This window comes from Pan troglodytes, chromosome 13, assembly GCF_028858775.2.
Source record: "Pan troglodytes isolate AG18354 chromosome 13, NHGRI_mPanTro3-v2.0_pri, whole genome shotgun sequence".
Lineage (NCBI taxonomy): Eukaryota > Metazoa > Chordata > Mammalia > Primates > Hominidae > Pan > Pan troglodytes.
Window position 1 is genome coordinate 11,886,002 of NC_072411.2, and position 72,089 is coordinate 11,958,090.

A 72,089-nucleotide genomic window follows, 5' to 3' on the forward strand; every position below is an offset into this window, starting at 1 on the left:
ATTATTCCACAATGTATACATATATCATAACATCACATTATACCTCCGTAAATACATACAATTTTAATTTGTCAATTAACATTTTTTTAAAAGAATAGTGTGGCCAGTTGGGGAGGTAGTTTTTTTTTTTTCCTCTAGTCTCTACTCAGTCTCCAAGATCCCATTCCCAAAAAATTCCTGTCACCCAGGTGGAGTGCAGTGGCACAATCATGGCTCACTGCACCCTCTCCCTCTTGGGCTCAAGCGATCCTCCCGCCTACAGGTACATGCCACCACGCCCAGCTAATTTTTGTAGCTTTTGTAGACATGGGGTTTCACCATGTTGCCTAGGCTGGTCTCGAACTCCTCAGCTCAATCAATCTGCCCACTTTAGCCTCCCACAGTGCTGGGATTACAGGTGGGAGCCACCAAGCCCAACCCATAAAGTTCCTAACTTTTTATCTCCCTGGGAGTGCACAGCCTACACACACCAGTTTCTCTTTAGAACATACTTAAGAGTCTTGGCTTAGCATCCAACAGACAGAACTTTAACACTTCTACGGATCTGTGCACCTGTCTATGGTGTGGGGTTTTTAAGATCTCTTTCTAATGACACTTTATTTTGCAAAGCAGGACAGTTTCATTCCCAGAAGAGCAGGTATGGTAAATCCTTTGTTCCAGTAATGAAGACAATGATCCAAACCCTAAGCCTCAGAGAAGCCCAGAAACCCTCCAGACCTCCATCTCTCTGCTCCTAGCACCTGCCTCTCTCTTGACATCAACATCATTCTCCCCTCTCACAGCCCAGCTCCTTCCACAGACCCAGGGATTAGGCACCAGCACCTCAGACTAGATTTTAGAGAATTACCATTCAAGAGGCAATCCTCTTCCCTTGGTTCCAATTTCAAGGTTCTCAAAGACTGGAACAGGGCTAGTTTGAGGCAATGTGCCCCATCGCATAGCCAGAAAGAACCTTACAGTGAAAAGGAAAACAATTCTTTCAAAGTAAGGGGGTGCTGATCCCCAGAGGGAGGACAGAAGGGCAAACAAACAGTAACCGGGCCACCACATGCTTCACACTCACTGATCAAGGACTTCTAAAACCACTTTTCTTTTCTCTGAATTTATATAGGATTTTGTATCACTCATAAAGGAATGTCTTATAGGCTGATAACTCCTTTCTATTCATGCTTACACTTAACGTTTAGGCTAGGATAATTTCCTAACCTCAGTGTCCTCACTATAAGATGGGAATTATTATAATCCCTACCTCATAAATTGTTGGGAGGATTAAAATACTTAGTAAAGTGCCTGACTAATAGAAAGGCATTCAATAAATGTTAGCTATTCATGGTGTCATCTTCATTATATTGACCATTATTACTAATCTCCTGTATTGCAAGAATTACAGTTTATATTTTTGTAGACCATCACTGTAGCTAAAGGGTCTTTGGGCCATAGGTGATATTCCATAAAGGTTGGTTAAATTGATCTGTGGTTCTTGACTATGGAAACTCAGAACTCCCTGTTTTGTAAACGTACAAAACAGATTTACCTGCTAAATAAATCTCTTCAAAGCTGACCCCAGGTTTGATTGAATTAATTCCAATGAATTTGTCACAATGATGGAGAAAGGAAACTTAGAGGGCCCCACAGTTGTTTGCTGGTAAAATGAGAAGTTTGGATTAGATCAATGTTTCCCAAAATATTTTCCTCAGAATGTTAGTGCCCCTCGAATCCTGCACAAAGCAAGAGTTGCATGACCAAGTAGCTTTTAAAACTCCTGTACACTCTACTCCCATTCTTCACAATGCACACTTTCATATTAAAAGTTCTGAGAGGTCCTCAACAGAAGACATCACTTAACTTTTTTTTTTTTTAAGACAGATTCTCACTCTGTCACCCAGGCTGGAGTACAGTGGCCACCACTCCTGGCCTAAAAATTTTTTAACCTTGTGCTTCCCAATCTAAACTCACAGGGACCAGTTTTCTTAATGAAAGAGAATCAGACTAGCTTGTAACCATAGCTGGTGACACTCCCCTGCCCCATTCCTTGTATGTCCTCAGTGGACTAGGTCAGGAATAAATAAATTTTCCTGATTCTCAAGGGCTGGTCACTCCTTTGTACTGAGCTCAAAGCTTCTCTGTAGCATGGGTCACAATGGATGGTAGCCCTGATAGCCTAGAGTAGCCTTTCAGCCTTCTCTGAGCCTCTAAAGACTGAGGATCCTTGGCATGAAATGGAGTAACTGATATACCCTTGCTTCCCCTGGGGACTCTCTTGCTCTCAAAAAGGCATCAGCCATCATCTCCATCTAGAGAATATACTAGCTGACTCAGCTTGACCAGCCTGTCCCAAAATGAGAATCTGGGTAAAATAAGCATTGACACACTTCATTCCTTGTAGATTCACAAAACATATTAGCATATTAAAGACTATGAAGTTCTGCAGGAAAAAAAACCTATTTAACTTTAATCCAACATTGCCAAGTTTTATTTGACCATGGAAGATTTTTCCAAAACACTTACAAACAGATCAAGGACATTAATCTTTCATGAAACACTAGATCCCCAAGGTCCTCTCCAGCTACATCATTCTGTGATTTTCTTTTTTATTTATGGTGCATTAAAAGATTAATCTCTATCAGACTTCCATTTAGAAATTCACCAGAATGTGCAAAGGCAGCAGGTAAAATTGCTGAAGGGTATTATAAAAATACCCTCCAGTGATTTTTGAAACTTAAACTGAAATATTTATATAACTATATATTTCAGTTTGTATATTATATATATATGTATATACACACATATATATGTATGTATATACACACGTATATATGTGTGTATACATATGTATACACACATATATACGTGTGTATATATATTGGTGTATGTATATCTATATCTATGTATATATGGCATTATATCCATTTTACAGATGCAGAAACTGAGCTTTAGAGGGGGTGAGCAATTGGTCCAAAGCCACACAGCACACAGGTAGTCATTGATAAAGGTAAAAACAAGAGTTGAAGCCTGAGGTGTAAGGACACAGAGACAAGTACACAAATGTTTACAAGTTACACATATGACACGTGCCTTTAACATGAATTTCTTGAACATTCATTTAGAGGCCTTACAATGAAGACATCAGAGTGGCAGCAAGTTCTGTTGGAATCAGGGGAGCGTGTTCTTCTATAATCCCCTGGCTAACAGGAAAGCACACTGATTTGGCCCATGGTAGTTATACACTCCCATTGAGTCAGGGGCCACTTCTATGCACACAGGAGGTGCTAAAAATATGCTGTTGACTCATTGCCTCTAAGAGCAGAAGAAATGCCAAAAGTAGAGGACAAGAGGCAGAAAAGCACACGGAAAAATGTCGTAGGGCAGTCCTCTGAGGAAGTGTTAGATCCCTTTGAAATCTGTCCAAACACTTTCTTGTGCTGGGGAAAGTCAATTACATATTTCAAGCAACCCCACATGTCATACGAGTATCTTGTACGTGTTTGTGTACTCGTGTCTGTGAACTTACATCTCAGACTTCAACTTCTCGCTCCCCACCCTTATCAATGACTGCCTGCATGGCCTTGGGCAAGTTGCTTTCCCTCTTCAAAGCTCAGTTTCTGCATCTATTAAATGGACATAATGCTACCTACGTCATGGGGTTAGTGATCACATTTAAGGAGCTAATATGTGGAAATTGCTTACACAGTACCTATCACATAATAAGGGTTTAATAAGTGTTTGATGTAATTGTTTTGATTATTACTACTATTACTAAAATAATAATTACTACAATAATAATGATTCTTATTCTCTATATTAGTATTATCTTTGAAAATGGGCATGGATTATGTCTATGTAACACTTTTGGCACAATATCTAGCATTATATCACACACAAATTAGAGAATTCATGTTATTAAGGATGAAAAAATATTTTTACTGACCCTTAAATTCTTCGTAAGTAACTGCAAAAGAAGCCATTATCCCAACACATGAAATAAAAAAGAAAATTCAGTTCCTCTGGAGTTTGTTTTTGGAGGTAGCCACAGGATACCTAAATTTTTTTTCTTTTCAGAGAGACCGAGGGGCTCACTAGGTTGACCAGGCTGGTCTTGAACTCCTGGTCTCAAGCCATCCTCCCACCTCAGCCTCCCAAAGTGCTGGGATTACATGCATGAGCCACCACATCCAGCCTACCTAAAATATTGAATGCTGTTAATAAATCTCCTGAGGCCAGCATAAGAAGGTGATGGGCAAAACTAATGCAGGTATGTTTTTCTGGCTTTTTCATGTATTGGGCCAAACTTTGAAAAGCACTTACTATTAATGGCTAACTTGCAAAATTTGTGATTTATTAAAAGCAGATTTTAATTGTTTTACCTAAAAATAATAGGCCTCTGATCTGCCAAAGATGAAGATTTAATTTCTAGGTGTTCCCCACAATACCTAGAAACATCAGTGGAATCGAGTATTAAACACTTTAGAACTATTCTCATCAAAGTTCTTTAATATATAATACAGCAAAAGAAAAGTTTCTTTTCTAAAGGCTTCTCTATACTTTTTTTAATAGTTGAATTTCATTTCTGAAGGCTCCTAAAAAGAATAGAATTTAGATCTTTATTAAAGAGGAAATATATTTTCCATGTTTAATTTAAATGACATTCCATCAGTCATTTGCAATCTTAGCCTACGCAGAATTTTTTTTTTTTTTTGGTAGTTTTTATGTTTGGCTTTAGGAGGGGATTCCCAATAATCTCTATATAAATATTTCTAATCTCTATATAAATATTTTAACATTTCAATGTAAATTAGTTTTTTAAAACTATTTTATCCATAAAAATAATGAATTTGCATGGCTGAGGGTGAAATAATATGTTACCAGGACCCCTCAGTTTTGGGGGTTGTGAGTAGATCCCATCTTCATGTTCCTCCAGCCCAGCCCAAGCCTGGCTCAGGTCCTCCTCCCCCATTTGCCAGGAACCACCGTCCCCAGGGTTTCTATGTGCCCTGCCTGACCAGTGTTCTCCATCAGAGTTTACCAATCTTTTGTTCATTCCCTCAGAGCACAGCTAAGCAAGAGTACACTAATTTGAAAATTAACTCAAGCAAATAGAGGAACAATATCCCCAACACATTGCATTTTAACATAGGGTTTCCTGGACACACTGTTTCAACCCAAGAGTTGGGCTAATAGTAGGAGTTCCATCTGCTAAAATACGGCTGTCAGCTTCAGAGGGAAATTCATGAACGTCTTCGTAGTTTGTTTTTACGTTTCACTTGGCACTGTTTCTAAAATTTCCTCTGAAGCCAAAAAATAAGTTATTTCCCAGCACACTGGGCACTTTTCATTTATCATTGGATTGATTTTTGTAACTTGCAGTAGGAGCTGAAATCGACCAGGGGGTTCTTATCCAACAGACAGCAGCAAAACTCTTTGTCTATCTGCGTTCCTTTCAACAAGCGTGACTTCCTCAATGGCATCATTCGTGAGCGTAACACAGAGCTCAGCAATAACGTTTCTTCACTAACCCTACCAGGTATCCAACATAGGATGTTACTTCCTTTCACTGTTTTCCGACTCCTGGCAGATATTAATCATTGGGATTTGGGAACAAGGAAATAGAATTTCTGAGAATGCTTGGGAATTCCCAAATTCATATGATTTTCATAACACTTCACTTACAAGTTTTTGAAAAATAATAAATGACTATAATAACAAGCAAATAGTCGTTTTTTTCTGTAACAGGATTATATGAAAAGTTTTAGTAGTCTTCTGTTTTAAAGAGATATGATAACAAATGATGATTTATTATTATTAGGAGCCAACATATTGTAACAAGATTATAAAATCCAATAGCATTAATAGAGAAAACATTAAAAAGAAATGAATGTTATCACAAAATAAATGCTAAAGAAAAGTCCTTTAAAGATTGAAAGGTAACACCACAAATACTTAATGCTTTAATCGTTGTTTACATGACATTGTTATACAAGGCATCAATCATCCCCTCCAATACCATTTAAATAACATAACATTCTGATCTCCTGGCAAGATGAATAGCACTAGAAAGAAGCAACTGTCAAAATTGCCGATTTAAGGGTATATTTTGTTTCTAAAACTTGGCATTTCTTAGAAAACCTCTCATAGGATTTGTGAAACATATACTATGCCTAGGAACACATTAATATTTATTTGCAGAAATGGTTCACTGTTAGCAGTGGACAAGGCCATGAACACACACTTGTAACACAGCAACAGATACAAGAAAGTCTGACTGAGGCTCCTTTACTGCTCCTGTCCTGTTCACCTTAACTTTCATCTCCACATGTCAGTGCTTCCTCATCTTGCTTGACTTGAAGTCAGTGCATTTCTTCAAGCCAGTAAGTTCTCTATACTGACTATTAAGCTGTAATTTTCACAGGAAAATTAGAATGTTCCTTCCCATTTTCCTAATTTCTCAACTGATTTTTCTCAGAATTCAGAATCCATAAATATTGAAATGCCAGGGGAGAATTTCCAAATGGAAATGCTGTTCCCTTCGTCCATTTTCAGAAGAAACCGTAGGATAGTGTTATCCTTCTCTTCTCCAATTTTTTTTTCCTGCAAACTTATGTTTATCACCTCTTTAAGTGACTAGCTCACAATTTTGCCTCCCCTGCAAATGGTCCCAAAACAGTGAAGTGGGTCCTCTTTAGCTGTGTCTTTAGTACATAATCCTGCATTTCTGACCATATGCAGGGAGTGTGACCCAGGGAAGGATCCCTGACTCAATGGGATTTCTCTTGCTGTCTCTAGAATTTGAACACCGGAACCCAGACGTACAGAGGCTGGGAGCCATCGTGGTGTGCTATATTGATGACGGCAGCAGTGGGTGGTGTGGGGGCAGTTAATTGACAGCTACCTGTTGCTGACATCCCAGGAACTGCCTGAACCTCCTCTTTCCCAGTCATAAGATATCTAAGATTCTGCAGTATTCTTCATTAAATCCTAGCATGGTTTAAGCTAGCCAGAATTAGGTTCTGTTGCTTTCAATCAACAGAACCTTAGCTAATACATTGTTATTTCCTGGTCTTTGTTCCTTTAATTTTCCAGGAAAAGAAGGGAAAATGGCTTACTGGTTTTAAAAAGAGACAAGGGACAACATACCATTTATGCAAAATTTAGAAGCACTCAAAGGAAACTCTGGAAAGTTCCTGAGACGTATATATGTAGGATCAGCATAAAACTTGAACAGTGTATCTAGATCATGGTTGCCATGGTTGCCTTGACACAATGAACATCTGTATCAAGATCATATTTTCTTGGTGGGACAGAGAGAAGCACAAGGCGGGACTCACATTTACAGTAATCCTTGTTTTCCAGGAACCATACAACCCAGTTTGTCCAGAGCTGTTCATCTTAAGTTTGTTATCCCACCATAATTATAAATAGAACCTCCTTTTTCTCTCAAGAATATCCCACTTTGGATGATAATTTCTGTGACTACCCATTAACAATATTTAATAACTATAGAAAACTGCTTCTCTATATTTTTTGTATGTTTGAAACATTTTATAACAGAAATATCTTTAAAGTTATCACCTACACAGAATATAGCTGCCAAATGCTCCTACTCTGCTATTCTAACCATGAATCCCTCTGGGGCCCCTTCCTCCTACGGCGCTTGTGAGGATGAAATGAAATAAGCTCTATGAAGTGCCCAACAGTGACCAACACTGAATAAAATACAGCCATCATAGGAGGCCTTCCCTTATGTTCACCAAACTCCTGATAAGTTATTCGGTGATGTTTTAATCTTAATATTTTATGTAGATTATACATTCATCTGATTCAAAATGCAAAAGGTACAAAAGCGTATACAGTTAAAAGTTTCCCAACCCACTACCATTTATCTCCCTGGAGGCAACTGTTTCCAGATTTTTGAATATCCTTAAAGAATATCATATGTATGGAAAAGAAAGATTATATATTTATATGCATCTGTGTATGCATTTTCCTATGAGAGGCTCACAAAGTCTCCTTGAAGAGATATCATTATTACAAATACCCCTCAATTTACAATGGGGTTATATTCCAATAAACTTATGAAAATATTGTAAGCTGAAAATGCATTTAATACACTTAACCTACTAAACATCATAGCTTAGCTCGGCCTACCTTAAACACTCACATTAACCTACAGTTAGGCAAAATCATCTAACAGAAAGCCCATTTTATAATAAAGTGGGCTTTGAATATCTCATGTAATATAATGAATACTGTACTGAAAGTGGAAAACAGAATGGTTGTATGAGTACTCAAAGTACAGCTTCTGCTGAATGTGTATTGCTTTCAAACTATCTTAAAGTTGAAAAATCATAAGTCAAAATATTCTAAGTCAGGGATTGTTTGTACTTCTACTTTACATGATGAAATTGAGCCTTGAAAAGATTAAGTGACTCGCCCAAGGTCACACTGGCAGTTAAATAGTGAAACTTGGATCCAAATTGTTCAGTCACTACATGTATTGTCTTGAAATTTGAAAAAGAGGAAGAGGAATTAAACTACTAAATTGAAGGACTATTTTAGGCATAGAAGAAGCAGATGCCTTCATGTCCAAGTGATTGTGAAAAGCCCACTTGCCCCAAAATATGTCTCCTGGTCATATGAAATTCCACCATTTCAGATTTTTACCTGGGGATTTAGAGTAATCTGCTGTTTTCCTAGAGCTCCCCTAAAATAGAAATAGAAAATTTTGGAAGGCTAAATATATGCTAACATTGGAAAACTCATTTTCTCCCCTTCGTAAGGCAAGGTACTGAAGGAGGGGGCCCTACGGGCCGTGCAGGGACATCCTGGAGGCATGGGGAGAAGAAACTGAAAGGCAAGTTTGTATGGAACAAAGAATACCGATCTCAGGATTCTCCCTTGAACCTGCCCTAACTTTGTTCAAATAGACTTAGCCACTGACCTGCTGTCAAAAGACCACAGCCAATCTGACTTGTTTTCAATATAATGATGAATATTGATTTGGTCCCTTCATCCAACATTCTCAGCTGGATCTTTTTTGACCAAGGATATACATTACTAGGTGAGTACAGGCAGTTAATTCTTCCACACGGGACTTCGGAGTTTCTGAGTTAACCAGAATCACCCACCTTAACATCTGCCAGTTTATACCCCAAGTCCTGACCAGTGCCCCCTACCTGCTATGCCTCATGTTTTCAATAGAGCATAAAATCAGAAATGAAAGATGAAACATCATAGCCAATATCACAGAAATACAAAGGATCCTAAGAAACTGCTAGGTATAATTACACACTAACTAATTGGATCATCTAGAAGAAATGGATAAATTCCCAGACACATAAAACCTACCAAGATTGACTCATGAAGAAATTTAAAAATCTGAACAGACTAATAGCAAGCAAGGAGGTTGAATCCGTAAGAAAATGTCTCCTATCAATGAAAAACCCAAAACCAGATGGCTTCCCAGATTAATTCTACCAAATATTTTAAGAAGAACTAATACCAGTCCTTCTCAAACTCTTCCAAAAAGCTGAAGTGGAGGGAATACTTCCAAACTCATCTTACAGGGCCAGCATTACCCTGATTCCAAAGCCAGACAAGAACACTACAAGAAAGGAAAATGACAGGCCAATATCCTTGATCTACATAGATGCAAAAATCCTCAACAAAATCCTAGCAAACCAAATTCAATAGCACATTGAAAGAATCATTCACCATGATCATGTCATGGTTCAACATAAGCAAATCAATACATATAATATACCATATTAGAAAAATAAAGGATAGAAACTATATGGCCATCACAATAGATATAGAAAAAGTTTTTGACAAAATTCGAAACCCTTTCATGGTGAAAAAAAAAAAACACCCAACAGATCACGTATTGAGGGACTGTATCCCAACAAAATAAAGGCCATATATGACAAACCCATAGCTAACACCATGATCAATGGTGAAAAGTTGAAACTTTTCCTCTACCATCAGGAACAAGACAAGGATGCCCACAGACACCACTTCTCAGGGTAATTAGGCAAAAGAAAGAAATAAAAGGCATCCTAATAGGAAAGGAAGAAGTGAAACTGTCTCTACTGACGGCATGATCTTGTTATATATAGAAAACCCTACAAACTTCACTAAAAAAAGGTTAGAACTCAACACAAAGAAGGGAACAATAGACACTGGGGGACTCCAAAGGTGGGAGGGAAGGATGGTGGGAGCAAGGGTTGAAAAACTACCTATCGATTACTATGCTCACTGCTTGGGTGGTGGGATCATTAGAAGCCCAAACCTCAGCACCATGCAATATACCTGTTTAAGAAACCTGTACATCTACCCTCCTGACTCTAAAATGAAACATACAATATTTAGAAAACAAAAACAAATAAATAAAATTTGAAAACTGTTAGAACTGAACTGATAGGTGAAATCAGTAAAGTTGTAGGATAGAAAAACAACAGATAGAGCCTTGAACACAGCAACATCCAGCTGTCTGACACGAAAGTCTCAGGGGCAAGAAAACCTCTATATGAACTCAGAAACAATGAGCTAAGTTGTGTTTATGTCTGAAAGGATGTTAAGAACTTCATTCATGTTACATCAGAGCCAACAGAAAGAACCAACAGGAAACCTGTACCCAACAAACAGAAATGACAAGATGAAGGGAAAGCAGAGGTAAGGGCTTACCTTAGAAAGGGCAAGTGATTAGCTCAATATGCAATACAATGTTTGCTCCTGAGCCAAAAATTTGTACAATAATTTGGACATTACTTGCACAACCAGAAAAATCAGCCACTCATTAGGAAAATGTGTTTCTGTAGAAGTCTTAGGACTCAGCTATCTATAATAACATGAAAAGACAATATTTTCATCCAAAATGAGTATTTTTGTTTGTCTCGGCTTGTTATTCTAACGTCAACAGCCTCTAAATAAACTGTTGAAGTACATGATATAACCACCTCTTTCTCCATCTTTCCCATTGCTCCCATAGGGTTTCAGTTGTGCAATTTCACCATTAGCAAAGCTTTTTGCTGAAATCTGGCTTTTCAAAGGGAGAGTATCCAGAAACAGAAGATGCTGATCTGGGAGGCTCTTCCTAATAGAACTGCTGCTTCAGTTTAACTTGAAAAAGCCCACACCCAGTTCCTAATGACAAACATCTGAACACCGGGTCTCCCCATGAGCAAGACCATGCTATGCCTCCTGCTCGCTCTGTTCTATAAGCAACCCACAGATTGCTCCCTGTGAAGAGGAGCCTGCCAGGGGAGCAGCATTCCACCAGACCCTGATTTAGCAAGATATTTCCGTATCATTCCCCCAACCAGCTGGAAGTCCTCCACTGCTCTTGTGTAAAAATCTAACTCATCTCGCTGAATTTCCTGATTTAAAAGTCTAATTCATTTCACCAAAAGTGTGACAGAAGAAACCAAGTACACCATCACTCTCTTAAAAAACCAAAGCTATTGCATGGGCATTCTGGGGGAAAAACATGGTCCAAATATGTTATGGAGGGGGTGCCAGCCCAGTGTCATCCTCTTACTATTGCCATAGGATCTTGGCTGATGGCATCAGAGGAAAAACAAGTTTATCGATTACTTTCAACCATTAAGCTCACTCCTCCATGAAAAATAAGTCACAAGTCCAATGTCTCTTATTAAAATAAGCACTGCAAAATATAAAGGAGTCACAGTTTTAAAATGGGACACACGTTCTCTAAGCGGTGAACCACGTTAGAGGTGCACTGTTTACATTGTTTAAAGTCCCCTGGAGCCAGGGTTAGGAAGCGCATCTGTTCTTTGGTGTTCTGGGATGAAGGAGAAAGGAAAATGTGCTGCCAGAAGTGAGTGGGAAGGAGCCCATGAGATAAAGGAAGTGAATCCATTTGCTGATTGCAATAATAATGGTAATACACGAAGCTATACATACATACATACATACATACATACATGCAAATTTTCACATTAAAAAAAAAAAAGAACTTAAGGCTTCCACTCATGTAATCAGCCCTTATGAACTCTCCCGATTAGTTGCAAGGAAAATCTTCCTTTCTCCTCTTTCTTGCACCATCCTGGGCTCCCTTTTGACTTGTTTTTTTTTTTTTTTTTTTAACTTATAAAAGATCAGCTCATATTCTGAAGTTTGTAGTCCCCTCCCGCCGCCTCTCTCTCTATACGGCTCATTTACATTGGCAGCTGTCGTGCTGCTGGGCATCCTCAAACCCACAAGTTTCCCTTTAATGTTTGAGCAGACAAACATGATCATGCACTAGGCATCACTGTGCCACTCAAAATGCTGTTTTTTTTTTTTATTGCATCTGAGAGAAATCTCAAGGTTGCAAACCTGGAGTCAGAATTGTCTCCATGTGTCTCAGTGGGAAGAGTATCGTGTGAAGAAACAAGTTGATTCTACTAATCAAAAGGAATTTTTTTTGATATCAGGTCATCCTCCGAATGAATTTATATTACCGAGTGGAGGGTCACATGAAGAAAATGGTCAAACAGCACCACCTAGAGCAAGAGCTGAGAAGTGCAGCGGAGCCGGGCTGTGTCAGGAAAGAAAAGCAAGCTGGGGCCTGGCTCAACGCTCTCCCCTCTGCTCCTGTCTGCACGGAAAGATTAGGATGACAGTGGCAGGAAGCTTGTGCACCTAGTATGCATCACTTGAAGGGAACACACAGATTCCAGTAAACAGTTGGAAGGAAATGTTAATACCAGGCTCTGCTAAACAATATGAAATGACTCCTAGGTGAGACAAGCGACTTTCATCAAAGTTTCCTGATACCTGAAAAGACAGCCCAGGGGATCCTGCACTAAATGTGGTGTAAGTAAATTAAGCGGGATTTTTTCCCCTTTGTAATCAAGGCTCATACACAAACAAAATCACACTTTAGAAACGGCCTATTTCAGCTTGTAACTAGCTTGCTTTCAGGGGCTCCAGGTCAAAAAGAAATAGAGCACAAAGACGCTTTCTCCTTAGGGATCATACACAAATTCACTCTGTCCGTTTCTTTCCCACATGGAGCAACAAAGCCATCAAACCTCTCCATCCACACACCGGGTCCTTCCTGATTAAAGTGAGATAAATCACAGCCCTCTCTCTCCAGATGGCAGGAGACAAGAGGGGGATGCTTGCCTCAAGAAGTCCTCCCCATCCCTCTGCATTCATGCAAGCCCGAGCGGAGAGATGCAAGAAATTACGGATGCATTTTAATTCCCCAGACCCTGCAATTAAAAATGGAAATTTTTTGGCCACACATGTTGGCTCACACCTGTAATCCCAGCACTTTCAGAGGCCGAGGTCGGCGGATCACCTGGGGTCAGGAGTTCGAGACCAGCCTGGCCAACATGGTGAAACCCTGTCTCTACTAAAAATACAAAAATTAGCTAGGAATGGTGGTGGGCGCCTGTAGTCCCAGCTACTCGGGAGGATGAGGCAGGAGAATCACTTGAACCCAGGAGGCAAAGTTTGCAGTGAGCCAAGATCGCACCACTGCACTCCACTCTGGGTGACAAAGGAAGACTTCATCTCAAAAAATGTTTTTAAAAAATGGAAGTGTTGTTCTTTCATTTGTAAATGTGTTTTGGTAAAAGAGGGGCAGTTTAAGCAACCCTTTCTATTGTCTACATTGTTAAAATTCATCCGACATGTACTCTTGACTCCGTTTTGCCTGGGCAGAACCAATTCAAGCATTTACAACAGCTATAACCTCCTCAAATCAAAAAGAGGAATCAGCATTATTGCTAAGTTCAAATAAGGTCTTGTTTTATTTCATTTTTATTTTTGAATGCAGCCATTCCTCCAGGTGCTGTCATCAGGTAAGATTGTCAGTCCTGATTAGGTAAAGGTATTATTACAAAATGCAATTCTTAAACATTCAGTGTCTAAGTACACTTTTAATAAGCCTTTCCCCCTCCCCTATGTATTCTCCCTTAGACACCCCTTCTCAAATTTAAAATCACAGAAACTAAAGTATGATGCCTAAAGAGAGCCTAGCGACTGCCCAGTCCTCTAATTTGATGAGTGGGAGTACTGAAGCCCAGAGGAGGTCAAGTAATTTGTTCCCAATGTCTTAGATAAGAAGAAAATGACCAGCTGGGAAATCCCACTCATGTCAAGGCAGAGGCACAGGGCCACAGACTGTGGTTGAATTCTGCCACACTCCTACATCCTTCTTTAGGAATCACAGAACATTCCTGTGTTGAGTCGGAGTCACTGACTTCCTTTTCAGGCTGATTGAGTTCTGTCCTTACGGGCTGCGACAAGAAGTTTTGGTATTATGCTACACCAAGACCATTTATCTAGTTCAAGAAATGAGCACAGTCCTTAGAGCCCAGCAACTTTCCCCATGTCCAGTAAATGTAGCTTCTCCATTAGAAGCTGTCAGAATGGAGCCTTCTGGCTCATCTTGATTTTGATTTGTGCAAGAATGAATGGTTGTGCTAAGACAGCTTTCCTAGCTGATAGAGAGCGAAACTTTTTTCTCATAATCTATAAAAAAATTAAATTAGAACTTTTTTCTCATAATCTGTGAAAAAATATTAAATTAAATCTGGCTCGTCTTGATTTTGATTTGTGCAAGAATGAATGGTTGTGCTAAGACAGCTTTCCTAGCTGATAGTGAGCAAAACTTTTTTCTCATAATCTATAAAAAAATATTAAATTAGAAGCATAGAGTTTATTTCATGACTTTTATCTTCCTGCAATTTTCTTGTGGGCATAAATGATTTGTTTTTCTCCTGCCTGCCCCCCAATCCCTTTTCCAAGAGACTAAAAGAGTATCTAGTGCAAAGTAGAGACTCAAATATTTTTTAATAAACAGTGATCCCAGCCACCAAGTGCATGTTGCCAAATGCCAAACCCATAAATGATCAAACACATCATCTCATTCAGCCAATCAAAATCAACTGCTACCTATTTTTTTAAGTTTTCATAGCCCTTGGGCATCTGCTTTCTCAGCATTTCCCAAACTTGAGTCATTCTCATCCTGCCTTCCTAATTTTGCTCTGTCAATTACCTCTACTATTATTTATTTCATATATTTTTAAATAGCCCCACTTTTGAAACTTAAATACATGCCTTTTAAAAGGAAGCTTTCTTACTACTATACATCAAAAGCCATTATTACTTGTTCTAAGTACTCATAACAACATATTCACAACTATTAAAATTTACTAATGTGCATCCACATAGTCTCTAAATTCATGGAGCATCTGCACACACTTTAAGAAACAATTCTGCATTACTCACTCAATTTTGTTGACATCCTTCTGAGGCAGGACAAACCTTGGGCCCAAAGAATTGAGGTAGGAGTCCAAGCAAGTTGCCAGCCACATAAAGGCAAACCTTGGCTCGGAAGTCAGGACTACCAGCCCCTAGGTTATGGTTCATGCTCTTTCCTCTGCTCTCCAGAACCTCCTATCTGCAAGTGTAGTTAGCAGCCCAGATGCAGCAGCATCCTCTAGAGACTTGTTAAAAATGCAGAAGCTCAGGCTCCACCCCAGGCCTATGCAGACTGAATCTGCATTTTAACAAGGTCCAGGTAATTCACGTGCACATTAAGTTTGAAAAGGCCTGGTCTAGATCAGCGGTTCTCTAACTTAGCAGCACATTAGAACCATCTGTAGAGACTTTAAAAATACCAGTGCCTGGGCTTCACCTCCCAGAGAATCTGACTTAAGTGTCTGGGGTTTGCCCTGAGTCTAGGTATTTTTAAAAACTCCTCAACTTATACAAAGCTGGCAGGGCCGGGCACAGTGGCTCATGCCTATAATCCCAGCAATTCGTGAGGCCAAAGTGGGCAGATTGCTTGAGTCCAGGAGTTTGAGACTAGCCTGGGCTAAAACCCCATCCCTACAAAAAAAAAAATACAAAAAGTAGTTGGGCATGGTGGTGGCACATACCTGTAGTCCCGGCTACTCAGGAGGCTGAGTCCTCGCTTGAACCCAGGAGGTCACGGTCTGGTCAACAGAGCAAGACCCTGTATCAAAACAAACAAACAAGCAAACAAAAAATGCTAGCAGCTTACCAGCTAGGGAGGCCTATAGAGCCAAGTTTTCCAAATGGGGCTACATTAGTTGTTCCAGAACTGTAGCTGCACCAAAACCACCTGGATGGCTTGTTCAGCTACAGAGGGTCTGGCCATGCCCCTAGAGTTTCCAGCTGAGGGTCTGGAATGAGGCCCGATGATTTGCATTTCTAACAAACTCCAGGTGATGCTGATGCTGTGGGTCCAGGGACCACATTTTGAGAATCTATGCTAAATGAATCGGAGAAGACCAAAGCTCAAACTTATTCCAAGAACTTTTCAAGGCCCACCTGCAAGTTGTAGTGGAAGTAAGCATCTAAGGGGGCCAAAAATTTCACTGTAGACTAAGGCCTTTTACCTGAGCTCTCAAATGTTCACATTTCTCTTATCAACCTAAATAACAAACAGAGAGAGGCTCTCCACAAGAAAAAGATATTCATTTGGAAACAGAGCCTTGCAATAGAAATAGGCAAGCCAGAGTAAACTATATGCATATTCACGGAGGTAAAGGAAGACAAAAGAAAAAATGAGGAAGATTATATGATCATTTGGAAATGATTATCCTTGGCTACAAAGATCAATAACAAAGTTGATGCCAGGCCCAGGTTGGACAGGCAGTTGTTGGGCAAATATCCTTCAGAAGCATTGTTGTGTGCAAAGTTGCAATGGGCTTTGTGCAAGATTGTGTTTTTTGCAGTCTTCTGTGATAAGATTTTGTTATCAGGCATACAAGCCCAAGAATCCTTTTTTGCATGGCCTTCCCTGGCTCTATTTGTCAGGGTTTTGGTTAGGGGAGGGGTATTTTCAACACTCTCAATGTAAAAAATGCCATAAGGTAGGTACCCCAATTGCTTGTTTCGTCTTCATAAAATAACTTTTCCACCCGAACAAAGTCTACACATAAATTGTAAAAATACCCTGGCATGCAGTCCCTGGAATAGTCTGGAGTCATTCTCGGGGTTCCCACCCAGGTGGGCTAGCGTAGCCACCACAGATAAACACAAAGAAGGGGTCCCCGCTGAGGTTTGGCGGCAGGCAGTGGCCCTGGTTCTGATATTTGGCTGAAAACACAGCTCCTCTTTGTCACCCTCAGGACATTTCAGCTATTTCCTAGATAATAATTTCACTTCACCCTGAAAAAAACAGGCACATGATCATGACATTCTGACCTGCTTTGAGTCCAAGGAGACTTTTGTTTTTAAAATAATTTAGGTTAGTAGTTAAAATATGAACTTTGGGCCAGGAGTGGTGGCCAATGCCTATAATCCCAGCACTTCGTGAGGCCAAAGTGGGCAGATTGCTTGAGTCCAGGAGTTTGAGACTAGCCTGGGCTAAAACCCCATCCCTACAAAAAAAAATACAAAAAGTAGTTGGGCATGGTGGTGGCACATACCTGTAGTCCCGGCTACTCAGGAGGCTGAGTCCTCGCTTGAACCCAGGAGGTCATGGTCTGGTCAACAGAGCAAGACCCTGTATCAAAACAAACAAACAAACAAACAAAAAATGCTAGCAGCTTACCAGCTAGGGAGGCCTGTAGATCCAAGTTTTCCAAATGGGGCTACATTAGTTGTTCCAGAACTTTAGCTGCATCAAAACCACCTGGATGGCTTGTTCAGCTACAGAGGGTCTGGCCATGCCCCTAGAGTTTCCAGCTGAGGGTCTGGAATGAGGCCCGATGATTTGCATTTCTAACAATCTCCAGGTGATGCTGATGCTGTGGGTCCAGGGACCACATTTTGAGAATCTATGCTAAATGAATCGGAGAAGACCAAAGCTCAAACTTATTCCAAGAACTTTTCAAGGCCCACCTGCAAGTTGTAGTGGAAGTAAGCATCTAAGGGTGCAAAAAAGCTTCACTGTAGAGTAAGGCCTTTTACCTGAGCTCTCAAATGTTCACATTTCTCTTATCAACCTAAATAACAAACAGAGAGAGGCTCTCCACAAGAAAAAGATATTCGTTTGGAAACAGAGCCTTGCAATAGAAACAGGCAAGCCAGAGTAAACTATATGCATATTCACGGAGGTAAAGGAAGACAAAAGAAAAAATGAGGAAGATTATATGATCATTTGGAAATGATTATCCTTGGCTACAAAGATCAATAACAAAGGTGATGCCAGGCCCAGGTTGGACAGGCAGTTGTTGGGCAAATATCCTTCAGAAGCATTGTTGTGTGCAAAGTTGCAATGGGCTTTGTGCAAGATTGTGTTTTTTGCAGTCTTCTGTGATAAGTTTTTGTTATCAGGCATACAAGCCCAAGAATCCTTTTTGGCATGGCCTTCCCTGGCTCTATTTGTCAGGGTTTTGGTTAGGGGAGGGGTATTTTTAACACTCTCAATGTAAAAAATGCCATAAGGTAGGTACCCGAATTGCTTGTTTCATCTTCATAAAATAAATTTTCATAAAATCTCTGTAAACGTGGAAATATCTACAAAGCATTCTGTATAAATTTGGAAATATCTACACCGCTATCTCCGTAAATGTGTAAACATTTACAACGCTATCTGTATAAAAATGGAACTATTTACACCGCCGTCTCCATAAACATGGAAATATCTACACCGCTATCTCTATAAACATGGAAATATTTACACCGCTATCTGTATAAACATGGAAATATGTAAACAGCTATCTCTATAAACATGGAAATATATACACCGCTATCTCTATAAACATGTAAATATCTACACCGCTAACTGTAAAAACATGGAAATATCTACACCGCTGTCTCTATAAGCAAGGAAATATCAACACCGCTGTCTTTATAAATATGGAAATATCTACACAACTGTCTCTATGAACATCGAAATATCTACATCTCTATCTGTATAAACAGGGAAATATCTACACCACAGTCTCTATAAACATGGAAATATCTACAACGTTATCTCTATAAACATGCAAATATCTACATCACTGTCTCTATAAACATGCCAATATCTACATCACTGTATCTATAAACATGGAAATATCTACACCGCTATCTCAATAAACATGGAAATATCTACACCACTGTCTCTAGAAAGATGGAAATATGTACACCGCTATCTCTATAAACGTGGAAATATCTTCACCGATATCTCTATAAACATGGAAATATCTACACCGCTATCTCTGTAAACGTGGGAACATCTACACCGCTATCTCTATAAACCTGGAAATATCTACACCGCTATAAGTATAAATGTGGAAATATCTACACTGCTGTCGGTATAAACATGGAAATATCTACACCACTATCTCTATAAACGTGGAAATATCTACAGCACAGTCTGTATAAACGTGGAAATATCTATACCGCTATCTAAACTTGGAAATATCTACACCGCTATCTGTATAAACGTGGAAATATCTACACCGCTATCTCTATAAGCATGGAAATATGTACACTGCGATATGCATAAACGTGGAAATATCTACACCGCAATCTTTGTAAACGTGGAAATATCTATACCGCTATATGTATAAACGTGGCAATATCTACACCGCTATCTCTGCAAACGTGTAAACATTTACACCGCTATCTGTATAAACATGGAAATATTTACACAGCCATCTCTATAAACATGGAAATGCCTACACCACTATCTCTATAAACATGGAAATATTTACAAAGCTATCTCTATAAACATGGAAATATCTACACCGCTATCTCTATAAACATGGAAATAACTACACCGCTATCTGTAAAAACATGGAAATATCTACACTGCTGTCTCTATAAGCAAGGAAATATCAACACCGCTATCTGCATAAACGTGGAATTATCTACACCGCTGTCTCTATAAAGATGGAAATATCTACACCTCTATCTGAATAAACAAGGAAATATCTACACCACTGTCTGTATAAACATGGAAATATCTACAATGCTATCTCTATAAACATGCAAATATCTACATGACTGTTTCCACAAACATGCAAATATCTACATCACTGTATTTATAAACATGGAAATATCTACACCGCTATCTCTATAAACATGGAAATACCTACCCCGCTGTCTCTAGAAACATGGAAATATCTACAATGCTACCCCAAAAACGTGGAAATACCTACACCGCTATCTCTATAAACATGGAAACATCTACACCGCTATCTCTATAAAGGTGGGAACATCTACACCGCTATCTCTATAAACCTGGAAATGTCTACAACGCTATCTCTATAAACGTGGAAATATCTACAGCACAATCTGTATAAAGGTTGGAAATATCTATGCCGCTATCTAAACTGGGAAATATCTACACAGCTATCAGAATAAACGTGGAAATATCTACACCGCTATCTTTGTAAACGTGGAAATATCTACACCGCTATCTGTATAAACGTAGAAATATCTACACCGGTATCTCTGTAAAAGTGTAAACATTTACATCGCTAGCTGTATAAACATGGAAATATTTTCACAGTCAATCTGTATAGACATGGTAATATCTACATTGCCATCTGTATAAACATGGAAATATCTACACAGCCATCAGTATAAACATGGAAACATCTACACCGCTATCTCTATACACATGGAAATACCTACACCGCTATATTTATAAACATGGAAACAACTACACCGCCATGTGTATAAACATGGAAGTATTTACACCGCTATCTGTATAAACATGCAAATATCTACACCGTTATCTGTATAAACATGGAAATACCTACATCGCTATCTATATAAACATGGAAATATCTCCACTGCTATCTGTATAAACATGGAAATATCTACACCGCTATGTGTATAAACGCGGAAATATCTACACCGCTATCTGTATAAACATGGAAATATCTGCAACTCTATCTGTGTAAACGTGGAAATATCTACACAGCTATCTGTGTAAACATGGAAATATCTACACCGCTATCTGTGTAAAGATGTAAATTACTACACCGCAATTTGTGCAAAGATGGAAATATCTACACCGCTATCTGTGTAAACATGGAAATATCTACACTGCTATCTGTATAAACATGGAAATATCTACACCGCTATCTGTATAAACATGGAAATAGCTACACCGCCATTTATATAAACATGGAAATATCTACACCGTTATATGTAAAAACATAGAAATTACTACACCGCTATCTCTATAAACACTGAAATATCTGCACCGCTTTCTGTATAAACATGTAAATATCTACACCGCCATCTCTATAAACATGGAAATATCCTCAACGCCATCTGTATAAACATGGAAATATCTGAACCGCTATCTCTATAAACATGGAAATATCTACAACGGTATCTGTGTAATCATGGAAATACGTACACAGATATCTGTGTAAACATGGAAATATGTATACCGCTATCTGTGTAAAGATGGAAATATCTACACCGAAATCTGTGCAAAGATGGAAATATCTACACCGCTATCTGTGTAAACATGGAAATATTTGTACCACTCTCTGTATAAACATGGAAATGTCTAGACCGCTATCTGTATAAACATGGAAATAACTACACTGCCATCTGTATAAACATGGAAATATCTACACTGCCATCTCCATAAACATGGAAATATCTACACCGCCATCTGTATAAACATGGAAATATTCACAATGCTATCTGTATAAATATGGAAATATCTACACCGCTATCTCAATAAACATGGTAATTTCTACACCGCCATCTGCATAAACATGGAAATATCTACACCGCCATCTGTATAAACATGGAAATAGCTACACCGCCCTCTGTAAAAACATGGAAATACCTACACCGTCATCTGTAGAAAGACGGAAATATCTCCACCGCGATCTGTTAAAAATGGAAAATTCTACACTGCTACCTCTATAATCATGGAAATTTCTACACCGCTATCTGTATAAACATGGAAATATCTACACCGCTATGTCTATAAACATGGAAATACCTACACCGCTATCTCTATAAACATGGAAATATCTACACCGCTATCTGTATAAACATGGAAATATCTACACCGCGATCTGCGTAAACATGGAAATATCTACACCGCGATCTGTATAAACATGGAAATATCTTCACCACGATCTGTATAAACATGGAAATATCTACAACGCTATCTGTATAAACATGGTAATATCTACACCGCCATCTATATAAACATGGAAATACCTACACCGCCATCTGTATAAACATCGAAATATCTACAATGCCATCTGTAGAAAGATGGAAATATCTACACCGCAATCTGTGTAAACATGGAAATATCTACACCGATATCTGTAAAAACATGGAAATATCTACACCGCTATCTGTATAAACATGGAAATATCTACACCACGATCTATATAAACATGGAAATATCTACAGCGCCATCTCTATAAACATTGAAATATCTACACTGCCATCTGTAAAATCATGGAAATATCTACACAGCCATCTGAATAAACATGGAAATATCTACACCACCATCTGTATAAACATGGAAATACCTACAATACCATCTGTATACACATGGAAATATCTACACAGACATCTGTATAAACATGGAAATATCTACACCGCCATCTGTATAAACATGGAAATATCTACACTGCCATCTGTAGAAAGATGGAAATATCTACACCGCTATCTCTATAAATATGGAAATATCTACACCGCCATCTCTATAAACATGAAAATATCTACACTGCCATCTCCATAAAGATGGAAGTATCTACTCCGCCATGTGTATAGACACGGAAATATCTCCACCACCATCTGTGTAAACATGGAAATATCTACACCGCTATCTGTATAAACATGGAAATATCTACACCGCTATCAGCATGTCCATGGAAATATCTACACCGCCATCTGTATAAACATGGAAATATCTACACGGCCATCTGTGTATAGATGGAAATATCAACACCGCCATCTCTACAAACATGGAAATATCTACACCGCTATCTCTATAAACATGGAAATATCTGCACTGCCATCTGTAAAAACATGGAAATAACTATACAGTCATCTGTATAAACATGGAAATATCTACAATGCCATCTGTATAAATATGGAAATATCTACACAGCCATCTGTATAAACATGTAAATATCTACACTGCTATCTCTATAAACATGGAAATATCTACACTGCTATCTCTATAAACATGGAAATATCTACACCGCCATCTCTATAAACATGAAAATATCTACACTGCCATCTCCATACACATGGAACTAACTACTCAGCCATCTGTATAAACATGGAAACATCTACACCGCCATCTGTGTGAATAAGGAAATATCTACAATGCCATCTGTATAAAGATATAAATATCTGCACCGCGAGCTGTATAAACATGGAAATATCTACATCACTCTCTGTATAAATGTGGAAATACCAACAAAGCTATCGGTATAAACATGGAAATATCTACAACGCCATCTATATAAACATGGAAATATCTACACCGCTATGTCTATAAACATGGAAATACCTACACCGCTATCTCTATAAACATGGAAATATCTACAACGCTATCTGTATAAACATGGAAATATCCACACCGCGATCTGTATAAACATGGAAATATCTACACAGCCATCTGTATATATATCGAAATATCTACACCGCTATCTGTATAAACACGGAAATAACTACACCGCTATTTGTATAAACAAGCAAATATCTACACCGTGATCTGTATAAACATGGAAATATCTACAACGCCATCTCTATAAACACGGAAATATCTACACCCCTATCTGTATAAACTTGGAAATATCCACACCGCTATCTCTATAAACATGGAAAAATCAACACCGCTATCTCTATGAACATGGAAATATCTACACCGCCATCTCTATAAACATGGAAATATGTACACCACGATCAGTATAAACATGGAAATATCTACACCGCTATGTGTATAAACATGGAAATATCTCCACTGCTATCTCTATAAACATCGAAATATCTACATCGTCATCTGTATAAACATGGAAATACTTACAAAGTTATCTGTATAAATATGGAATTATCTACACTGCAATCTGTATAAACATGGAAATATCTACACAGACATGTGTACACACATGGAAATATCTACACCGCTATCTATATAAACATGGAAATAACTACACCGCTATCTGTATAAACATGGAAATATCTACACCGCCATCTACATATCCATGGAAATATCTGCGCCGCCATCAGTATAAACATGGAAATATCTACACTGACATATGTGTATAGATGGAAATATCAACACCGCCATCTGTACAAACATGGAAATATCTGCACCGCTACCTGTATAAACATGGAAATATCTACACCGCGGTCTGTATAAACATGGAAATATCTAAACTGCTATCTGTATAAACATGGAAATATCTACAACGCTATCTCTATAAACATGGAAATATCTACACCGTGATCTGTATAAACATGGAAATATTTACACCGCTATCTGTATAAACATGGAAATATCTACACCATTATCTGTGTAAACATGGAAATACCTACAACGCCATCTGTAGAAACATCGAAATATCTACACCACCATATGTATAAACATGGAAATACCTACAACGCCATCTGTAGAAACATCGAAATATCTACACCACCATCTTTATAAACTTGGAAATATCTACAATGCCATCTGTATACACATGGAAATACCTACACGGCAATCTGTGTATAGATGGAAACATCAACACCGCCATCTGTAGAGACATGGAAATATCTACACCGCTTTGTGAATAAACATGGAAATATCTACACTGCGGTCTGTATAAACATGGAAATATCTACACCGGTATCTGTATAAACATGGAAATATCTACACCAGGATCTGTATAAAACATGGAAATATTTACACCGCTATCTGTATAAACATGGAAATATCTACACCGCTATCTCTATAAACAAGGAAATACCTGCAAAGCCATCTGTATAAACATGGAAATAACTACACAGTCATGTGTAGGAACATGGAAATATCTACACTGCCATCTGTATAAACATGGAAATATCTACACAGCCCTCTGTATAAATATGGAAATATCTGCATAGGCATATGTATAAACATTAAAATATCCGCACCGCTATCTGTATAAACATGGAAATAACTACACCGCTATCTCTATAAACATGGAAATATGTACACCGCTATGTGTATAAACATGGCAATATCTCCACTGCTGTCTGTAAAAACATGGAAATATCTCCACCTTTATCTGTATAAACATGGAAATATCTACAGCGCCATCTCTATAAACATTGAAATATCTACACTGCCATCTGTAAAAACATGGAAATATCTACACAGTCATCCGAATAAACATGGAAGTATCTACACCACCATCTGTATAAACATGGAAATACCGACAATACCATCTGTATACACATGGAAATATCTACACAGACATCTGTATAAATATGGAAATATCTTCACAGCCATCTGTATAAACATGGAAATATCTACACTGCCATCTGTAGAAAGATGGAAATATCTACACCGCTATCTCTATAAATATGGAAATACCTACACCGCCATCTCTATAAACAAGAAAATATCTACACTGCCATCTCTATAAAGATGGAAGTATCTACTCCGCCATGTGTATAAACACGGAAATAACTACACCACCATCTGTGTAAACATGGAAATATCTACACCGCAATCTGTATAAACATGGAAATAACAACACCGCCATCTGCATGTCCATGGAAATATCAACGCCGCCATCTGTATAAACATGGAAATATCTACACGGCCATCTGTGTATAGATGGAAATATCAACACCGCCATCTGTACAAACATCGGAATATCTACACTGCTGTCTCTATAAACATGGAAATATCTGCACTGCCATCTGTAAAAACATGGAAATACCTATACAGTCATCTGTATAAACATGGAAATATCTACAATGCCATCTGTATACACATGGAAATGTCTACACAGCCATTTGTATAAACATGTAAATATCTACACCGCTATCCCTATAAACATGGAAATATTTACACATTGATCTGTATAAACATGGAAATTTTTACACCGATATCTGTATAAACATGGAAATGTCTACACCGATATCTGTATAAATATGGAAATATCTACACCGCTATCTCTATAAACATGGAAATATCTACTCCGCCATCTGTATAAACCTGGAAACACCTATACAGTCATCTGTGTAAACATGGAAATATCTACACCACCATCTGTATAAACATGGAAATATCTACAATGCCATCTCTATGCACATTGAAATACCTACACAGCAATCTGTGTATAGATGGAAAAATCAACACCGCCATCTGTACAAACATGGAAATATCTGCACCGCTATCTTTATAAACATGGAAATATCTACACCGCGGTCTGTATAAACATGGAAATATATAAACCGCTATCTGTATAAACATGGAAATATCTACACCGCTATCTCTATAAACATGGAAATATCTACACCGTGATCTGTATAAACATGGGAATATTTACACCGCTATCTGTATAAACATGGAAATATCTACACCATTATCTGTATGAACATGGAAATACCTACAACGCCATCTGTAGAAACATCGAAATATCTACACCACCATCTGTATAAACATGGAAATATCTACAACGATATCTGTATACACGTGGAAATACCTACACGGCAATCTGTGTATAGATGGAAACATCAACACCGCCATCTGTCCAGACATTTAAATACCTACACCGGTTTGTGAATAAACATGGAAATATCTACACTGCGGTCTGTATAAACATGGAAATATCTACACCGGTATCTGTATAAACATGGAAATATCTACACCAGGATCTGTATAAAACATAGAAATATTTACACCGCTATCTGTATAAACATGGAAATATCTGCACCTCTATCTCTATAAACAAGGAAATACCTGCAAAGCCATCTGTATAAACATGGAAATAACTACACAGTCATGTGTAGGAACATGGAAATATCTACACTGCCATCTGTATAAACATGGAAATATCTACACAGCCCTCTGTACAAATATGGAAATATCTGCATAGGCATATGTATAAACATTGAAATATCCACACCGCTATCTGTATAAACATGGAAATACCTACACCGCTGTCTCTATAAACATGGAAATATATACACCGCTATGTGTATAAACATGGTAATATCTCCACTGCTGTCTGTATAAACATGGAAATATCTCCACCTTTATCTGTATAAACATGGAAATATCTATAGCGCCATCTCTATAAACACTGAAATATCTACACTGCCATCTGTAAAAACATGGAAATATCTACACAGTCATCCGAATAAACATGGAAGTATCTACACCACCATCTGTATAAACATGGAAATACCTACAATACCATCTGTATACACATGGAATTATCTACTCAGACATCTGTATAAATATGGAAATATCTACACCGCCATCTGTATAAACATGGAAATATCTACACTGCCATCTGTAGAAAGATGGAAATATCTACACCGCTATCTCTATAAATATGGAAATACCTACAGCGCCATCTCTATAAACATGAAAATATCTACACTGCCATCTCTATAAAGATGGAAGTATCTACTCCGCCATGTGTATAAACACGGAAATAACAACACCACCATCTGTGTAAACATGGAAATATCTACACCGCAATCTGTATAAACATGGAAATAACTACACCGCCATCTGCATGTCCATGGAAATATCTACGCCGCCATCTGTATAAACATGAAAATATCTACACGGCCATCTGTGTATAGATGGAAATATCAACACCGCCATCTGTACAAACATGGGAATATCTACAACGCTATCTCTATAAACATGGAAATATCTGCACTGCCATCTGTAAAAACATGGAAATACCTATACAGTCATCTGTATAAACATGGAAATATCTACAATGCCATCTGTATACACATGGGAATATCTACACAGCCATCTGTATAAACATGTAAATATCTACACCGCTATCTCTATAAACATGGAAATATCTACACCGGTATCTGTATGAACATGGAAATATCTACCCCACAATCTGTATAAACATGGAAATATTTACACCGCTATCTGTGTAAACATGGAAATATCCTCACTGCCATGTGTATAAACATGGAAATACCTTCACCGCCATCTGTATAAAGATGGAATTATCTATACCGCAATATGTATAAATATGGAAATACCTACACCGCTATCTCTATAGACATGTAAATATCTACACCGCTCTCTCTATAAACATGGAAATATCTACACTGCCATCTGTTTAAAGATGGAAATATCTACACCGTGAGCGGTATAAACATGGAAATATCTACACCGCTATCTGTATAAACATGGAAATACCAACACAGTTATCTGTATAAACATGGAAATATCTACACTGCCATATCTATAAACATGAAAATACTTACTCCACCATCTCTATAAACATGGAGATATTTACACCGCTATCTCTATAAACATAGAAATAACTACACCGCCATCTATATAAACATGGAAATATCTACACTGCCATCTGCATATACATGGACATATCTACAATGACATCTGTATAAACATGGAAATATCTACACTGCATTCTGTATAAACATGGAAATATCTACACTGACATCTGTAGAAAGATGGAATTGTCTACAAAGCGATCTGTATAAACAGGGGAATTTGTACACCGCTACCTGTATAAACATGGAAATATCTACACCGCTATCTGTATCAACATGGAAATAACTACACCGCAATCTGTATAAACATGGAAATAACTACAATGCTATCTCTGTAAACATGGAAATATCTACACAGCTATCTGTGTAAAGTTGGAAATATCTACACAGCTATCTGTGTAAATTTGGCAATACCTACACCGCAATCTGTGCAAAGATGGAAACACCTACACCGCTATGTCTGTAAACATGGTAATATCTACACCGATATCTGTAGAAACATGGAAATATCTACACTGCCATCTGTATAACATGGAAATATCTACACCGCCATCTGGACACACATGGAAATATCTACACAGCCATCTGTATAAACATGGAAATATCTACACTGCTATCTCTATAAACATGGAAATATCTGCACCGCTATGTGTATAAACATGGAAATATCCACATCGCTATCTGTATACACAGGGAAATATCTCCACCACTATCTGTATAAACATGGAAATATCTACACCGCTATCTGTATAAACATGGAAATATCTGCACCGCTATCTGTATAAATATGGAAATATCTACAACGCTATCTCTGTAAACATGGAAATATCTACACAGCTATCTGTGTAAACTTGGAATTATCTACAGAGCTATCTGTGTAAAAGTGGAAATATCTACACAGCAATCTATGCAAAAATGGAAATATCTACACCGCTATCTTTGTAAACATGGAAATATCTACACCGCTATCTGTATAAAAATGGAAATATCTATACCGCAGTCTCTATAAAAATGGAAATATTTCCACTGCTATCTGTATAAACATGAAAATATCTGCACCGCTATTTGTATAAACATGGATATATCTACACCGCAATCTGTATAAACTTGGAAATATCTACAATGCTATTTGTGTAAACATGGAAATATCTACACAGCTATCTGTGTAAACTTGGAAATATGTACACAGCTATCTGCGTAAACATGGAAATATTTACACGGCAATCTGTGCAAAGATGGAAATAACTACACCGCTATCACTGTAAACATGGAAATATCTACACCGCTACCTGTATAAACATGGAAATATCTGCACCACTGTCTGTATAAACAAGGAAATATCTACATCACCATCTGAAGAAACATGGAAATATCTACATCGTAATCTGTATAAACATGGAAATACCTACACCGCTATCTGTATAAATATGGAAATATCTACACCGCTATCTCTATAAACATGGAAATACCTACACCGATTTCTCTATATACATGGAAATATCTACACCGCCTTGTGAATAAACATGAAAATAACTACACCGCCATCTTCAGAAACATGGATTTATCTACACCGCCATCTGTATAAACATGGAAATATCTACACCACTATCTGTATAAACATGGAAATATCTTCACTGCTATCTGCATAAAAATGGAAATATCTCCACCGCCATCTGTATAAACATGGAAATATCTGCACCGCATTCTGTACACACATGGAAATAGCTACAGAGCCACCTGTATAAACAGGGAAATATCTACACCGCTATCTCTATAAACAATGAAATATCTACACCGCTATCTGTATAAAAATGGAAATATCTATATCGCTATCTGTGTAAACTTGGAAATATCTACAATGCTATCTGTGTAAAAGTGGAAATATCTACACAGCAATCTGTGCAAAGACGGAAATATCTACACCGATATCTCTATAAACATGGAAATATTTACACCGCTATCTGTATAAACATGGAAATATCTATACCGCAGTCCCTATAAACATGGAAATATCTCCACCGCTATATGTATAAACATGAAAATATCTACACCGCTATCTGTATAAACATGGACATATCTACACCGCAATCTGAATAAACTTGGAAATATCTACAACGCTAAGTGTTAAACATGGAAATATCTACACAGATATCTGTGTAAACTTGGAAATATCTTCACAGCTATCTGCGTAAACATGGAAATATCTACATGGCAATCTGTGCAAAGATGGAAATAACTACACCGCTATCTCTGTAAACATGGAAATATCTACACCGCTACCTGTATAAACATGGAAATATCTACACCGCTGTCTGTATAAACCAGGAAATATCTACACTGCCATCTGTATAAACATGGAAATATCTACAACGCTATCTACATAAACATGGAAATATCTACACCGTTATCTGTATAAACATGGAAATATCTACAACGCTATCTGTGTAAACATGCAAATATCTACACAGCTATCTGTGTAAACTTGGAAATATCTACACAGCTATCTGCGTAAAAATGGAAATATCTCCACAGCAATCTGTGCAAAATGGAAATATCTACACTGCTATCTCTGTAAACATGGAAATATCTACACCGCTATCTGTATAAACATGGAAATATCTATACCGCTGTGTCTATAAACATGGAAATATGTCCACCGCTATCTGTATAAACATGGAAATATCTACACTGGTATCTGTATAAACATGGAAATATCTACAATGCCATCTGTATACACATTGAAATACCTACACGGCAATCTGTGTATAGATGGAAACATCAACACCGTCATCTGTTCAAACATGGAAATATCTACACTGTTATGTCTATAAACCTGGAAATATCTACACTGCGGTCTGTATAAACATGGAAATATCTACACCGGTATCTGTATAAACATGGAAATATCTACACCACGATCTGTATAAACATGGAAATATTTACACCGCTATCTGTATAAACATGGAAATATCTGCGCCGCTTTCTCTGTAAACATGGAAATATTTACAAAGCCATCTGTATAAACATGGAAATACCTACACAGTCATGTGGAGGAACATGGAAATACCTACACTGCCATCTGTATAAACATGGAAATATCTACACAGCCCTCTGTATAAATATGGAAATATCTGCATAGGCATCTGTATAAACATGGAACTATCTACACCGCGATCTGTGTATAAATGGAAATATCTACACTGCCATCTGTATAAACGTAGAAATATCTACACTGACATCTGTAGAAAGATGGAAATATCTACACCGTGATCTGTATGTACATGGAGATATCTACACTTCTTCCTGTATAAACATGGAGATATCTACACCGCTATCTGAATAAATATGGAAATATCCACACCGCTATCTCTATAAACATGGAAATGTCTACACGGCTATCTGTATAAACATGGAAATATCTACATGGCTATCTGTATGAACTTGGAAATATCTACACTGCCTTCTGTATATACATGGAAATACCTACACAGTCATGTGTATAAACATGGAAATATCTACACCACTATCTGCATAAACATGGAAATACCTACACTGCCATCTGTATAAACATGGAAATATCCTCTCAGCCATCTCTATAAACATGGAAATATCTACACTGCTGTCCCTATACACATGGAAATATAGACACCGATATCTGTATAAACATGGAAATATCTACACCTACATCTGTATAAACATGGAAATATCTACACCGCTATCTCTATAAACATGGAAAACCTAAACCGCTATCTGCATAAACATGGAAATATCTACAGCGATATCTGCATAAACATGGAAATACCTACACTGACATCTCTATAAAGATGGAAATACTTAAACCGCGAGCTGTATAAACATGGAAATATCTACAACGCTACCTGAATATACATGGACATAACAACACCACTATCTCTATAAACGTGGAAATATCTACACCGCTATCTGTATAAATATGGAAATATCTATACCGCTATCTTTATAAACATGGAAATACCTACACCGCCATCTTTATGAACATGGAAATATCTACACCGCTATCTCTATAAACATGAAAATGTCTTCACCGCTATCTGTAAAAACATGGAATTATCTACATGGCCATCTCTATAAACATGGAAATATCTACGCCGCCATCTGTATAAACATGGAAATAACTACACAGTCATCTGTATGAACATGGAAATATCTGCACCACTATCTGTATAAACGTAGAAATAGCCACACCGCTATCTGTATAAACATGGAAATATCTACTCTCCCATCTGAATAAACATGGAAATATTTACACCGCTATCAGTGTAAATATGGAAATATATACACCGCTATCTCTATAAACATGGAAATACCTTCACCGCCATCGGTATAAACATGGAAATATGTACACAGTCATCTGTAGAAACATGGAAATATCTGCACCAGCATCTCTATAAACCTGGAAATATCGAGACTACCATCTGTATAAACGTGGAAATATCTACACAGCCATCCGTATAAAGGTGTAAATACCTACACTGCTTTCTCTATACACTTGGAAATAATTACACATCTATCTCTATAAACATGGAAATACCTATACCGCCATCTGTATAAACGTGGAAATATCTACACAGCCATCGGTATAAACATGGAAATATGTACACAGTCATCTGTAGAAACATGGAAATATCTGCACCAGCATCTCTATAAACCTGGAAATATCGAGACTGCCATCTGTATAAACGTGGAAATATCTACACAGCCATCCGTATAAAGGTGTAAATACCTACACTGCTTTCTCTATACACTTGGAAATAATTACACATCTATCTCTATAAACATGGAAATATCTATACCGCCATCTATATAAGCCTGGAAATATCTACACCGCGATCTTTATAAACATGAAAATATCTACACCGCCATCTACATAAACATGGAACTATCTACTCCACCATCTGTGTAAAAATGGAAATACCTTAACCGCTATCTCTATAAACTTGGAAATATCTACACTGCCATCTGCATAAAGATGGAAATATCTACACCACGAGCTGTATAAACATGGAAATCTCTACACCGCTATCTGTATAAACATGGAAATATCTACACTATTATGTCTATAAACATTGAAATACCTACACCGCCATCTCTATAAACATGGAAATATCTACACCGCTATCTGTATAAACGTAGAAATAGCCACACCGCTATCCGTATAAACATGGAAATATCTACACTGCCATCTGAATAAACATGGAAATATTTACACCGCTATCAGTGTAAATATGGAAATATATACACCGCTATCTCTATAAACATGGAAATACCTTCACCGCCATCGGTATAAACATGGAAATATGTACACAGTCATCTGTAGAAACATGGAAATATCTGCACCAGCATCTCTATAAACCTGGAAATATCTAGACTGCCATCTGTATAAACGTGGAAATATCTACACAGCCATCCGTATAAAGATGTAAATACCTACACCGCTTTCTCTATACACATGAAAATAATTACACAGCTATTTCGATAAACATGGAAATATCTATACCGCCATCTATATAAGCCTGGAAATCTCTACACTGCCATCTTTATAAACATGAAAATATCTACACCGCCATCTCCATAAACATGGAACTATCTACTCCACCATCTGTGTAAAAATGGAAATACCTTAACCGTTATCTCTATAAACATGGAAATATCTACTCTGCCATCTGCATAAAGATGGAAATATCTACACCACGAGCTGTATAAACATGGAAATCTCTACACCGCTATCTGTATAAACATGGAAATATCTACACCATTATGTCTATAAACATTGAAATATCTACACCGCCATCTCTATAAACATGGAATTATCTACACCGGTTTCTCTATAAACATAGAAATATCTACACAGCCATCTGTGTAAACATGGAAATATCTACGCCACCATCTGTATAAACTTAGAAATATCTACACTGCCATCTGTGGATAGATGGAAATGTCTACACCGCGATCTGTATAAACATGGAAATATCTACACCGCTATCTGTATAAACATGGAAATATCTACATGACTATCTCTATAAACATGGAAATATCTACGCCGCCATCTGTATAAACATGGAAATACCTACACCGCCATCTTTATAAACATGGAAATATCTACACTGCTATCTCTATAAACATTTAAATACCTACACCGCTATCTGTATAAACATGGAAATATCTACACGGCTATCTGCTTAAACATGTAAATACCTACACTGCCATCTGTATAAAGATGGAAATATCTACACCGCGAGCTGTATAAACATGGAAATATCTACACCGCTATCCGTATAAACATGGACATAACAACAACACTATCCCTATAAACATGGAACTATCTACACCATTATCTGTATAAACATGGAAATATCGGCACCGCTATTTCTATAAACATGGAAATACCTACACCGCCATCTTTATACACATGGAAATATCTTCATAGCTATCTCTATAAACATAGAAATATCTACACCGCCATCTCCACAAACATGGAAATATCTACACCGCCATCTGCATAAACATGGAAATATCTTCACCGGCTTCTGTATAAACATGGAAATATCTGCACCTCCATCTGTATAAACATAGAAATGTCTACACTGCCATCTGTATAAATATGGAAATACCTACAGAGTTATCTGTATGAACATGGAAACATCTACACCACTATCTGTGTAAACATGGAAATATCTACACTCCTATCTGTGTAAACATGGAAATATCTACACCGCTATCTTTGTAAAGATGGAAATATCCACACCGCAATCTGTGCAAAGATGGAAATATCTACACCGCTATCTGTGTTAACATGGTTATATCTACACTGCTGACTGTAAAAAAATGGAAATATCCACACCGCTATCGGTATGTACATGGAAATATCTACACCGCCATCTGTAAAAACATGAAAATATCTACTCTGCAGTCTGTATAAACATGGAAATACCTACACAGTCATCTGTATAAACATGGTAACATCTACACAGCTATCTGTATAGTCATGGAAATATCTACACCGCTATCAGAATAAACATGGAAATATCTACAACGCTATCTGTGTAAACATGGAAATGTCTACACAGCTATCTGTGTAAACATGGAAATATCTACACCGCTATTTGTGTAAAGCCAGAAATATCTGCACCACAATCTGTGCAAACATGGAAATATTTACACCGCTATCTCTATAAACATGGAAATAACTGCACCGCTATCTCTATAAACATGGAAATATCTACAACGCTATCTCTGTAAACATGGAAATATCTACACCACCATCTGTATAAACATGGAAATATCTACACAGTCATCTGTATATACATGGAATTATCTACACCACCATCTCTATAAACATGGAAATATCTACACTGCCATGTGTATACACATGGAAATATCTACACAGCCATTAGTATAAACTTGGAAACATCTGCACCGCTATCTGAATACACATGGAAATACCTACACCGCTATCTCTATAAACATGGAAAGATCTACACTGCCATCTGTTTAAACATGGAAATATCTTCACCGCTGTCTGCATAAACATGGAAATTCCTACACTGCCATCTGTATAAACATGGAAATATCTACACCGCGAGCTGAATAAACATTGAAATGTCTACAGCGCTATGTGTATAAACATGGAAATATCAACACCGCTATCTGTATAAACATGGAAATATCTACACCGCTATCAGAATAAACATGGAAATATCTACACCACTATCTATATAAACATGGAAATACCTACACCACCATCTCTATGAACATGGAATTATCTACTCCGCTATACCTATAAACATAGAAATATCTACACCGCCATCTGTATAAACATGGAAATATCTACACCGCCATCTGCATAAACATGGAAATATCTACACCGCGATCTGTACAAACATGGAAATATCTACACCTCTACCTTTATAAACATGCAAATATCTACACCGCTATATGTATAAACATGGAAATATCTACACTGCTATCTGTATAAACTTGGAAATATCTACACCGCCATATGTATAAAGATGGAAATATCTCCACGTCCATCTGTATAAACATGGAAAGATCTCCACCGCTATCTGTATAAACATGGAAATATCTAAAACGCTATCTGTATAAACATGGAAATATCTACAACACTGTATGTGTAAACATGGAAATATCTACACAGCTATCTGTGTAAACATGGAAATATTTACACCGCTGTCTGTGTAAAGATGGAAATATCTACACCGCAATCTGTGCAAATATGGAAATATCTACACCGCTATCTCTGTAAACATGGAGATATCTAAACCACTATCTGTATAAACATGGAAATATCTACACCTCCGTCAGTATACACATGGAATTATCTACACTGCTATCTCTATAAACATGGAAATACCTATACCACTATCGGTATAAACATTGAATTATCTACACCACTATCTGAATAAACATGGAAATATATACACCACGATTTGTATAAACTTGGAAATATCTACACCGCCATCTGTATAAACAGGGAAATATCTCCACCGCTATCTGTATAAACATGGAAATATCTCCACCGCTCTCTGCATACTCATGGAAATATGTACACCGCTATCTGTATAAACATGGAAATATCTACCCCACTATCTGTATAAACATGGAAATATCTACCCCGCTATCTGTATAAACCTGGAAATATCTGCATCGCTATCTGTATAAACAAGGAAATGTCTACACCGCTATCTCTATAAACATGGAAATATCTACACCGCTATCTTTATAAACATGGAAATATCTACACTGCAATCTGTATAAACATGGAAAATCTATACCGCTATCTGTATAAACATGGAAATATCTACATGGCTATCTGTATAAACATGGAAATACCTACACCACCATCTGAATAAATATGGAAATATATCCACCGCTATCTGTATAAACATGGAAATATCTACATCGCTATCTGTATAAACATGGAAATATCTCCACTGCTATCTGTATAAACATGGAAGTATCTATACCGCAATCTCTATAAACATGGAAATATCTACAAAACTATCTGTGTTAACATGGAAATATCTACACCGCTATCTTTGGAAACATGGAAATATGTACACCGCTATTTGAGTAAACATGGAAATATCGACACCGCTATCTGTGCAAATATGGAAATATCTACACCGCTATCTGTATAATCATAGAAATAGCAACACCGTTATCTGTATAAATATGGAAACATCTACACAACTATCTCTATAAACCTGGAAATAGCCACACCGCTATCTGCGTAAACATCGAAATATCTACACTGCCATCTGTAAAAACATGGAAATATCTACACCGCTATCTGTATAAACATGGAAGTTACACCACTACCAGTATAAAAATGGAAGTATCTACACCGCCATCTGAGTAAACATGGAAATATTTTACACCGCTATCTGTATAAACATGGAAGTATCTACACCATTATCAGCACAATCATGGAAATATCAACCCTGCCATCTGTATAAACATGGAAATATCTACACCCTCATCTGTAAAAACATGGAAATATCTACACTGTTATCTGTATAAACATGGAAATACCTACACCTCCATCTGTATAAACATGGAAATATCTACACTGCCATCTGTATACACAAGGAAATATGTACACTGCCGTCTGTATGAACACAGAAATATCTACACCACTATCTCTATAAATATGGAAATACCTACACCGCCATCTGTATAAACATGGAAATATGTAAACCGCTATCTGTATAAAGATGGAAACATCTACACCGCTATCTTTATAAACATAGAAATATCTACACTGCTATCTATATAAACATGGAAATATCTACAACACTATCTGTGTAAACATGGAAATATCTACACCGCTAACTGTGTAAACATGGAGATATGTACACCGCTATCTGTGTAAAGACGGAAATATCTACATCGCAATCTGTGCAAAGATGGAAATATCTACACCGCTATCTCTGTAAACATGGAAATATCTACACTGCTATCTCTATAAACATGAAAACATCTACACTGCTGTCTGTATAAACATGGAAATATCTACACCACGATCTGTATAAACATGGAAATATCTCCACCGATATCTGTATAAACATGGAAACATCTACACCGCGATCTCTATAAACATGGAAATATCTACACGGCAATCTGTATAAACATGGAAATATCTACACCGCCATCTCTATAAACATGAAAATATCTACACAGCCATCTCCATAAACATGGAAAAATCTACACTGCCCTCGGTGGAAACATGGAAATTTCTACACCGCTATCTGTATAAACATGGAAATACCAACACCACTATCTGTATAAACATGGAAATATCTACAGTTTTATCTGTATAAACATGGAAATATCTACACCACTATCTCTAAAAACATGGAAATATCTACACCGCCATCTCTATAAACCTGGAATTATCTACAACGCTATCTCTACAAACCTTGAAATATCTACACCGCCATCTCTATGAACATTTAAATATCTACACCGCCATCAGCATAAACATGGAAATACCTTCACCGCCTTCTGTATAAACATGGAATTATCAACACTGCCATCTCTATAAACATTGAAATATCTACACTGCCTTCTGTAGAAAGTTGGAAATATTTACACTGACAACTGCATAAACATGGAAATATCTACACCTCTATTTGTATAAACATTTAAATATCTACACAGCTATCTGCATAAATATGGAAATATCCACACCGCTATATCTATGAACATGGAAATGTCTACACCGCTATCTTTATAAACATGGAAATATCTATACCGCCATCTGTATAAACATGGAAATAACTACAGAGTCATCTGTATAAACATGGAAATATCTACACCACTATATGTCTAAACATGGAAATAGTTACACTGCCATCTGTATAAACATGGAAATATCTACAAAGCCATCTATATAAACATGGAAATATCTACACCACTATCTGTAGAAACATGGAAATATCGACACCACAATCTGTATAAACATGGATATATCTACAACGCTGTCTGTATAAACATGGAAATATCTACACCGCTATCTCTTTAAACATGGAAATATCTACACGACCATCTGTGTAAACATGGAAATATCTACACCGCTATCTGTATAACCATGGAAATATCTCCACCGCTACCTGAATAAACATGGAAATGTATACACCGCTATCTGTATAAATATGGAAATATATACACTGCTATCACTATAAACATGGAAATGTCTACACCGCTATCTGTATAAACATAGAAATATCTACATGGCTATCTCTACAGACATGGAAATATCTACAATACCATCTGTATAAACATGGAAATACCTACACAGCCATCTGCATAAACATGGAAATATCTACAACACTATCTGTATAAACATGGAAATATCTACACTGACATCTGTATAAACATGCAAATATCTACACAGTAATATCTATAAACATGGAAATATCTACACCACCATCTGTAAAAACATGGAAATATCTTCACAGTCATCTGTATAATCATGGAAATATCTACACCTCCGTCTGTATACACATGGATTTATCTACACCGCTATCTCTATAAACATGGAAATACCTATACCGCTATCGGTGTAAACACGGAAATATCTACACCGCTATCTGAATAAACTTGGAAATATATACACCACGATTTGTATAAACTTGGAAATATCTACACCGCCATCTGTATAAACATGGAAATATCTCCACCGCTAACTGTATAAACATGGAAATATCTCCACCGCTATCTGCATACTCATGGAAATATGTACACCGCTGTCTGTATAAACATGGAAATATCTACCCCACTATCTGTATAAACATGGAAATATGTACACCGCTATCTGTATAAACCTGGAAATATCTGCATCGCTATCTGTATAAACATGGAAATGTCTACAACGCTATCTCTATAAACATGGAAATATCTACACCGCTATCATTATAAACATGGAAATATCTACATTGCAATCTGTACAAACATGGAAAATCTACACCGCTCTCTGTATAAACATGGAAATATCTACATGGCTATCTGTATAAACATGGAAATACATACACCACCATCTGTATACACATGGAAATATATGCACTGCTATCTGTATAAACATGGAAATATCTACATCGCTATCTGTATAAACATGGAAATATCTCCACCGCTATCTGTATAAACATGGAAATATCTGCACTGCAATCTTTATAAACATGGAAATATCTATACCGCAATCTCTACAAACATGGAAATATCTACAAAACTATCTGTGTTAACATGGAAATATCTACACCGCTATCTGTGGAAACATGGAAATAGGTACACCGCTATTTGTGTAAAGATGGAAATATCGACACCGCTATCTGTGCAAATATGGAAATATGTACACCGCTATCTCTATAAACATGGAAATAGCTACACCGTTATCTGTATAAATATGGAAATATCTACACAACGATCTCTATAAACATGGAAATAGCCACAACGTTATCTGCGTAAACATGGAAATATCTACACCGCCATCGGTAAAAACATGGAAATATCTACACCGCTATCTGTATAAACATGGAAATTACACCGCTACCAGTACAAAAATGGAAGTATCTACACCGCCATCTGAATAGACATGGAAATATTTTACACCGCTATTTGTATAAACATGGAAATATCTACACCATTATCTGCACAATCATGGAAATATCAACCCTGCCATCTGTATAAACATGGTAATATCTACACCGCCATCTGTAAAAACATGGAAATATCTACACTGTCATCTGTATAAACATGGAAATACCTTCACCTCCATCTGTATGAACATGGAAATATCTACACTGCCATCTGTATAAACAGGGAAATATCTCCATGGCCATCTGTATAAACATGGAAAGATCTCCACCGCTATCTGTATAAACATGGAAATATCTACAACACTATCTGTGTAAACATGGAAATATCTACACAGCTATCTGTGTAAACATGGAATTATGTACACCGCTATCTGTGTAAACATGGAAATATCTACACCGCAATCTGTGCAAATATGGAATTATCTACACAGCCATCTCTGTAAACATGGAGATATCTACACTGCTATGTGTATAAACATGGAAATATCTACACCACTATCTGTATAAACATTGAAATATCTACACCACTGTCAGTATAAACATGGAAATATCTACACCATCTGTATAAACATGGAAATCTCTACACCACCATCTGAATAAACATGGAAATATCTACACCGCTATCTCTATAAATATGGAAATATCTACACCGCTATCTCCATAAACATGGAAATATCTACACCACGATCTGTATAAACATGGAAATATCTCCACCGCTATCTGTATAAACATGGAAACATCTACACCGCAATCTCTATAAACATGGAAATATCTACACGGCAATCTGTATAAACATGGAAATATCTACACTGCCATCTCTATAAACATGAAAATATATACACAGCCATCTCCATAAACATCTGTATACACTTGGAAATAGCTACAACACTATCTGTATAAACATGGAAATATCTACACTGCCATTTGTATAAATATGCAAATATCTACACAGCAATATCTATAAACATGGAAATATCTACAACGCAATCTGTAAAAACATGGAAATATCTTCACAGTCATCTGTATAAACATGGAAATATCTACACCACCATCTGTATACACATGGAAATATCTGCACTTCCATCCGTATACACATGGAAATATCTACACCGCCATCTGCATAAACATGGAATTATCTACACCGCTATCTCTATAAACATGGAAATACCTATACCGCTATCGGTATAAACATGGAAATATCTACACCGCTATCTGAATAAAAATGGAAATATATACACCACGATTTGTATAAACCTGGAAATATCCACACCGCCATCTGTATAAACATGGAAATATCTCCACCGCTATCTGTATATATTTGGAATTATCTCCACCGCTATCTGAATACTCATGGAAATACGAACACCGCTATCTGTATAAACATGGAAATATCTACCCCACTATCTGTATAAACATGGAAATATCTACACCGCTATCTGTATAAACCTGGAAATATCTGCATCGCTATCTGTATAAACATGGAAATGTCTACAACGCTATCTCTATAAACATGGAAATATCTACACCGCTATCTTTATAAACATGGAAATATCTACACCGCAATCTGTATAAACATGGAAAATCTACACCGCTATCTGTAAAAACATGGAAATAACTACATGGATATCTCTATAAACATGGAAATACCTACACTACCGTCTGTATAAACATGGAAATATATCCACCGCTATCTGTATAAATATGGAAATATCTACATCGCTATCTGTATAAACATGGAAATATCTCCACCGCTATCTGTATAAACATGGAATTATCAGCACCGCAATCTTTATAAACATGGAAATATCTGTACCGCACACTGTATAAACATGGAAATATCTACAAAATTATCTGTGTTAACATGGAAATATCTACACCGCTATCTGTGGAAACATGGAAATATGTACACCGCTATCTGTTTAAAGATGGAAATATCTACACCGCTATCTGTGCAAATATGGAAATATCTACACCGCTATCTCTATAAACATGGAAATACCTACACCGTTATCTGTATAAATATGGAAATATCTACACCACGATCTCTATAAACATGGAAGTAGCCACACCACTATCTGCATAAACATGGAAATATCTACACCGCCATCTGTAAAAACATGGAAATATCTACACCGCTATCTGTATAAACATGGAAATTACACCGCTACCAGTATAAGAATGGAAGTATCTACACCGCCATCTGAATAAACATGGAAATATTTTACACCGCTATCTGTATAAACATGGAAATATCTACACCACAATCTGTATAAATATGTATATATCTACACCGCTATCTGTAATCATTGAATTATCTACACCGCTATCTGTATAAACATGGAAATATCTACTCCGCTATCTGTATAAACATGGAAATATCTACACCGCTATCCCTATAATCATGGAAATGTCTACACCGCTATCTGTATAAACATGGAAATATCTACACCGCTATCTGTAAAAACATGGAAATATCTACAACACTATCTGTGTTAACACGGAAATAAATATGCCTCTATCTGTATAAACATGGAAATATCTACACCGCCATCTGTATAAACTTGGAAATATCTAGAACGCTATCTGTGTAAACATGGAAATATTGACACAGCTATCTCTATAAACATGGAAATATCTACACAGCCATGTGTACATACATGGAAATATCTACACCGCTCTCTATATAAACATGGAAATAAGTACAGCGCTATCTGTATATACATGGAAATATCAACACCACCATTTACATATAAATAGAAATACCTGTGCCGCCATCTGTATAACATGGAAATATCTACACGGTCATCTGTGTATAGATGGAAATATCAACACCGCCATCAGTACAAACATGGAAATATCTGCACCGCTATCTGTATAAACATGGAAATATATACACCGTGGTCTGTATAAACATGGAAATATCTACTCCGCTATCTCTATAAACATGGAAATATCTACACCGCTATCTCTATAAACATGGAAATATCTACACCACGATCTGTATAAACATGGAAATATTTACACCGCTATCTATATAAACATGGAAATTTCTACACCGTTATCTGTATAAATATGGAAATATCTACACCGCCATCTGCATAAACATGGAAATACCTATACAGTCATCTGTGTAAACATGGAAATATCTACACCACCATCTGTATAAACATGGAAATATCAACAATGCCATCTGTATACACATGGAAATACCTACACGGCAATCTGTTTATAGATGGAAACACCAACACCGCCATCTGTACAAACATGTAAATATATACACTGCTATCTCTATAAACATGGAAATATCTACACCGATATCTACACCCGATGTCTGTAAAAACATGGAAATATCTACACCCCTACCTGTATAAACATGGAAATAAGCACACCGCTATCTCTATAAACATGGAAAAATCAACACCGCTATCTCTATGAACATGGAAATATCTACACCGCCATCTCTATAAACATGGAAATATCTCCACCACGATCAGTATAAACATGGAAATATCTACACCGCTATCTGTATAAACTTGGAAATATCTCCACTGCTATCTCTATAGACATCGAAATAGCTACACCGCCATCTGTATAAACATGGAAATGCTTACAAACTTATCTGTATAAACATGGAAATATGCACACCGCCATCTGTATAAACATGGAAATATCTACACAGCCATGTGTATATACATGGAAATATCTACACCATTATCTATATAAACATGGAAATAAGTACACCGCTATCTGTATAAACATGGAAATATCTACACCGCCATCTACATATCCATGGAAATATCTGTGCCGCCATCTGAATAAACATGGAAATATCTACACGGTCATCAGTGTATAGACGGAAATAACAACACCGCCATCTGTACAAACGTGGAAATATCTGCACCGCTATCTGCATAAACATGGAAATATCTACACCGCGGTCTGTATAAACATGGAAATGTCTACACCGCTATCTGTATAAACATGGAAATATCTACACCATGATCTGTATAAACATGGAAATATATTCACCGCTATCTGTATAAACATGAAAATATCTGCACCGCTATCTCTATAAACATGGATAGATCTACAAAGACATCTGTAGAAACATGGAAATACCTACAAAGTCATGTGTAGGAACATTTAAATATCTACACTGCCATCTGTATAAACATAGAAATATCTACACAGCCCTTTGTAAAAATATGGAAATATCGGCATAGGCATCTGTGTAAACATGGAAATATCTGCACCGCTATCTGTATAAACATGGAAATACCTACACCGCTGTCTCTATAAACATGAAAATATGTACACCGCTATGTGTATAAACGTGGAAATATTTCCACTGCTGTCTGTATAAACATGGAAATATCTCCAACGTTATCTGTATAAACATGGAAATATCTACAGCGCCATCTCTATAAACATTGAAATATCTACAATGCCATCTGTAAAAACATGGAAATATCTACAGAGTAATCTGAATAAACATGGAAATATCTACACCACCATCTGTATAAACTTTGAAATACCTACAATACCATCTGTATACACATGGAAATATCTACACAGACATCTGTATAAATATGGAAAGATCTACAGCGCCAGCTGTATAAACATGGAAATATCTACACTGCCATCTGTAGAAAGATGGAAATATGTACACCGCTATCTCCATAAATATGGAAATATCTACACCGCCATCTCTATAAACATGAAAATATCTGCACTGCCATCTCCATAAAGATGGAAGTATCTACTCCGCCATGTTTATAAACACGGAAATATCTACACCACCATCTGTGGAAACATGGAAATATCTACATCGCTATCTGTATAAACGTGGAAATAACAACACCGCTATCGGTATAAACATGGAAATATCTACAACGCCATCTATATAAACATGGAAATATCTACACCGCTATGTCTATAAACATGAAAATACCTACACCGCTATCTCTATAAACATGGAAATATCTACACCGCGATCTGTATAAACATGGAAATATCTAAACCGCGATCTGTATAAATATGGAAATATCTTCACCACGATCTGTATAAACATTGAAATATCTACAAGGCTATCTGTATAAACATGGAAATATCTACACAGCTATCTGTATAAACATGGAAATATCTACACCCAGATCTGTATAAACATGGAAATATCTTCACCACGATCTGTATAAACACGGAAATATCTGCACCGCCATCTGTATAAACATGGAAATACCTACAAAGTCATCTGTATAAACATGGAAATATCTACAAAGCCATCTGTATAAACATGGAAATACCTACACAGCCATCTGTATATACATGGAAATATCTACACCGCTATCTCTATAAACAAGGAAATAACTACACCACTATTTGTATAAACAAGCAAATATCTACACCGTGATCTGTATAAACATGGAAATATCTACACCGCCATCTCTATAAACATGTAAATATCTACACCCCTCTCTGTATAAAAATGGAAATATCCACACCGCTATCTCTATAAACATGGAAAAATCAACACCGCTATCTCTATGAACATGGAAATATCTACACCGCCATCTCTATAAACATGGAAATATCTACACCACGATCAGTATAAACATGGAAATATCTACAACGCTATCTGTATAAACATGGAAATATCTCCACTGCTAACTCTATAAACATCGAAATATCTACACCGCCATCTGTATAAACATGGAAATACTTAAAAGTTATCAGTATAAACATGGAAATATCTACACCGCCATCTGTATAAACATGGAAATATCTACACAGCCGTGTGTATATACATGGAAATATCTACACCGCTATCTATATAAACATGGAAATAATTACACTGCTATCTGTATAAACATGTAAATACCTACACAGCCATCTACATATCCATGGAAATACCTTCGCCGCCATCTGTATAAACATGGAAATATCTACACGGTCATCTGTGTATAGATGGAAATATCAACACCGCCATCTGTACAAACATGGAAATATCTTCACTGCTATCTGTATAAACTTGGAAATATCTACACCACGGTCTGTATAAACATGGAAATATCTACACCGCTGTCTGTATAAACATGGAAAATCTACACCACTATCTCTATAAACATGGAAATACCTACACCGTGATCTGTATAAACATAGAAATATTAACACCGCTATCTGTATAAACATGGAAATTCCTACACCGTTATCTGTATAAATATGGAAATGTCTACACCGCTATCTCTATAAACATGGAAATATCAACACCGCCATCTGTATAAACATGGAAATACCTATAAAGTCATCTGTGTAAACATGGAAATATCTACACCACAATATGTATAAACATGGAAATATCTACAACGCCATCTGTATACACATGGAAACACCTACACGGCAATCTGTGTATAGATGGAGACATCAACACCGCCATCTGTACAAACATGAAAATATCAAAAATGCTATCTCTATAAACATGGAATTACCTACACTGCGGTCTGTATAAACATGGAAATATCTACACCGGTATCTGTATGAACATGGAAATATCTACACCACGATCTGTATAAACATGGAAATATATACAGTTCTATCAGTATAAACATAGAAATATCTGCACCGCTGTCTCTATAAACATGGAAATATCTACAAAGCCATCTGTATAAACATGGAAATGCCTACACAGTCATGTGTAGGAACATGGAAATATCTAAACTGCCATCTGTATAAACATAGAAATATCTACAGAGCCCTTTGTATAAATATGGAAATATCTGCATAGGCATCTGTGTAAACATGGAAATATCTGCACCGCTATCTGTATAAACATGGAAATACCTACAACGCTGTCTCTATAAACATGGAAATATGTACACCGCTATGTGTATAAACATGGAAATATCTCCACTGCTGTCTGTATAAACATGGAAATATCTCCACCGTTATCTGTTTAAACATGGAAATATCTACAATGCCATCTCTATAAACATTGAAATATCTACACTGACATCTGTAAAAACATGGAAATATCTACACAGTCATCTGAATAAACATGGAAATATCTACACCACCATCTGTATATACATGGAAATACCTACAATATCATCTGTATACACATGGAAATATGTACACAGACATCTGTATAAATATGGAAATTTCTATACGGCCATCTGTATAAACATGGAAATATCTACACTGCCAACTGTAGAAAGATGGAAATATGTACACCGCTATCTCTATAAATATGGAAATATCTACACTGCCCTCTCTATAAACATGAAAATATCTACACTGCCATCTCCATAAAGATGGATGTATCTACTCCGCCATGTGTATAAACACGGAAATATCTACACCACCATCTGTGTAAACATGGAAATATCTACACCGCTATCTGTATAAACATGGAAAAATCTTCACAACGATCTGCATAAACATGGAAATGTCTACACCGCTATCTGTATAAACATGGTAATATCTACATCACCATCTATATAAACATGGAAATATCTACACCGCCATCTGTATAAACATGGAAATATCTACAATGCCATCTGTAGAAAGATGGAAATATCTACACCGCAATCTGTGTAAACATGGAAATATCTACACCGCTATCTGTAAAAACATAGAAATATCTACACCGCTATCTGTATAAACATGGAAATATGTACACCGCGATCTGTATAACCATGGAAATATCTACACCGCGATCTGTATAAACATGGAAATATGTACACTGCTATCTGTGTAAACATGGAAATATCTACACAGCTATCTCTATAAACATGGAAATATCTACACCGCCATATGTATAAACATGGAAATACCTACAAATTCATCTGTATAAACTTGGAAAAATCTACACAGCCATCTGTATAAACATGGAAATATCTACACAGCCATCTGTATATACATGGAAATATCTACACCGCTATCTGTATAAACATGGAAATAACTACACCGCTATTTGTATAAACAAGGAAATATCTACACCGTGATCTGTATAAACATGGAAATATCTACAACGCCATCTCTATAAACACGGAAATATCTACACCCCTATCTGTATACACATGGAAATTTCCACAACGCTATCTCTATAAACATGGAAAAATCAACACCGCTATCTCTATGAACATGGAAATATCTACACCGCCATCTCTATAAACATGGAAATACCTACACCACGATCAGTATAAACACGGAAATATCTACACCGCTATCTGTATAAACATGGAAATATCTCCACTGCTATCTCTATAAACATCGAAATATCTACACCGCCATCTGTATAAACATGGAAATACTTACAAAGGTATCTGTATAAACATAGAAATATCTACACCGCCATCTACATATCCATGGAAATATCTGCGCCGCCATCTGTATAAACATGGAAATATCTACACGGTCATCTGTGTATAGATGGAAATATCAACACCGCCATCTGTACAAACATGGAAATATCTTCACCGCTATCTGTATAAACATGCAAATATCTACACCGCGGTCTGTATAAACATGGAAGTATCTAAACCGCTATCTTTATAAACGTGGAAATATCTACACCGCTATCTCTATAAACATGGAAATACCTACACCGTGATCTGTATAAACATGGAAATATTTACACCGCTATCTGTATAAACATGGAAATTTCTACACCGTTATCTGTATAAATATGGAAATATCTACACCGCTATCTCTATAAACATGGAATTATCTACACCGCCATCTGTATAAACATGGAAATACCTATACAGTCATCTGTGTAAACATGGAAATATCTACACCACCATCTGTATAAACATGGAAATATCTACAATGCCATCTGTATACACATGGAAATACCTACACGGCAATCTGTGTATAGATGGAAATATCAACACCGCCATCTGTACAAACTTGGAAATATCTACACTGCTATCTCTATAAACATGGAAATATCTACACTGCGGTCTGTATAAACATGGAAATATCTACACCGGTATCTGTATAAACATGGAAATATCTACACCACGATCTGTATAAACATGGAAATATATACACCGCTATCAGTATAAACATGGAAATATCTGCACCGCTATCTCTATAGACATGGAAATATCTACAAAGACATCTGTATAAACATGGAAATACCTACACAGTCTTGTGTAGGAACATTTAAATATCTACATTGCCATCTGTATAAACATAGAAATATCTACACAGCCCTCTGTATAAATGTGGAAATATCTGCATAGGCATCTGTATAAACATGGAAATATCTGCACCGCTATCTGTATAAACATGGAAATACCTCCACTGCTGTCTCTATAAACATGGAAATATGTACACCGCTATGTGTATAAACATGGAAATATCTCCACTGCTCTCTGTATAAACATGGAAATAACTCCACCGTTATCTGTATAAACATGGAAATATCTACAGCGCCATCTCTATAAACATTGAAATATCTACACTGCCATCTGTAAAAACATAGAAGTATCTACACACTCATCTGAAAAAACATGGAAATATCTCCACCACCATCTGTATAAACATGGAAATATCTACAATACCATCTGTATGCACATGGAAATATCTACACAGACATCTGTATAAATATGGAAATATCTACACGGCCATCTGTATAAACATGGAAATATCTACACTGCCATCTGTAGAAAGATGGAAATATCTACACCGCTATCTCTATAAATATGGAAATATCTACACCGCCATCTCTATAAACATGAATATATCTACACTGCAATCTCCATAAAGATGGAAGTATCTACTCCGCCATGTGTATAAACACGGAAATATCTACACAACCATCTGAGTAAACATGGAAATATCTACACAGCTATCTGTATAAACATGGAAATATCTACACCGCCATCTGCATGGTCATGGAAATATCTACAAAGACATCTGTATAAACATGGAAATATCTACACGGCCATCTGTGTATACATGGAAATATCTACACCGCTATCTATATAAACATGGAAATATCTACACTGCTATCTGTATAAACATGGAAATATCTACACCGCGATCTGTATAAACCTGGAAATATCTACACCGCGATCTGTATAAACATGGAAATATCTACAACGCTGTCTGTGTAAACATGGAAATATCTACACAGCTATCTCTATAAACATGGAAATATCTACACCGCCATCTGTAAAAACATGGAAATATCTACAAAGTCATCAGTATAAACATGGAAATATCTACAGAGCCATCTGTATAAACATGGAAATATCTACACAGCCATCTGTATATACATGGAAATATCTATACCGGTATCTGTATAAACATGGAAATATCTACACCACGATCTGTATAAACATGGAAATATATACACCGCTATCGCTATAAACATGGAAATATCTGCACCGCTATCAATATAGACATGGAAACATATACAAAGCCATCTGTATAAACATGGAAATACCTACACAGTCATGTGTAGGAACATGGAAATATCTACACTGCCATCTGTATAAACATAGAAATATCTACACAGCCCTCTGTATAAATATGAAGATATTTGCATAGGTATCTGTATAAACATGGAAATATCTGCACCACTATCTGTATAAACATGGAAATACCTACACCGCTGTCTGTATAAACATGGAAATATGTACACAGCTATGTGTATAAACATAGAAATAACTCCACTGCTGTCTGTATAAACATGGAAATATCTCCACCGTTATCTGTATAAACTTGGAAATATCTACAGCGCCATCTCTATAAACATTGAAATATCTACACTGCCATCTATAAAAACATGGAAATATCTACACAGTCATCTGAATAAACATGGAAATATCTACACCACCATCTGTATAAACATGGAAATACCTACAATACCATCTGTATGCACATGTAAATATCTACACAGACATCTGTATAAATATGGAAATATCTAAACCGCCATCTGTATAAACATGGAAATATCTACACTGCCATCTCTAAAAGATGGAAATATCAACATCGCTATCTGTATAAACCTGGAAATATCTACACTGCTATCTTTATAAATATGGAAATATCTACACCACCATCTGTATAAACATGGAAACAACTACACAGTCATGTGTAGGAACATGGAAATAACTACACCACCGTTTGTATAAAGATGGAAATATCTACAACGTTATCTGTATAAAGATGGAAATATCTACAACGTTATCTGTATAAAGATGGAAATATCTACACAGTGATCTGTATAAACATGGAAATATGTACAGCACTCTCTGAATAAAGATGGAAATATCTACACCGCTATCTGTAAAAACATGGAAATATCTACACAACTATCTGTATAAATATGGAAATATTTATACCGCTATCTCAATAAACATGGAAATATCTACACCGCTATCTCTATAAACATGGAAATATCTACACCGCCATCTGTATTAACATGGAAATATCTACACAGTCATCTGTATAAACCTGGATTTATCTACACTGTCATCTACATAAACATGGAAATATCTACAGAGAACTCTGAATAAACATGGAAATATCGGCAAAGCCGTCTGTATAAACATGGAAATATCTACAGTGCTATCTGTATAAACATGGAAATATCTACACCGCTATGTGTATTAACGTCGAAATATCTCCATTGCTATCTGTATAAACATGGACATATCTTCACCGCAATCTGTATAAACATGAAAATATCTACACCGCTATCTCTATAAACATGGAAATATCTACACTGCCATCTGTGAAAACATGGAAATATCTATACAGTCATCTGTATAAACATGGAAATATCTACAATGCCATCTGTATAAACATGGAAATATCTACACAGCCATCTGTATAAACATGTAGATATCTACATTGCTATCTCTATAAACATGGAAATATCTACACCGCCAACTTTATAAACATGAAAATATCTACACTGCCATCTCCATAAACATGGAACTAACTACTCCACCATCTGTATAAACATGGAAACATCTACACCGCCATCTGTGTGAATAAGGAAAAATCTACAATGCCATCTGTATAAAGATATAAATATCTGCAACGCGAGCAGTATAAACATGGAAATAACTACATCGCTATCGGTATAAACGTGGAAATACCAACACCGCTATCGGTATAAACATGGAAATATCTACAACGCCATCTATATAAACATGGAAATATCTACACCGCTATGTCTATAAACATGGAAATACCTACACCGCTATCTCTATAAACATGGAAATATCCACACCGCCATCTGCATATCCATGGAAATATCTACAATGCCATCTGTATAAAGATGGAAATATCTACAAGGCAATCTGTGTACAGATGGAAATATCAACACCGCCATCTGTACAAATATGGAAATATCTACACCGCTATCTGTATAAACATAGACATACCTACACTGCAGTCTGTATAAACATGGAAATATCTACACCAGTATCTGTTTAAACATGGAAATATCTACACCATGATCTGTATAAACATGGAAATATTTTCACCGCTATCTGTATAAACCTGGAAATATCTACAATGCTATCTCTATAAATATGGAAATATCTACAAAGCCATCTGTATAAACATGGAAATAACTACACAGTCATGTGTAGGAATATGGAAATATCTACACCACCGTTTGTATAAAGATGGAAATATCTACAACGTTATCTCTATAAACATGGTAATATCTACACAGTGATCTGTATAAACATGGAAATATGTACAGCACTCTCTGAATAAAGATGGAAATATGTACACCGCAATCTGAATAAACATGAAAATATCTACACTGCTATCTCTATAAACATGGAAATATCTACATTGCCATCTGTACAAACATGGAAATATCTACACAGTCATCTGTAGAAATATCGAAATATCTACACCGCTATCTCTCTAAACATGGAAATAACTACACTGCTATCTCTATAAACATGGAAATATCTACACCGCTATCTCCATCAACATGGAAATATATACACCGCCATCTCTTTAAACATGGAGATATCTACAACGCCATCTACATAAACAAGAAAATATCTACAGTGCCATCTATATAAACATGGAAATATCTACACCTCCATCTCTATAAACATGGAAATATCTACAGTGCCATTTGTAGAAAGATGGAAATATCTACACCGCCATCTGTATAAACGTGGAAATATCTACACTGCTATCTGTATAAACATGGAAATATCTACACCACAATCTCTATAAACATGGAAATATCTACACCGCTATTTGTATAAATATGAAATATCAAAACCGCTCTCTCTTTACAAATGGATATATCTACACTGCTATGTGTATAAACATGGAAATATCCTCATTGCTATCTCTCTGAACATGGATATATCTACGCCGCTATCTCAATGAACATGGAAATATCTACACTGCCATCTGTATAAACATGGAAATATCTACACCGACATCTGTATAAACATGGAAATATCTACACCACTATCTGTATAAACATGGAAATATCTACACCGCTCTCTGTATACACATGGAAATATCAACACCGCGATCTGTATAAACATGGAAATATCTACATCGCGATCTGTATAAACATGCAAATATCTTCACCACGATCTGTATAAACATGGAAATATCTACACCACCATCTATATAAACATGGAAATATCTACACCGCCATCGGTATAAATATGGAAATATCTACAACGCCATCTGTAGAAAGATGGAAATATCTACACCGCAATCTGTGTAAACATGGAAATATCTACACCGATATCTGTAAAAACATGTAAATATCTACACCGCTATCTGTATAAACATGGAAATATCTACACAGCTATCTCTAAAAACATGGAAATATCTACACCGCCATCTGTATAAACATGGAAATACCTACAAAGTCATCTGTATAAAGATGGAAATATCTACACAGCTATCTGTATAAACATGGAAATATCTACACAGCCATCTGTATATACTTGGAAATATCTACACCGCTATCTGTACAAACATGGAAATAACTACACCGCTATTTGTATAAAGTAGGAAATATCTACACTGTGATCTGTATAAACATGGAAATATCTACACCGCTATTTCTATAAACAAGGAAATATCTACACCGCTATCTGTATAAACATGGAAATAACTACACCGCTATTTGTATAAACAAGGAAATATCTACACCGCCATCCCTATAAACATGGTAATATCAACACAACGATCTGTATAAACATGGAAATATCTACAACATGATTTGTATAAACATGGAAATATCTACACCGCAATCTGTATAAACATGGAAATATCTACACCACCATCTATATAAACATGGAAATATCTACACTGCCATCTGTATAAACATGGAAATATCTATAATGCCATCTTTACAAACATGGAAATATCTACACAGTTATCTGCAGAGACATGGAAATATCTACACCGCTATCTCTATAAACATGGAAATAACTACACCGCTATCTCTATAAACATGGAAATATCTACACCGCTATCTCAATTAACCTGGAAATATATACAACGCCATCTCTTTAAACATGGAGATATCTACAATGCCATCTACATGAACAAGAAAATATCTACACTGCCATCTATATAAACATGGAAATATCTACACCGCCATCTCTATAAACATGGAAATATCTACACCGCTATCTGTATAATCCTGGAAATTTATACACCGCTATCTGTGTAACATGGAAATATTTACTCCGCCATCTGTATAAACGTGGAAATATCTACACCGCTGTATCTACAAACATGGAAATATCTACACCGCTATCTGTACAAACATAGAAATATCTACACCGCCATCTGTATAAACGTGGAAATATCTTTACCACGATCTGTATAAACATGGAAATATCTACACCGCTATCTGTATAAACATGGTAATATCTACACCACCATCTTTATAAACATGGAAATATCTACACCGCCATCTGTATAAACATGGAAATATTTACACCACTATCTGTATAAACATGGAAATATATACAATGCTATCTGTGTAAACATGGAAATATCTACAGAGCTATCTGTGTAAACTTGGAAATATCTACCCAGCTATCTGTGTAAAAATGGAAATCTCTACACAGCAATCTGTGCAAAGATGGAAATATCTACTCCGCTATCTCCGTAAACATGGAAATATCTACACCGCTATCTGTAAAAACATGGAAATATCTATACCGCCATCTCTATAAACATGGAAATATCTCCACCGCTATCTGTTTAAACATGAAGATATCTACACCGCTATCTGTATAATCATGGACATATCTACACCGCAATCTGTATAAACATGGAAATATCTATCATGCTATGTGTTTAAGCATGAAAATATCTACACCGCAGTCTGTATAAACATGTTAATATCTACACCACTATCTGTATAAACATGTAAATATCTACACCACGATCTGTATAAACATGGAAATATCTACACCGATATCTGTATAAACATGGAAATATCTTCACCGCTATCTGTGCAAACATGAAAATATCTACAGCGCCATCTCTATAAACATGGAAATATCTTCACTGCCATCTCTATAAAGATGGAAATATCTACACCGCGAGCTGTATAAAAATGGAAATATCTACAACGCTAGTTTTATAAACATGGAAATACCAACACCGCTCTCTGTATAAACATGGAAACAACTACACCGCCATCTGTATAAACATGGAAATATCTACACAACTATCTCTATAAACATGGAAATACCTACACCGCCATCTCTATACACATAGAAATATCTACACCGCTATCTCTATAAACATAGAAATATCTACACTGCCATCTCTATAAACATGGAAATATCTACACCGCCATCTGCATGAACATGGAAATATCTACACCGCTATCTGTATAAACATGGAAATATCTACACTGTCATCTGTATAAACATGGAAATATCTAAACTGCCATCTGTGGAAAGATGGAAATATCTACACCACGATCTTTATAAATATGAAAATATCTACTCCGCTATCTGTGTAAAGATGGAAATATCTACACCGCAATCTGTGCAAAGATGGAAATATCTACACCGCAATTTCTGTAAACATGGAAATATCTACACCACTATCTGTATAAACATGGAAATATCTGCACCGTTTTCTGTATATATATGGAAATACCTACACCGCCATTTGTGTAAACATACAAATATCTACAGAGTCATCTGTATACACATGGAAATATCTACACAGCCATCTGTATAAACATGGATGTATCTAAACAACTATCTGTATAAACAAGGAAGTAGCTACAGCGCTATCTCTATAAACATGGAAATATCAACACCACAATCTCTACAAACATGGAAATATCTACACCGCCATCTATATAAACATGAAAATATCTACACCGCCATCTCCATAAACATGGAACTATCTACACCGCCATCTGTATAAACATGGAAATATCTACACCGCTATCGGTATAAAGATGGAAATATCTACACCGCTATCTCTAAAAACATGGAAATATCTACACAGCCATCTGTATAAACATGGAAATATCTACACTGATATCTCTATAAACCTGGAAATATCTACACTGTTATCTGCATAAACATGGAAAGATCTACATCGCTATCTCTAGAAACAGGGAAATATCTCCACCGCTATCTGTATAAACATGGAAATATCTACACCGCTATCTGTATAAACATGAAAATATCTACAACGCTATCTGTGTAAACTTGGGAATATCTACACAGCTATCCGTGTCAACTTGGAAATATCTACACAGGTATATGTGTAAAAATGGAAATATCTACACGGCAATCTGTGCAAAGAGGGAAATATCTACACCGCTTTCTCTGATAACATAGAAATATCTACACCGCTATCTGTAGAAACCTGGAAATATCTACACCGCTATCTGTATAAACAAGGAAATATCTACACCGCCATCTGTAGAAACATGGAAATATCTACACCGCCATCTGTATAGACATGGAAATACCTACACCGCTATCTGTAGAAATATGGAAATATCTACACCGCTATCTCTATAACAATGGAAATACCAACACCGCTTTCTCTATAAACATGGAAATATCTACATCGCAATCTCAATAAACATGGAATTATCTACACTGCCATCTCTATAAACATGAAAATATCTACACCGCCATCTTCAGAAACATGGCTGTATCTACACCGCCATCTGTATAAACATGGAAATATCTACACCACTATCTGTATAAACATGGAAAAATCTTCACTGCCATCTGTATAAAGATGCAAATATCTGCACTGCGAGTTGTATAAACATGGAAATATCTACACCGCTATTTCTATAAACATGGAAATACCTACAACGCCATCTCTATAAACATGGAAATATCTCCACCGGTATCTGTTTAAACATGAAGATATCTACACCGCCATCTGTATAATCATGGACATATCTACACCGCAATCTGTATAAATATGGAAATATCTATCGTGCTATGTGTGTAAGCATGAAAATATCTACACCGTGGTCTGTATAAACGTTAATATCTACACCACTATCTGTATAAACTTGTAAATATCTACACCACGATCTGTATAAACATGGAAATATCTACACCGCTATCTGTATAAACATGGAAATATCTTCACCGCTATCTGTGTAAATATGAAAATATCTACACCGCCAACTCTATAAACATGGAAATATCTACACTGCCATCTCTATAAAGATGGAAATATCTGCACTGCGAGTTGTATAAACATGGAAATATCTACACCGCTATTTCTATAAACATGGAAATACCTACAACGCCATCTCTATAAACATGGAAATATCTACACCGCTATCTGTATAAACATGGAAATATCTACACCGCTATCTGTATAAACCTGGAAAGATCTACACCGCTATCTGTATAAATATTGAAATATCTACAACGCTATCTCTCTAAACATGGAAATGTCTAAACCGCTACCTGTATAAACATGGAAATATCTACATCGTTATCTCTATAAACCTGAAAATATCTACACTGACATCTGTATAAACATGGAAATAACTTCACAGTAATATGTATAAACATGGAAATATCTACACCACCATCTGTATAAACATGTAAATATCTAGACAGTCATCTCTATAAACATGGAAATATCTCTACTGCTATCTGTAAACATGGAAATACCCACACCGCTATCTGTATAAACATGGAAATAGCCACACCGCTATCTGTATAAACATGGAAATATCTGCACCGCTATCTTTATAAACATGGAAATATCTGCAACTCAATCTGTGTATACATAGAAATATCTACAAGGCTATTTGTGTAAACATGGAAATATCTGCACCGCTATCTGTATAAAACTGGAAATATCTACACCACTATCTGTAAAACGTGGAAATATCTACAGCGCTTTCTGTATAAACCTTGAAATATCTACACCGATATCTGTATAAGCAAGGAAATATCTACACCGCCATGTGTATAAACATGGAAATACCTACACCGCTATCTGTATAAATATGGAAATATCCACACCGCTATCTCTATAAACATGGAAATACCTACAGCGATTTCTCTATAAACATGGAAATATCTACACTGCAATCTCTATATACATGGAAATATCTACACCGCCATCTCTATAAACATGAAAATATCTACGCCGCCATCTTCAGAAACATGGATGTATCTACACCGCCATCTGTATAAACATGGAAATATCTACACCACTATCTGTATAAACATGGAAATATCTTCACTGCCATCTGTATAAACAAGGAAATATCTACACCGCCATCTGTATAAAGATGGAAATAACAACACCGCAATCTGTATAAATATGGAAATACTTACACCGCTATCTCTATAGACATGTAAATAACTACACCGCTATGTGCATAAACATGGAAATATCTACCCTGCCATCTGTATAAAGATGGAAATATCTACACCACAAGCTGTATAAACATGGAAATATCTACACCGCAATCTGTATAAACATGGAAATATCTACAATGCTATCTCTGTAAACATGGAAATATCTACACAGCTATCTGTGTAAACTTGGAAATATCTACACCGCTATCTGTGTAAATTTGGCAATACTTACACCGCAATCTGTGCAAAGATGGAGATATCTACACCGCTATCTCTGTAAACACGGAAATATCTACACCGCTATCTGTATAAACATGGAAATACCTACACTGCCATCTGTATAAACATGGAAATATCTACAGCGCCATCTGTATAAACATGGAAATATCTACACTGCCATCTGTACACACATGGAAATATCTACACAGCCATCTGTATAAACATGGAAATATCTACACAGCTATCTCTATAAACATGGAAATATCTACACCACTATCTGTATAAACATGGAAATATCTACACCGCTATCTGTATAAACATGGAAATATATACAATGCTATCTGTGTAAACATGGAAATATCTACACCGCTATCTGTATAATCTTGGACATATCTACACCGCAGTCTATATAAACATGAAAATATCTACACCGCTATCTGTATAATCTTGGACATATCTACACCGCAATCTGTATAAACATGGAAATATGTACCACGCTATGTGTGTAAACATGGAAATATCTACAGAGCTATCTGTGTAAATTTGGAAATATCTACAGAGCTATCTGCGTAAACATGGAAATACCTACACAGCAATCTGTGCAAAGATGGAAATATCTACACAGCTATCTCTGTAAACATGGAAATATCTAGACCGCTACCTGAATAAACATGGAAATATCTACACCGGCATCTGTAGAAACATGGAAATATCTACACCGCAATCTGTATAAACATGGAAATACCTACACCGCTATCTGTATAAATATGGAAATATCTCAAAAGCTATCTCTATAAAAATGGAAATACCTACACCGCTTTCTCTATAAACGTGAAAATATCCACACTGCTATCCCTATATACATGGAAATATCTACACCTCCATCTCTATAAACATGAAAATATCTACACCGCCATCTTAAGAATCATGGATGTATCTACACCGCTATCTGTATAAACATGGAAATATATACACTACTATCTCTATAAACATGGAAATATATTCACTGTCATCTGTATAAACATGGAAATATCTACACCGCCATCTGTATAAAGATGGAAATATCTACACCGCAATCTGTATAAATATGGAAATAACTACACTGATATCTCTATAGACAAGGAAATATCTACACTGCTATCTGTATAAACATGGAAATATCTACACTGCCATCTGTATAAAGATGGAAATATCTACACCGCAAGCTGTATAAACATGGAAATATCTACACCGCTATCTGTATAAACATGGATATACTTACACCACCTTCTCTATAAGCATGGAAATATTTACACCGCTACCTCTATAGACATAGAAATAACTACACCGCCATCCCTATAAACATGGAAATATCTACACCGCCATCTGCATAAACATGGAAATACCTACAAAGACATCTGTATAAACATGGAAATATCTAAACTGCCATCTGTATAAACTTGGAAATATCTACAACGCTAGTTTTATAAACATGGAAATACCAACACCCCTATCTGTATAAACATGGAAATACCTACACCGCCATCTGTATAAACATGAAAATATCTACACAACTATCTCTATAAACATGGAAATATCTACACCGGCATCTGTATACACATAGAAATATCTACACCACTATCTCTATAAACATAGAAATATCTACACCGCCATCTCTATAAACAAGGAAATATCTACACCGCTATCTGCATGAACATGGAAATATCTATACCGCTATCTGTATAAACATGGAAATATCTACACCGCTATCTGTATAAACATGGAAATATCTTCACTGCCATCTTTATAAACATGGACATATCTACACCGCCATCTGTATAAAGATGGAATTATCTACACCGCTATCTGTATAAACATGGAAATATCTACACTGCCATCTGTATAAATATGGAAATATCTACACCTCAATCTGTGCAAAGATGGAAATATCTACACCGCTATCTCTGTGAACATGGAAAAATCTACGCCACTATCTGTATAAACATGGAAATATCTACATCGCTATCTGTATAAACATGGATATATCTACACCGCTATCTGTATAAACATGGAAATAACTACACCGCTATCTGTATAAACATGGAAATATCTACACAGCTATCTGTATAAACATGGAAATATCTACACCGGTATCTGTATAAACAAGGAAATATCTACACTGCCATCTGTAGAAACATAGAAATATCTACACCGCTATCTGTATAAACATGGAAATACCCACACCGCTATCTGTATAAACATGGAAATAGCCACACCGCTATCTGTATAAACATGGAAATGTCTGCACCGCTATCTTTATAAACATGGAATTATCTGCAACTCTATCTTTGTAAACATTGAAATATCTACACGGCTATTTGTGTAAACATGGAAATATCTGCACCGCTATCTGTATAAAGATGGAAATATCTACACCACTATCTGTAAAACGTGGAAATATCTACACCGCTCTCTGTATAAACCTGGAAATATCTACACCGTTATCTGTATAAACAAGGAAATATCTACACCGCCATCTGTAAAAACATAGAAATACCTACACCGATTTCTCTATAAACATGGAAATATCTACACTGCAATCTCTATATACATGGAAATATCTACACCGCCATCTCTATAAACTTGAAAATATCTACACCACCATCTTCAGAAACATGGATATATCTATACCGCCATCTGTATAAACATGGAAATATCTACACCACTATCTGTATAAACATGGAAATATCTACACTGCCATCTGTATACACATGGAAATATCTACACAGCTATCTCCATAAACATGGAAATACCTACACTGCTATCTGTATAAACATGGAAATAGCTACACTGCCATCTGTACACACATGTAAATATCTACACAGCCATCTGTATAAACATGGAAATATCTACACCGCTATCTATATAAACATGGAAATATCTACACCGCTATCTGTAGAAACATGGAAATATGTACATCGCTATCTGTATAAACAGGGAAATATCTCCACCGCTATCTGTATAAACATGGAAATATCTACACAGCTCTCTGTATATACATGGAAATATCTACACCGCTATCTGTATAAACATGGAAATATGTTCACCGCTATGTGTATAAACAAGGAAATATCTACACCACCATCTGTTTAAACTTGGAAATATATACACAGACATCTGTTTATACATGGAAATATCTACACGGCTATCTGTATAAACATGCTAATAACTACACCGCTATCTGTATAAATGTGGAAATATTTGCACCGCTATCCCTATAAACGTGGTAATGTCAACACCGCGATCTGTATAAACATGGAAATATCTACACCATGATCTGTATAAACATGGAAATATCTGCACCGTGATCTGTATAAACATGGAAATATCTACCCCGTGATCTGTATAAACATGGAATTATCTACACCGCCAACTCTATAAACATGGAAATATCTACACCCCTATCTGTATAAACATGGAAATATCCACACAGCTATCTCTATAAACATGGAAAAATCAACACCGCTATCTCTATGAACATGGAAATATCTAAACCGCCATCTCTATAAACATGGAAATGTCTACACCACGATCAGTATAAACATGGAAATATCTACACCGCTATCTGTATAAACATGGAAATATCTTCACTGCTATCTCTATAAACATCGATATATCTACACTGCCATCTGTATAAACATGGAAATATCTACACAGCCATGTGTATATACATGGAAATATCTACACAGCCATGTGTATATACATAGAAATATCTACACCGCTATCTATATAAACATGGAAATAACTACACTGCTATTTGTATAAACATGGAAATATCTCTACTGCTATCTCTATAAACATCGAAATATCTACAACGCCATCTGTTTAAACATGGAAATACTTACAAAGTTATCTGTATAAACATGGAAATATCTACACCGCCATCGGTATAAACATGGAAATATCTACAAAGCCATGTGTACATACATGGAAATATCTACACCGCTCTCTATATAAACATGGAAATAACTACACCGCTATCTGTATATACATGGAAATATCTACACTGCCATCTACATATCCATAGAAATATCGGCGCCGCCATCTGTATAAACATAGAAATATCTACAGGGTCATCTGTGTATAGATGGAAATATCAACACCGCCATCTGTACAAACATGGAAATACCTGCACCGCTATCTGTATAAACATGGAAATATCTACACCGCAGTCTGTATAAACATGGAAATATCTACACCGCTATCTGTATAAACATGGAAATATATACACCGCTATCTCTATAAACATGGAAATATCTACACTGTGATCTGTATAAACATGGAAATATTTACACCAATATCTGTATAAACATGGAAATTTCTACACCGTTATCTGTATAAACATGGAAATATCTACATCGCTATCTGTATAAACATGGAAATATCTACACCGCCATCTGTATAAACATGGAAATATCTACACAGTCATCTCTATAAAAATGGAAATATCTACACCACCATTTCTATAAACATGAAAATATCTACACCGCCATCTCCATAAACATGGAACAATCTACACCACTATGTGTATAAACGTGGAAATAACAACACAGATATCTGTATAAACATGGAAATACCTAAACCACTATCTCTATAAACATGGAAGTATCTATAATGCTATCTGTGTAAACATGGAAATGTCTACAGAGCTATCTGTGTAAACATGGAAATGTCTACAGAGCTATCTGTGTAAACATGGAAATATCTACAACGCTATCTGAATAAACATGGAAATATCCACACTGCAATCTGTTCAAAGATGGAATTATATACACCGCTATCTGTGTAATCATGGTAATATCTACACCGCTATCTGTATAAACATGGAAATATCTATACTGATATCTGTATAAACATGGATATATCTACACCGCCATCTCTATAAACATGGAAATATCTACACCGCGATCTCTATGAACATAGAAATATTTACAAAGCTATCTGTATAAATTTGGAAATATCTGCACCGCTACCTTTATAAACATGGAAATAACTACACCGCTATCTGTATAAACATGGAAATATCTACACCACTATCTCCATAAACATGGAAATACCTACACCACCATCTGTATAAACATGGAAATATCTACTCAGTCATATCTATAAACATGGAAATATCCACACCACCATCTGCTTAAACATGGAAATATCTACACTGCCATCTGTGTGCACATGGAAATATCTACACAGCCATCTGCATTGACATGGAATTATCCTCACCGCCATCTCTATAAACACGGAAATACCTACACCGCTATCTCTATAAACATGGAAATATCTACACAGCCATCTGTATATACGTGGAAATATCTACACCGCCATCTCTATAAACCTGAAAATATCTGCACCGTGATCTCCATAAACATGGAAATATCTACACCGCCATCTGTAAAAACATGGAATTATCTACACTGCCATCTCTATAAAGATGGAAATAACAACACCGCGAGCTGTAAAAACATGGAAATATCTACAATGCTAGTTGTATAAACATGGAAATACCAACACAACTATCTGTATAAACGTGGAAATATATACACCGCTCTCTGTATAAACATGGAAATATCTCCAGAGCTCTCTGTATAAACATGGAAATATCTCCACCGCTCTCTGTATAAACATGGAAATAACTACACCGCTATCGGTATAAACATGGAAATATCTACACTGCTATCTTTATAAACATGGAAATATCTACACCGCAGTCTCTATAAACATGGAAATACCTACACTATCTGTGTAAACAAGGAAATATCTACACAGCTGTCTGTGTAAACATGGAAATATGTACACCGCAATCTGTGTGAGGATGGAAATATCTACACCGCAATCTGTGCAAATATGGAAATATCTACACCTCTATCTCTGTAAACATGGAAATATCTACACCATAATCTGTATAAGCATGGAAATATCGACACCGCTATCTGTATAAACATGGAAATATCTACACCACTATCTGTATAAACCTGGATATATCTACACCACTATCTGTATAAACATGGAAGTATCTACACCACTATCTGTATAAACATGGAAATGTCTCCTCCGTTATCTGTATAAATATGGAAATATCTACACCGCTATCCCTACAAACATGGAAATGTCTAAACCGCTCTCGGTATAAACATGGAAATATCTACACCGCCATCTGAATAAACATACAAATATCTACACCGCAATCTCTATAAATATGGAAGTATCTACACCGCTATCTCTGTAAACAGGGAAATATCTACACCGCTACCTGCATAAACATTGAAATATCTACACCACTATCTCTATAAACATGGAAATAACTACACCGCTATCTGCATATACTTGAAAATATCTACACCACCATCTCTATAAACATTGAAATATCTCCACCGCTATCTGTATAAACATGGAAACATCTCCACCGCTCTCTGTATAAACATGGACATATCTCCACTGCTCTCTGTACAAACATGGAAATATCTACACCGCTATGTGTATAAACATGGAAATATCTACACTGCTATCTGTATAAACATGGAAATATCTACAGCGCTATCTGTATAAACATGGAAATATCTCCACCTCTATCTGTATAAACAAGGAAATATCTACACTGCTATCTTTATAAACATGGAAATATCTACACCGCAATCTCTATAAACATGGAAATATCTACACCACTATCTGTATAAACATGGAAATATCTACTCTGCTATCTGTATAAATATGGAAGTATCTACACCGCTATCTCTATAAACATGGAAATGTCTACACCGCCTTCTGTATAAACATGAAAATATCTACACTGCCATCTGTATAAACACGGAAGTAACTACACCGCTATCTCTATAAACATGGAAATATCTACACTGCCATCTGCATATACATGGAAATAGCTACACAGTCATCTGTATAAACATGGAAACATCTACACCACTATCTGTATAAACGTGGAAATATCTACACTGCCATCTGTATAAACATGGAAATATCTACACAGCCATCTCTATAAACATGGAAATATCTACAACGCTACCTCTATAAACATGGAAATAGCCACACCGCAATCTGCATAAACCAGGAAATATCTACACTGCCATCTGTATACACATGGAAATATCTACACAGTCATCTGTATAAAGATGGAAATATCTACACCGATATCTGTATCAACACGTAAATATCTACACCGCTATCTGTATAAAGGTGGAAATATCTACACCGAAATCTGTGGAAATATGGAAATATCTACACATCTATCTCTGTAAATATGGAAATATCTACTCCGCTATCTATATAAACATGGAAATATCTACACCGCTGTCTGTATAAACATGGAAATATCTACAACATGATCTGTATAAACATGGATATACCTACACCGCTATCTGTATAAACATGGAAACATCTACACCGCTATCTGTATAAACATGGAAATATCTACACCGCTATCTGTATAAATATGGAAATATCTACCCCGCTATCTCTATAAACATGGAAATGTCTACACCGCTATCTGTAAAAACATGGAAATATCTACACGGCTATTTCTATAAATATGGAAAGATCTACAGCGCCATCTGTAAAAACATGGAAATACCTTCACAGTCATCTGTATAAACATAGAAATATCCTCACCACTATCTGTATAAACACGGAAATATCTACACTGCCATCTGTATAAACATGGAAATATATACACAGCCATCTCTATAAACATGGAAATATCTACATCGCTATCTGAATAAACATGGAAATAGCTAAACCGCTATCTGTATAAACATGGAAATAACTACACCGCCATCTGTAAAAATATGGAAATATCTACACAGTCATCTGTAGACACATGGAAATATATAAACCGCCATCTGTATACAAATGGAAATATCTCCACCGCTATCTGTATAAACATGGAAATATCTACACCGCTATCTGTATAAACATGGAATTATCTACACCTCTATTTTTATAGACATGGAAACATCTACACCGCAATCTGTACAAACATGGAAATATCTACACTGCTATCTGTATACACATGGAAATATCTACACCGCTATCTGTATAAACATGGAAATATCTACACTGCCATCAGTAAAAACATGGAAATAGCCACACCGCTATCTGTATAAATATGAAATATCTACACCGCCATCTGAATAAACATGGAAACATCTACAATGCTATCTCTGTAAACATGGAAATATCGACACAGGTAAGTGTGTAAACTTGGAAATATCTACACCGCTATCTGTGTAAAGTTTGCAATGTCTACACCGCAATCTGTGTAAAGATGGAAATATTTTTACCGCTATATCTGTAACTATGGAAATATCTACACCGCTATATGTATACACATGGAAATATCTACACCGCCTTCTGTATACACTTGGAAATATCTACACAGCCATCTGTACAAACATGGAAATATCTACACCGCTACCTCTATAAACATGGAAATATCTACACCGCTATCTGTATAAACATGGAAATATCTACATCGCTATCTGTATAAACAGGGAAATAACTCCACCGCTATATGTATAAACTTGGAAATATCTACACCGCTATATGTATAAACATGGAAATATCTACACCGCTATCTGCATAAACATGGAAATATCTACACCGCTATCTGTATAAACATGGAAATATCTACACCGCTATCTGTATAAATATGGAAATATCTACACCGCTATCTCTATAAACATGGAAATGTCTACACCTCTATCTGTATAAACATGGAAATATCTACATGGCTATTTCTATAAATATGGAAATATCTACATGGCCATCTGTAAAAACATGGAAATACCTTCACAGTCATCTGTATAAACATAGAAATATCCTCAACACTATCTGTATAAACACGGAAATATCTACACTGCCATCTGTATAAACATGGAAATATCTACACAGCCATCTCTATAAACATGGAAATATCTACATCGCTATCTGAATAAACATGGAAATAGCTAAACCGCCATATGTATAAACATGGAAATATCTACACCGCCATCTGTAAAAATATGGAAATATCTACACAGTCATCTGTAGAAACATGGAAATATATACACCGCCATCTGTATACAAATGGAAATATCTCCACCGCTATCTGTATAAACATGGAAATATCTCCACCGCTATCTGTATAAACATGGAAATATCTACACTGCTATATGCATAAACATGGAAATATATACAACGCTATCTGTATAAACAGGGAAATATGTCCACCGCTATCTGTATAAACTTGGAAATATCTACACCACTATCTGTATAAACATGGAAATATCTACACCGCTATCTGTATAAACATGGAAATATATACAATGCTATCTGTGTAAACATGGAAATATCTACACAGCTATCTGTGTAAACTTGGAAATATCTACCCAGCTATCTGTGTAAAAATGGAAATATCTACACAGCAATCTGTGCAAAGATGGAAATATCTACACCGCTATCTCTGTAAACATAGAAATATCTACACCGCTATCTGTATAAACATGGAAGTATTTATACCGCAGTCTCTATAAATATGGAAATATCTCCACAGCTATCTGTATAAACATGAAAATATCTACACCGATATCTGTATAATCATGGATATATCTACACCGCAATCTGTATAAACATGGAACTATCTACCACGCTATGTGTGTAAACATGGAAATATCTACGCAGCTATCTGTGTAAGCTTGGAAATATCTACACAGCTATCTGCGTAAACATGGAAATATCTACACGGCAATCTGTGCAAAGATGGAAATATCTACACCGCTATCTCTGTAAACATGGAAATATCTACACCGCTACCTGTATAAACATGGAAATATCTACACCACTGTCTGTATAAACAAGGAAATATCTACACCGCCATCTGTAGAAACATGGAAATATCTACACCACAATCTGTATAAACATGGAAATACCTACACCGCTATCTGTATAAATATGGAAATATCTACACCGCTATCTCCATAAACATGGAAATACCTACACCGCTTTCTCTATAAACATGAAAATATCTAAACTGCTATCTCTATATACATGGAAATATCTACACCTCCATCTCTATAAACATGAAAATATCTACACCGCCATCTTCAGAAACATGGATGTATCTACACCGCCATCTGTATAAACATGAAATATCTACACCACTATCTGTATAAACATGGAAATATCTACAGCGCTATCTCTATAAACTTGAAAATACTTACACCACCATCTCTATAAACATGGAGATATTTACACCGCTATCTCTATAAACATAGAAATATCTACACCGCCAACTCTATAAACATGGAAATATCTACACAGCCATCTGCAAAAACATGGAAATATCTACACAGACATCTGTATAAACATGGAAATATCTACACTGCCATCTGTATAAACTTGGAAATATCCAAACTGACATCTGTAGAAAGATGGAAATGTCTGCAAAGCGATCTCAATAAACATGGGAATTTCTACACCGCTACTTGTATAAACATGGAAATATCTACAACGCTATCTGTATCAACATGGAAATAACTACACCGCAATCTGTATAAACATGGAAATATCTACAGTGCTATCTCTGTAAACATGGAAATATCTACACAGCTATCTGTGTAAACTTGGAAATATCTACACTGCTATCTCTGTAAGTTTGGCAATACCTACACCGCAATCTGTGCAAAGATAGAAATAGCTACACCGCTATCTCTGAAAACATGGAAATATCTACACCGATATCTGTATAAACATGGAAATATCTACACTGCCATCTGTATAAACATGGAAATATCTACACCGCCATCTGTATAAAGATGGAAATATCTACACAGCAATCTGTATAAATATGGAAATAGCTACACCGTTATCTCTATAGACATGGAAATATCTATACCGCTATCTGTATAAACTTGGAAATATCTACACTGCCATCTGTATAAAGATGGAAATATCTACACCGCGAGCTGTATAAACATGGAAATAACTACACCGCTATTTGTATAAACAAGGACATATCCACACCGCCATCTGTTTAAACATGGAAATATATACACAGACATCTGTTTATACATGGAAACATCTACAAGGCTATCTGTATAAACATGCTAATAAATACATCGCTATCTGTATAAATGTGGAAATATTTGCACCGCTATCCCTATAAACATGGTAATATCAACACCGCGATCTGTATAAACATGGAAATATCTACACCATGATCTGTATAAACATGGAAATATCTGCACTGCGATCTGTATAAACATGGAAATATCTACACCGTGATCTGTATAAACATGGAAATATCTACACTGCCATCTCTATAAACATGGAAATATCTACACCCCTATCTGTATAAACATGGAAATATCCACACAGCTATCTCTATAAACATGGAAAAATCAACAACGCTTTCTCTATGAACATGGAAATATCTACACCGCCATCTCTATAAACATGGAAATAGCTACGCCGCGATCAGTATAAACATGGAAATATCTACACCGCTATCTGTATAAACATCGAAATATCTCCACTGCTATCTCTATAAACATCGATATATCTACATCGCCATCTGTATAAACATGGAAATATCTACACATCCATGTGTATATACATGGAAATATCCACACCGCTATCTATATAAACATGGAAATATCTACACCGCTATCTGTATAAACATGGAAATATCTACACCGCCATCTACATATCCATAGAAGTATCTGTGCCGCCATCTGTATAAACATGGAAATATCTACACGGTCATCTGTGTATAGATGGAAATATCAACACCGCCATCTGTACAAACATGGAAATATCTGCACCGCTATCTGTATAAACATGGAAATATCTGCCCTGCGGTCTGTATAAACATGGAAATATCTACACCGGTATCTGTATAAATATGGAAATATCTACATCGCTATCTCTATAAACATGGAAATAT